Genomic DNA, 72089 nt, shown 5'->3' with positions numbered 1-72089 from the left:
GTACTACCCTCTCTCTTCCTCTTGGTTGACATATACACATATAAAAAAAAGTTTTGCATCACCTCAGTTCCCAGAACTCCTGAAGATAGACGTTGACTGTGGATATTGTATCACAGACATAGTCCCGTTGACTGTTCAGATATGTCACTAAACCCGCCCAGAGATGTAAACAACCAAGCAAGAGCAGCGCCTTCTAGACGGAGGACGCCCGACAGCCGAACAGTTCCAGCCATTCCACCAGGAAGGAGGTGCACGGCTCGTGTTGTCTATAGTTCAACCGTGCCTAGACGGTCAATACCACGGTTCGATCCCGTCTGCATTGTTACTTTGTGCCAGGAACGGCTCTCGTCAGGGGAAGTGTCCAGGCGTCTCCGAGTGAACCAAATATGTAGATGTTGTTCGGACGTGGAGGACATACAGAGAGACAGGAACTGTCGATGACATGCTTCGCTCAGGCCGACCAAGGGCTACTACTGCAGTGGATGACCGCTACCTACGGACTATGGCTCGGACGAACCCTGACAGCAACGCCACCATGTTGAATAAAGCTTTTCGTGTAGCCACAGGACGTCGTGTTACGACTCAAACTGTGCGCCATAGGCTGCATGATCTGCAACTTCATTCCCGACGTCCATCTTCGCAACCACCATGCAGCCCAGTACAGATGGGCCGTACAACATGCCGAATGGATCGCTCAGGACTGGGATCACGTTCTCTTCACCGATGAGTGTTGCATATCCCTTCAACCAGACAATCGTTGGAAACGTGTTTGGAGGCAACCCGGTCAGGTGCAGCAAGGTGTACTTTCCCTGCTGTTTTGGGGTGGCATTATGTGGGGCCGACGTACGCAGCTGCTGGTCAGGGAAGGCGCCGTAACGGCTGTACGATACGTGAATGCCATCCTCAGACCGACAGTGCAACCATATCAGCAGCATACTGGCGAGGCATTCGTCTTCATGGACGATAATTCGCGCCCCCGTCGTGCCCATCTTGTGAATGACTTCAGGATAACGACATCGCTCGACAAGAGTGGCCAGCATGTTCTCCAGACATATACCCTATCGAACATGCCTGGGAAAGATTGAAACGGGCTGTTTATGGACGATGTCACCTACCAGCCACTCTGAGGGATCTACGCCGAATCGCCATTGATGAGTGGAACAATCTGGACCAACAGTGCCTTGATGAACTTGTGGATAGTATGCCACAACGAATACAGGCATGCATCAATGCAAGAAGATGTGCTACTGGGTATTAGAGGTACCGGTGTGTACAGAAATCTGGACCACAGCCTCTGAAGGTCTCGCTGTGTGGTGGTACAACATGCAATGAGTGATTTTTGTGAGCAATAAAAGAGGAGAAATGATGTTTCTGTTGATCTCTATACCAATTTTCTGTACAGGTTCCGGAACTCTCGGAACCGAGGTGATGCAAAACTTTTTTTGATGTGTGTTGTTTACAGATATTTTGTGAAGTTTGGTTAACGGAGACAAAAGTTCACCTTTCTTATTAGAACAACTCAAAACCATACCCTGAATCCAGCAGGTCCAGGTCATGAAGGATTTACAGAAGGTTCTTATGAGTCCATCACACATTTTCAACAGAATCTTAAAAAGATAAAAAACACTAATAAGCAAATGGGAAGTAGCTAAGCAGATGGGAACTACTTCCGAGAATGAAGGCACCACCAGACCAGAGACAAAGTGGACTGAAGAAAGAAAAAGAATCCATGTAGAAGAAAAAAACACCTACTTGGAAACTCTCAAGAGTGAAACATGAAAGCTTTGCCTCCAGTCGCATTTAATAATAACATCACCTACTTAATTTTGATACGTTTCTGGACCTATGTGGCACCAAATGAATGCGGAGAGGTCAAGCAATTCCCGTAAATTACAATTTAGTAATTTATGGACGCGAATAAATTACAAGTTAGTGGTTTATGGGCGCGAACCCACGGTCATCCCCATAGATAACAATGACAGTAGCTTGCAAACAGCCGACGAGCTTCGCTAATCTCATGATGTCACCCAGGCGCCCGACGGTAACTCTCTGCCCTTTTTCCAACTTGTTTTTGTCAGTGGATCTCCCCATTTGTGGTACGTATCGTCGTTAGAAGAATTCCACATCTATTGTTTCTCTGCTTCTCTGCTATACTGTAGGGTGTTTGTTTTAACCTAGGAAACTAAATACATTGAAAGCGACTGATCGTACAAAAAAAGATGTTCCTCGTGAACAGTTAATATCAGTAAAGGAGACATCTGTCTGTGCTACAATTGGCCACCTCTTAACCACTCCTCAAGTACAGTATACTCAAACACCTGCTTTCCATTCGTGGCAGATGGCGCTGTAATCGACAAATATGAAGTGTGACTGTCTTTGAATTTAAGAACCGATGCATTTGATTCTAGATTTCATTTAGGATGTAAATGTAAACCTATGCGTTCTAATGTCTGGTTTTTACATTCGAAATTTACTTCAGTGTTGCAAATTTGTTTGTACAGTACAATATAGCTAGCTGTTGCAATATCTGGTTAGAAACTACGTTTAGCGTGATCCGAGAACACGGACTTGGATGTAATAGTTTCCTATTCCATCCGGAAGCTTGATTTCGATGAGTCCCCTTACATATCACCATTGGCGTGCTTGGTTTCGCTGAGTCCCCTTGCCTCTCACCACTGGGGTACTTCATTTCGGTGAATATCTATTGCAGTTGCGTCACTTCATGGACGTTTTACTCATTGTAATGGTTGTGGTTTGTATTCTGCTAACTGCCATGTTACCATACAAGTAACTTATTTGCGAGATATGTGAGTGTCTTATCGTATTAGAGTAAAACTTGTTCAAAACGGAATCGCCTGGGGCTAAAATAAGTTTCCGTATTGGACAAGTTTCCGGATTACACAAAACTCACTGGGCTACAAAAAGTTTGTCAGGTATCATGCACGAACATTTCACCTTTTTCGACACATATCAAGGAGAGAAACTTGTTTTAATTTCCTGTTCAAAATTGTTTTTTCTAGGCAATTTGTTGCACCATACAATAGTTCCAACAATTTGGGAGAATTTGTGTGTGCCACAAATTGCGTAACATCGTTTATGCATGCAGTGGCTTCTTCAGGCGTATTACTTTTTCTAGGGACATCATATTTCTCCTCTTCTTCTTCCTTTGTTTCTTCTTCATCCTCCTCTATGTTGCGGATTTCTATTAAATCTATTGCTGAAATGAAAGTGGAATAAGTTGACAGGAAGTCATCACTTGGAATGTAATCATCTGCACTACATGAAATGTTTCGCATTTTCATTAATTCAGCAGTTGTTGCTCATTCTCTTGAACTTGATCTTGACCCCACAATTCCGCTTTGTTGAAGCACTTGGTGATAGTTTCGGGTTTTATTTCCTTTACTGCCAAGCCCATCCAATTTACTGCATCCAGGACAGAAACTGACAGTGCAAGAGGAAAAGGCTTCGTCAACACTAAGAATAGTGCATCAGTAATCGCCTATAGCACCACCTGAATGTGTAAGTAACCCTCTGGTCCGTGGTTTGTGTGAGGCTTGTTGAACCAGGAGGGAACCAAGCCAATTTCACGTTTGACCACAAAATATTACTGCAGAAGTTGGACCATTATGGAGTAAGGGGAGTAGCTTACAACTGGTTCGCCTCTTACTTTAAGAACAGAAAGCAGAAGGTAATTCTCCGCAATATTGAGAGTGGTAGTGATGTTCAGTCCCAATGGGGCACTGTTAAGTGGGGCGTTCCCCAAGGGTCGGTGCTGGGGCCACTGCTGTTTCTTATTTATATAAATGATATGCCTTCTAGTATTACAGGTGATTCAAAAATATTTCTGTTTGCTGATGACACCAGCTTGGTAGTGAAGGATCTTGTGTGAAATATTGAAACAGTATCAAATAATGTAGTTCATGAAATCGTGGCCTGTGGAAAATAATTTGATGTTAAATCACAGTAAGACTCAGTTTTTACAGTTTCTAACTCACAATTCAACAAGAACCGATATTTTGATCAAACAGAATGGGCATATTATAAGCGAGAGGGAACAGTTCAAGTTCCTAGGCGTTCGGATAGATAGTAAGCTGTTGTGGAAAGCCCATGTCCAGGATCTTGTTCAGAAACTAAATGCTGCTTTATTTACCATTAGAACAGTATCTGAAATAAGTGACACTTCAACACGAAAAGTAGTCTACTTCGCATATTTTCATATGCTTATGTCGTATGGTATTATTTTTTGGGGTAATTCTTCTGATTCAAAGAGGGTATTTTTGGCTCAAAAACGGGCTGTTCGAGCTATATGTGGTGTAAGTTCGAGAACGTCTTGTCGACCCCTATTCAATAGTCTGGGAATTCTGACATTGCCCTCACAGTATATATTTTCTTTAATGTCGTTTGTTGTTTGCAATATTAGCCTATTCCCAAGAGTTAGCAGCTTTCACTCAGTTAATACTAGGCAGAAATCAAATCTGCATGTGGAATGCACTTACTTGACTCTTGTGCAGAAAGGAGTGCAGTATTCTGCTACATCCATTTTCAATAAGCTACCACAAGAACTCAAAAATCTTAGCAGTAGCCCAAACTCTTTTAAGTCTAAACTGAAGAGTTTCCTCATGGTTCACTCCTTCTATTCTGTCGAGGAGCTCCTGGAAGATCTAAAAAATTAAGCAAATTCCAGTGTTACATTGTTTATTTTCTTTATTTAAACTTACTTGTCACGTTAATATGTTTTTTTATATTTCATTTTATCTGTTTCTAATATCGTGTTATAATTTCATGTATTGACTTGTTCCATGACCATGGAGACTTCTCCTTAATTTGGTCCCACGGAACAATAAATAAATAAATAAAAAATAAAAAAAATAGATGATGTTACTTTCGGGTGGCAGGTTGTATTGTCAAGGAAAAGGAGAACTTGGCGATTTCCTTTTTTCATTTTGGCTTTGAAACAGCCCAGCCATTCTTCCATAAGACCACTCACCATCCACGCCTTTTTATTGCTTCGCCATGTGACTGGAAGCTTACTGACGTTTATGTTTTTGAAACAACGCAGTTTTGCCGCCTTTCCAATCACCAGTGGCTTCTCCATGTCAGCTAACAGGTTTCCACACAGCAGTATAGTGAGCCTTTCCGTGGACATTTTTCCGCCGGTGCACTTTTCACCCGGAATTGCTGGCGATTTTGAAGGCAGCGCGTGGTAAAACAGTCCCGTTTTATTGGCACAGAACGCGTCTTTCGGGTCATAATTCGCAATTAAGTTGGACAGTATTGTCTACCATCCTGTTACTACACTTACGTGGACATCATTAGCTTCCCCACACATTTCATTTCACACGATGTTGTGCCTAGCTTTGAAACTGTCCAGCCATCCTGTGGATGCCCTCAACTCCGTAATTCCAAGCTCTTTAGCGAGCTTCAGAACCTCACTCTGCAACATGGATCCAGATGAAGGTAAATTCTTTGCTCGCGCACTTACGAACCATTCTCACACTATTTCGTTAATTTCTTCATTTCCGGTCTTCTTTGCCTTTCCTTTCATGTCCCATTCCCTTTCATTCATTCGTTCCGAATCTTATCCTTGTTTCTTAAAGTCTCATAACTTCGTGTTTTACTGCATTTGAAACGCAACATAATTTCGCGCATAGAGAGTTTGTCTTTCTGACTCGCCTCAGTTATATTAATCTTTTCGTTGCATGTTAACGACGCATACCGTTATTTCGATATCATATTACTTTACCTCTTAAACTACTACTAGTCAACAGAAATTGGCAGAAAATAATGACCTGTGCGGGTAAAATCATTGTTTAACGTAACCATACCCACCACTTTCACTGCGCACATTGCAGCAGATTGTTGGTAGATGCGCAACAATGTTCCTGCATGAGCCGGCGTGCGTCAGTAATCACGAAAACGAGAAAGCCGACAAACAGAGCGCTGACGAACGAGTAGTTTCCTTTGATGTACTGTACCGACGCTGAGCGTAACTTATTCGTTTTTGCACAGGGCGGCGCGGGTTTAGGTACACTCCAGCAGCGCCCCACTACGCTGGACCTCTTTTCTTGTTTTTGCGCCGCTAAGGGGACCCGGAGGGGGTCAAATCCAAAAAAATACGATTTTTTTTTTTTGCTACCGAAACTTAATTGGAACATTCCTCTTTCATGTAAACTTTGAATTATTGTTCTACTCGCCCTAGAAGTGGAATTATTACCATTTTCCCCCACGCCTGCAGAGGAAATGGGCGGCCGCTGAATGCATCTAACACCCTCTCGTGACTTCCTGGCAAACTGCTTGGGATTTTCTCGGCCTGTTACGCATACAGTGTCTTATGTTACGCATACAGCGAGTGTGCAAGGGTTGGCTACATTGTTTTCTGTGACAAATGAAGCGCTAAGAGCGCGGAACATCGTCTCTCTGCTGTTTACCGTTTCGAATTAGTTCAGTGTTACGCCTGTTGTTGGTATTATTATACTTCTTGTGTAAAGCGTTGTTCTGGTTACGATGCCACGTGTTAGTAACCGTGTACATAAGAAGAGGAAGAACGTAGGGAAAAGAAAATTAACACTAATACCAAGTTGCGATACTACAATTACTGAAACAGTGCGTTCTTCTGCTAAGCAACACATGGCCGGCCATAGCCCTGTGACATCTTCTAGCAAGAAGCTGACTGGTGGAAGTGACAGATTTCGTGAATATGTTAGTGACAGTGATGATATTAACGAAGTACTGAATATTGGATTATTATCTTCTGTGCTGAAAGAAAGTGTTCTGTGCGAAATGTGTTCTAGTGTAGGAGTGGGACTAGAGATAACAAAGCACTTTGGTTTAGCTTGTGAGATGAAGATAATCTGTGCATGTTGCAAGTATCAAGTGACTTTCTACAATTCACATGTCAGTCTCTTTGATGAAAATGGACGATCTAGAGTGTTTGATGTGAATGTTCGACCTGTGTATGGTTTTCGATCCATTGGAAAAGGGTCTGCTGCTGGTAAACTGTTTTGTGGTATTATGAACTTGCCATCGCCTCCAAGCGAATTTGGGTACTACTGTGAACTGGTAGGATCCTCTGTTGAAGATGTGGCTTTGAAAACCATGAAGGAAGCAGTGGAGGAATCTGTAGAAATGAACGGTGGTTCTAGGAACTTGGTAATGGCATTAGATGGTTCCTGGCAAAAGAGGGGTCATAAATCCCTGAATGGGGTTGTAACTGCTACTTGTGGTGATAGTGCAAAAGTGATAGATGTTGCAATATTATCAAAACATTGTAGGTGCAAAAATAAAATCAAAGGAGAGCACAGTGGAAGCTGTGAGGCAAATTTTAGTGGATCAAATGGAGCAATGGAAGTGGATGGAGTGAAACAAATTTTTGAACGTTCAGTTCCCAGATACAACGTTAGGTACAAGTACTACCTTGGGGATGGTGACTCCAAAGGTTTCAAGACTATAGAGGAACTGAAACCATATGGAAATGAATTTGTAGTTGAAAAGTTGGAATGCATTGGGCATGTGCAAAAGTGTATGGGTGCACGGCTTCGAAGGCTCAAACAAACTTTGGGTTCAAGTAAGCTCAGTGATGGAAAGACAATAGGATGGAGAGGGAGGCTTACTGATGAGGTGATTGAACGTCTACAGAGATACTATGGGTATGCTATAAGGCAAAATACTAGTAATGTTAGTGACATGCGAAAAGCAGTGTGGGCATTGTTCCTTCATACTGCCTCTTCCAATGAATACCCTCAACACAGCCTGTGCCCAAAAGATTCCTGGTGCAAATATAATGCAAAAAAGGACTATGATCACAAACATGGTTTGCCAGCAGCTGTGATAAATGCAATAAAACCAATTTTTCATGACTTAGCACAGCCAGAATTGTTACACAAATGTCTACATGGAAAGACGCAGAATCCTAATGAAAGCGTAAACAATTTTATTTGGAAAGTGATTCCTAAAAGAGTGTTTGTAAGCATAAAGACACTGCACTTTGGCATTAATGATGCAGTAGCAACCTACAACCAAGGGAACAGTGTGAAGTGTGAAGTTCTGAAGGCATTAGGATTTACAGCTGGGGCAAACACTGTACGAGCACTAAGAAATATTGACAGAGAAAGGATAAGAGGAGCAGAAAGAAGAGAAAGGCATATGAAGTATGATGGAACAACAGGCCAGAAAAGAAGACAGAAGAGGAAGCTTTTGGAGGATGAAGAAGAAGACCCTGATAATCCATCCTATAGTGCACGAATGTATTGAGAAACTTTGATAGCCATTTCCCATAAATTAGAATTTTTCGAATATAAGGAACATTTTCTCAAAATCCACTCAACCTAGAGAGATGAAATTTTTATACAGCACTCCTAGTGGTCAAACGTACATTGTAACACAGCCATTTGGCAATATGTTCAGTAGTTTCATTTCAGTTTAATTATAAAGCAATTATTTGTAAAAAAATTTGGGTCATTAATAAATAAAATAATTGGAAGGAAACTAGAAAAGATACTCCAAAATCCCTCTGTCATAACTGCAATACTAAACCACTCTATATGTAAAAAAATTCAAATTTTTCTATTTGGTAGTTTATTCATAAATGTTCCTCAAACTTAGTCATTTTAACATGGGCAGTATAGGCACCTCCGGCTCCCCTTAAGGGGAGCCGGAGGTGCCTATGCTGAGGTTACTTCTAATATTTTTTAAAATCCATATCTTTGCCATTTTTTATTCAATCTCATTGAAATTTTGCACACTTATGTATAGATATATAATATGATTTTCAAAAAAATATTCAGAATTTTTAATAACAATCTAACACAGTGAGATAATTTTGAATTTTTTATTGCCTTATTATTTTAAGGTACACTTTTTCATAATTTCAAGGCAAATTTGGCAAATGTTTTTAATGGTAAAATAATCTATGCTAATAGGTGTTCAATTAAGTGCAGTAACTGTTTGGTAAATTAATGCTATTATATTCTGTGATATTTTGGATTCGAATATTTTTTACAAGCAAACTTTTCAATATATTATCAACCACAAAACTGTGTCTAATATCTCGATTAAAATTTTGTTCCGCTTGGATATTGCTTCAAAGTAAAAGAATAGGTGTGCCAAATTTCATTGCAATCCTTCCAGTAGTTTCTGATATATGTGTCCCTGAAAGCAGAAAACCTTAAGTTGCAGAAAAATCATTTTAAAGCACGTAAAAAAAATTTTTAAAAAAACCTATCATAGCTTGTTTCTCTGCTCCTTTGCCTATCAATTTTTTGCATGTTCTGGGTCCGCAGCTCGTGGTCGTGCGGTAGCGTTCTCGCTTCCCACACCCAGGTTCCCGGGTTCGATTCCCGGCGGGGTCAGGGATTTTCTCTGCCTCGTGATTACTGGGTGTTGTGTGATGTCCTTAGGTTAGTTAGGTTTAAGTAGTTCTAAGTTCTAGGGGACTGTTGACCATGGATGTTAAGTCCTATAGTGCTCAGAGCCATTTGAACCATTTGGTGTATGTTCTGGACTGAAGTCTCCACCTTTGCGATTCTTTGCTTATCGATGATCTGCAGTATCTGCTTAGATTAGATTAGGTTAGATTAATACTAGTTCCATGGATTATGAATACGATATTTCGTAATGATGTGGAACGAGTCAAATTTTCCAATACATGACATAATTAATTAATTTAACAACATAATTAAGTTAATATAACAACTTTTGTATTTTATTTTTTCTTTGTTTTTTTTTTCTTTTTTTAAATTTATATCTAAAAATTCCTCTATGGAGTAGAAGGAGTTGTCATTCAGAAATTCTTTTAATTTCTTCTTAAATACTTGTTGGTTATCTGTCAGTGAAGACTCCAGGTGTAAAGCCCAACATGCTGAGGATGTTAAGTCTTGCCACATTCCCATCATTAAACACTGCTGCAGCTTCCAAAGCAGAAATCTTCACCACCAAATTGGAAACAAACACAGTCTTTGGACACCTTTTCCAAATAAGAGCATTGAAACTTTCATTTGGGTTCTGTGTTTTCCCATGCAGGCATTTTTCTAGCAGTTCTGGTGAAGCCAGTGCTCTAAACGTTGGTTTAATGGTCATCGAAACCTCATAAGGAGGGGTTATTTTTATAGGTATAAGCTTCCCCACTTTCCTTACTTTTCAGCCGGCCACGGTGGTCTCGCGGTTCTAGGCGCTCAGTCCGGAACCGCGTGATTGCGACGGTCGCAGGTTCGAATCCTGCCTCGGGCGTGGATGTGTGTGATGTCCTTAGGTTAGTTAGGTTTAAGTAGTTCTAAGTTCTAAGGGACTAATGACCACAAATGTGAAGTCCCATAGTGCTCAGAGCCATTTGAACCATTTTGAACCTTACTTTTCAAAAATTTGCACCATTTATTAGAACAGAGGCCATGTTGAGGTGTAGTGTCTGTCGACAAGTAATGAAACCAAATGGCCCATACTGCTTTCCTCATACTGTCCAAGCTTGTGAGGTTACTTCTAATTGCAGCACCATAATAGACTTGTAGGCTGTCAATTCTCTTCTTTGTTAGTCAGTTTTTACCTCCCAGTGGCTTCCCATCCTCTAGTAGCATGCCTTTATTGTCGTCGTCCACTCATCCTCTTCTGAATACGGCCTAAGCACTCCAGTTTCTCAATAGTGCAATCTTTTCCATAGGGCTGACTTTCAACTACATTCTTGAAAGCATTAGAGTCTCCATCTGCTAAATACTGTACGTATCTTACTCCATACTTTTGCAAAGATCTATGGAAAATGAATTTCATACGTGCAGCTTCCATCCCACCACTGGAGCCTGCATAATTTCTGCTACAAACAGCTTTATGGGCTTCTTGCCATTCTGTTTCTTTACCTGCATCAATATATTTATTGTGCAAGGAAGATGCAGAACAATATTTAGACATCACCTCTAAGTCTAATACTTTTCCAGTGTCGACACTAATGATTGTTGAAACTCCATACAGTGAAGTATGCCCCATCTTCATCCAGGAACTGTCACAGGAAACTGCTATATCGTTGCTATTAGTTGCTTCACAATTTCCTTGAATTGCCGCCAGGACTGCCATTTTCATGCTCTCTTCACTTACTTCTGCAACTGCATTGAGGAGAGCAGTATTCATTGCAGAAAATATTAGGACCGGACCAGGCATGTTCATAATACCACATAAAAGGTTTCTACCATCTCTTCCAATCCCTATACACCTTAGTCCATAAGCAAATCTCATTTTGGCTTCATAGATTCCATTACTGACCTTTGATGTCCTGAATGGTCTGTCAGCATCACAGTTGTGACACAAAATGTGCAATGTGCAATGTGCAAACCAAACCTTCTCTCTTTCCATCATCAACCAAATCCACATTTCCTCCACAAACAGAGCACTTTCAGGATTTTCTAAGTGCTTCTGCCATCATTTCCAGATCCACAGTTCTGAAACCTGTATTTCTGTCATGATTTGTTTCTTCTGACTCAATCCCAGTCCCAAGTTCTATTTTAGATGCACTTGGAGAGAAGCTAATATTTGCATCTGCAGGCCTGACCCTAATCTCAATGTCAGTTTTTCGCTTTATATTGGAAATATGGGACTTACTATATTTTTTTAAATACTTTACCAGGCCTAGGCATTGTAAAATGGGATCAACAGATTCAACCTTGCACAAGGAATGGCACAACAAATCAAGTGTCACTCGAATTCCACTAAACAGCACAAAACTTGTTTACAACACTCCACAGCCTTGTATATCACACTGATTGAACCAGAAAATGGCTCCACAGCCTTCTTTACAACACTGTTGTTATTTATACAAAAAATTACAGCCTTTTAAAGCTATATTTTCTAGGATCAAAGGCCAAAATCTGCAGTAAAATTGTTCTTCCATTTGGTACATTGAAAAGCGGGCTTGTCACATTACACTGCTTAGGGTTTTAATTTTTTATGCCATTTTTAGCTCGAATTTCAAGGAAAAAATTTGGGATAATAATCTCAATTATATTTACTATCAAATAAGCAAATAAAAATAATTTGTAAATTTTTCATTATTTCTGCCACGGTCTCCCCTTAACAGAGGTGTTAAAAGTAACGTCCTTGTAGAGTTGTAAATACCTAATGAATTGTAATACAGTAGTATAGGCTCTTTTCTGCTTTATACAATGAATTATTAAGTACGTTCTAAGATTTGCTTTCTGTTTCCGCGTTAGGCACGTTCCACTTTACAAAAACAAATACAAAAAAATATCTGCGTATAAAAGTGCATTGAATGCGCCGGGACTGAAATACTTGTAAGGCTTGGGCAGATTTCCGAATTATACATGTGCCGATTTGAGCAAGTTTTACCCTATTTGTACTGAACAATGACATTTTGCAACACTCAAGTAACGTTTGGATAATTTCAACCGTTAGAACAGAAAGGTTTACCTTTACATCGCAAATGAAATGTTGAATCCAATGCATCGGTTCTTCGTCTCAAAAAGAGGCATACTCTGTATTTGTCTATTACAGCGCCATCTGCTACGAATGGGAAACAATGGTTCGAGTGAACCCTATGTATTTTTTTGCGTACAATTCGAATACGCTGTAAAAACGGTGGGGAGGGGGGGGGAGGGGGAGTTCCCATTTGAAACTACAATGTTGACCCCACCCAAGAACTTTTTTCGCGAGATATGTTGTGTTCCGGATATTTAATTGTCTCGAGCTAAAACAAACGCCCTTGTCGCATACGTGCCCGCAACCCCACTAGGTTTCATTCAGTCTAGCAGTGGACAGAGATCGTAGTGTTTCGGCTCATCAGTGTACAGACAGTGATTTTCCTCTTGGCATGTCACGTGACTTAATGACTGTAGTTACGGCACCTCCACTGCACGCCGACTAGTACTGACGTCAAAGAAAGCATAGACGATAGTATGTGTAATGAATGGCCTGTCCGCAGGATCTACCAAAAGATTGCCTTATCATGAGGCACTACTATAACTCTTGTTTCACTTGCTTACTGGACAATGTACTGTGGCACATGTGGGTTTACCACACATGCAAAGCACTGTTTTATCGCTCTGTAACTAGGGACAACGCGGCAAAACCTTTCCACTTCCTCTGTGCGCCTTCGTTTTCGTTTAGTTTTACAAGGCACATCTTTTTGGAGCTATTAATTGTCGATCGGAATGTGAGTGAAAAATATCAATTCTTCGGTTGGGAGGAGTAACCACAGCATAGTCTACAGGCCGCAAAGGAACATCACGGGGTGTGGCGAAAGGTTACTGGTGTTACCAGCATCTGTTTCATCCTTCTCTGTTACAGGGGTTGGGCAAAATTATGGCAACCCAAAACACCTTGCGTAATACGGTATAGGAAAAGACATTGACATTCAAAACAGTTTTCAGTCGTCTAGAAATTAATATACAGCGTGATTATATAAGCACGTGCAAAAATTTAACAGGACTTAGAGAATGCTCCACTGAACAATTTGAGGTAATGAACAGGGGTCGGAGAAGCCAGCTTAAGGAGATATTGAAGTAAACTTGTCTACCGCTTTGTCTAAAATTACTGTTTTCCAGGTCATTTGCAACTAACATGTTTACAAGGTTACAAGTACTGTGCTGTTTATTTACATGTGCATTCTTTATTTTCTGCAAGGAAACAAGGAGGACGAGCCCGATTACCAGGAAATCGTGATGCAGGTTTTGTTTACTTTACATGTCCATAAGGTGGCTCTGTTGTATCGTACTTACATTGGCCCATGACAAGACGTTCTATGAATTAACGACAGACTCATTCGCTGCGCAGTGCTGTTCAGAGACCTACAGTACAGTAGGACGGAGCAGTACCGGTACAGTTTGGCAGAACTCACTGACAAGCACCTTGTGTATAGGGAAGTACGTTGCAATGCTCTCACTGCTCAAAGGCGGTAGAGGGGACGATTTGCTAACAGGCAACATCCGTCACAAAGAGTGTGTATTTCTCTCGATCGACGAATCCGGGAGAATGCTTCATTGGGAAGAAAGAACGAGGCACCTGGCAACATGAGGACCACTCGCACACCCGATTTTGAAGAGGAGGTGCTGGAACATGTTGCAGCGGATCCCACTACTGTGTGTAAACTTTTAGATGGCAGACCTCTCCCTAGTCCTGAATCGGTAGAAGTCGGTAAACGTCGGGAGGCTTCGGTAGGCACGCAGATTCGACTGCTGCCAACATTACGTAGCTGACTGTGTTGTAAAAGGTAGCCATTGTCGTCTGCTTCGTTATTGTTTTGCGCTGTACTGTTCTACGTGTTTTTATTGTGCAGTTGTGCTAAACATTATCAAAATGAGTGGAGAGGCAGTTGCTGGCCCACCTCGGGAGTCGCCAACAACCCCTACCGGTAGGCCTACGGTTATAAGGAAACCAGTATTACGTAGCGATGCTCGCAAAATTATATTTCATGTTACTGAATGCTGCGAAAGGGAAAGGGAGCAGAAAAAATTGCTTCACCCCATTTACAAATCTTCAGTGAGAGCTGCTACATACAGAGGACAAAGCATGCGTAGCATTCGAAGATTCAAACAGTTTTCCAAGAATGATCCCGGTGTATCACCACAAACGCCTGGCAAGAAAAGGTGAGTTTCCATTTCAGGTATTTTGTTTGCGATCACTTTGAAGGAGCCCCCTATTTCGTCCGAATTACCTTATATTTCAATTTTCCTTGCTACCGTATTGCTTTGTACGGAAACACCACTGGTTACTGTATTATTTCGAAACACATTCATATTACAGTACATTTCCAAATTCAAAAAAATACATGCAGTACAGAAGGCATTTTCTTGTAAATCTTTCTCTCTCTTTTAACTTAGGAAAAGAAGTGGAGATATTGAAGTAATGATCGATGATTTCGACCAGCGTGTCATTCGCGACACGATAGCGGAATTTTATTCAGTGCGGAAGATTGTGCCGAGCCTGCGAACACTGCTTCCAGTTTTGTACGAAAAAATAGGCTGGAAGTGGAGTGTTGTCTCGCTGAGAAAAGTACTTTTTTCTATGCGATTCATATGGCGTAAGGTGGAAAACAAGAGGAATGTGTTCTTAGACCGTCCAGACATTGTGCACTGGCGATCTCGTTTCATGGTTTGTGAGCGCATAGTAGACATTATATATATATTTTTTAATGTACATGACGATTCCAGTTTCGTTTACGAACAACATTTAAAGCGAGTTTTACTGCCAAGCCTTTCGTCTGCTTTCGTGTAAGCATGACGCGCAATTTGTGGTGCCAGCACTGCAACTGGTAGGCGTGCCTTGTCCCCCCAACGGCTCCTCTTCCCTCCCCACGCCAGCCAACGCTTGCTTCCTACTCTCCCCGCCTCTGCCGTCTTACAGTTAACACACTCTACAGATACTCGTCGTATTCCAAGTGAAATTGCCGCTGCAATTACAAGCGTGTGGCAATTATTCCCCGAATAACAGTTACACCCATATCACCCACAAAGAGTCCATTTTGCACCAAGGGTCGCAGTGCCTCAGAAGTTGCTCCAACAATGGATTGAGCGACCAGATTTCCTCCAAATCTTGCTGTTTGCTGAGATCTCATTTTATCGCGATGGTATTTCGAACAGCAGTAATAGACATGTGTAATATGAGGAAAACCCTCACGCTGTAGTGGAGTCACACCACCAAATACGTTTCGCTGTGAATATCTGGGCCGGCATTGTAGGCGACAATCTCATTGGGCCATATGTTCTATCTGGCCGTCTGAGGGGACACCTCTACTTTAGGTTCGTGCAAAGAGTTCTACCTGAGTTGTTGGAGAACGTGCTCTTAGCTTTTCGTGAGAGGATGTGGATGCAGCATCTCGTTGCACCGCCTCACTTCAATGTAGATGTCCGAGACCATCTCAGTATTGTTTTTCCTGGTCGCTGGATTGGAAGGGGAGGTCTTATTCCATGTCCTACGAGATTACCTGACCTGAATACCTTGATTATTTCCTATGGGGGTACCTAAAGTCACGTACGTATGGGGCCCAAGTGGATACGGGGATGAAATTAGTTGCCAGAATTGTAGCTAACTGTGATTTGATTCGAAACACACTAGGGGTATTTGTCAGGGTGCGTTAGAATCTTCTTCGCCGATGTTATGCTTGCATCAGTTTCAGCACATTTTGTAAGCTACAGTACAAATGATGCGTTCATTGTGTCAACGACGGCATTTTCAGTTAACTGTAGCTAATGTATTTGCAGTTAATTGCAAATACCATCGATGACACAATGAACGTACCGCTTGTACACAGTAATGTGATTTTATTCCTATTGCTCCTTAAGACGACTTCTCTGACCCCAGGTTCAAAATGGTTCAAATGGCTCTAAACACTATGGGACTTAACATCTGTGGTCATCAATCCCCTAGACTTAGAACTACTTGAACCTAACTACCCGAAGGACATCACACACAACCAAACCCAAGGCAGTATTCGAACCTGCGACCATATCAGTAGCGCGGTTCCGGACTGAAGCGCCTAGAACCGCTCGGCCACAGCGACCGGCTACCCCAGGTTCTCTACCTCACATTATTCAGTGGAGCACCCTCTATATACTGTTAAATTTTTGCACCCTGTTAAGGCAACACCCTGCATACGAGTCCTCTGTGGTTTTCATGCTAATCTTAGACCACCCTTTCTGCAAAATAGTGGCTTGTTCAGGTAACGATTGTGGACATGGATAGCGATCACGCACCCTTCTCTCCAAAGAAGACTGCAAAAGCTCAATAATATTGAGATTTGGTGAGTGTGGTGACCAGGGGAGAGGCAGCAATTCGTTTTCCTACTCACAAATCCAGTTCCGGACAACGCGAGCTGTGTGAACAGGGGCGCTGTCCTCTTGGAACAGGGGCCCTGCCATCTTGGAACAGTGGCCCTGAGCTCTTGAAACTGGGGCCCTGTCCTTTTGGAACAGGGGCCCTGTCCTCTTGGAACAGAGGCCCTATCCTCTTGCAATAGGGGCTCTGTCCTCTTGGAACAGCGGCCCTGTCTTCTTTGAACAGGGGCCTGATCATCTTGGGACAGGGCCCCTGCCCTCTTGGAACAGGGGCTCTATCCTCTTGGAACAGGGGTCCTGTCCTCTTGGAAAATGGGCCCTGTCTTCTTGGAACAGGGGCTCTGTCCTCTTGGAACAGGGGCCTGATCCTCTTGGAACAGTGACCCTGTCCTCTTGCAACAGGGGCCCTGTACTCTTGGAAGAGGAGCCTTTCCTCTTGGAACAAGGGCTCTGGCCTCTTGGAATAGGGGCCCTGTCCTCTTGGAACAGGGGCTGTGTCCTCTTGGAACAGGAGCCCTATCCTCTTGGAACAGGGGCTCTGTCCTCTTGGAACAGTGGCCCTGTCCTCTTGGAACATGGGCTCTGTCCTCTCAGAACACAGGCCCTAACCTCTTGGAACAGGGGCCCTGTCCTCTTGGAACACAGTGTCACCATTGGTGAACAAACATTGAACCTTGGGGTGGACCTGATCAGCCATGATGATCATATAATCCTTGGCAGTAATGCGACCTCGCAGAGTAACCATGGTGCTCATGGAATACCACGATTTGGCTGCAGAATCATCATCGAACCCCAAATATGCTTCATTCTTGGGGTGTAAACTGAATCAAAAGTTGAAAACAGTTTGAAACACGACTCATCTCTGCAAAAAACTTTCTTCCATCGCTCTGTAGTCCAGATTTTGTGGCTTTAGTACAACGTTTTCCTGCTACGGGCATTTGCGTCACTGATGAGTGATTTTGGAATTCTAGCTCGTCCTGTAGTTCCAAGCTTATGGAACTGCCTTCGTGCTGTTTTGGTGCTAACAGGGTGTTCGCGAGTGCGACATTCATTTATGCAGTGAATTTTGCAGCTGTCATCCTCTTATTTTTCGGCACAATCCTCTACAATGACTGTCCGTGACAGTCACTCAACACACTTCCATCCACGTTGTGAGTTAGCGGATGATGTTTTCCTCTATCCCTGTATGCGGTATAAATCTTCGATACGACGCCTCTTGAAATATGGAACCTTTCGGCGACCTTCGTTATGGAAGCACCCACGATACGAAGGCCAACCCCCCCCCCCCAGGGGCTCAGCATTCATTTGCTGAGTATGGACTTGGCGACCCCGGGGTCCTGAGCTGGGGACTGGTCGGCGCCGCCAGTCTCCTGCCACCGTAACCCCCGGACATGCTTCAGCGACCACCGTATGGCGCGGCGGTGGAATGTTGTGTGCTGTGGGGAATGGTAATCTTGGCTTGACCGCCTGGATTGCGAGGAAGGCCAACCTCTATAAAAACCCCTCAATCTTCCGGTGTGCTCCGCGCCTATGAGATGCATGGCTGTTGAGGTGGAACAGTCGCAAGCGGGCAACCTCTGGGGCACCTGCCACACCCCAGTTGTATAAGGCTTACTCAGGCACGCGGGGCTCTGTCTGAGCAGACCTTTAATTCCCTAGCTGCTCGTGGGACCGCAATGGACCCTTCAACCTCTACATTTCCCCCTACCAGTGGCTTGGGTGGGCCACTGGTAGGAAAACACACCCCATCGAAGAAGCGACTTCGTGCTGCGAGTCCTCCAGCGCCTAGTGTTGATCGAGATTTATCAGACTGTCATAACAGAGCACATGCTGATACTCAGAATGTGTTTTTGATTATTAAACGGAAGGAGGGTAGCTTTGAGAGGGTTTCTCCCTTTTACATCCACAGGGGTCTTGAAGGAATTGCAGGTGCACTTAAATCTGTGAAGCGACTGCGCAATGGGACTCTGTTAGTTGAGACATCTAGTTCCCGTCAGGTCACTTCTCTTCGGAAAGCAACCTGTCTCGGTGAGTACGCTATCGAGACCGAGCTCCACTCCACTCTGAACTACAGTAAGGGTGTTGTGACATGTAGGGACTTGGTGGATATCCCCACAGACGAGTTAAAATCTGAATGGGCTGATGAAGGTATTGTTGACGTGCAGCATATTATGAAACGAGTCGATGGGAACCTAGTCAAATCCGACTCGTTTATTCTCACGTTCAGTTGCCCACGACTCCCAGAGCATGTTAAAGCGGGGTTCTTACGTTTGCCAGTAAGACCATATTTCCCCAACCAAATGCGCTGTTTTAAATGTCAGCGCTTTGGGCATACTACGTTGGGGTGCAATGGGATAGCCACTTGTGGTAAATGCGGTCAGCCTGCCCATGAAGGAGCCGATTGTTCATCGCCTGTGAAGTGCGTGAATTGCTCTGGGAGTCACCCTGTCTGGAGCCGGGTCTGCCCCATCTATCTCGACGAACGGAAGATCCAGGAGATCAAAACATCTAAGCGCATCCCCTATGGTGAGGCCAAGAAGCTCTTTAAGACCATGCAACCTCCTGTGTTTACGACATCTTTCGCTTCCGCTCTGAAAAAACCGGTACAAATGGCCACTGTTGCTACGCAAACGGAGGTTGCTAGTGTTCGCACTAATACCTGCGGCTCTCCCCCCAAAGTCGGACAAGGCCGTGGTTGCTGATATTGGGGTACTTCCTGCCTCTTCCCATATGTCGCCTTCTGCCCAAGCGGGTACAGCTCCACCTGCTGCCAAGGCTCTGCCTTCTAAGCCCCCCAAGACAAAGACGCCAAAGGTGAAGGTTTTGCCACCTGAGGAGACTGGTCAGGGTCGGTCCGATGACGAGGTCATCGTACTGTCTGACATCTCCCGTGGGTCGTCATCGGAGATGATGGACATTGATGTCGACCGGGGGCGATCTTCTCGCCCCAGGAATAAATCTCCGGCCAGTACGGGCTCTCCTCCAAAACACAGAGGCAGGGTGAAAGTTCAGCCACCCTGATCACTGGCTCCCATATTACAGTGGAACCTGAATGGGTTCAGGACGCATGTAGCCGAATTACAACTCCTTGTACGAGAGTGCCCTTTGTGCTTATGTCTCCAAGAGACACATTTTCGGGCCACTGATGCTCCTTCTTTACGGGGCTATACCGTATATCGGAAAGATGATCTCACGGGGGAAAGGGCAAAGGGTGGTGTTGCGGTTTTTGTCCGTGACATGCACCCCTCATCTGAGCTCCCTCTCGTTACAGACTTGCAAGCAGTTGCAGTTGACCTTCTTGTGGGTCGGAGGCTCACAGTCTGTTCACTTTACTTACCACCTCACGATGCGATAGACTCTGAAGCTCTCACAGACCTTATTAGTCAACTCCCCCGCCCATTTCTTCTTCTGGGGGACTTCAATGCTCATAATGTCTTATGGGGCTCTTCGACTACTTGCCCCATGGGTCGCATCCTGGAAAACCTCATGATGTCTGAAGAACTGTGCATCCTCTGGTGCTCCCACTCATTTCTGTACTGCTTCTGGGTCGTCATCAGCTATTGACCTTTCCTTTTGCTCTCCAACACTCGCGGATTCTGCTCTGTGGGAGGTTGCTGCAGACCTCCATTCTAGTGACCACTTCCCCCTTTGGATTCGCCTCCTGGCTGAGGCTATGGCATTACCAGTGCCGCCCCGGTGGCACCTCTGCAGAGCTGACTGGACACTTTTCAGCCAACTGGCTGTTTTGGAACACCGTGCCAGCGTCCACGAATGGGTAGACCATGTTACAGCCGTGATCTCCCATGCTGCTGAATTGTCAATCCCACGGTCATCCGGTCATCCCAAGAGGCGTCCTGTCCCTTGGTGGACCACTGAGTGCCGCTCAGCCATCCGAGCCCGCCGTGCAGCTCTACGCCGCTTCAAGTGCCGTCCCTCAGCTGACAATCTCGTGGCCTTTCGGGTGGCAAGGGCCCAAGCGCGGCGAGTGATTAAAGAGAGCAAACGACGGTCATGGCAATCGTTCTTGAACTCCATCTCCCGTTCCACTAATTCTACGATAGTATGGGAAGCCATCAGGAGGATTTCTGGGAAACTCGGCCAGCTACCTGTCACGGCATTGCTGCATCAGGGAAGTCTCCTCACGGCGCCGAGAGACATTGCCCAGACACTGGCCATGCATTTTGCGGAATCTACCGCTACTATTCACTGTGATCCAGAATTCTGCCGCTACCGCACTGCCATCGAGAGGGGTCACTTGGACTTCCAGTCTCCAAATTCTGAACCCTACAACTGCCCCTTCACAATGTGGGAACTGGATTCGGCGCTGTCTGAGGCTCATGATACTGCGCCTGGCCATGATCAAATCCGGTACAGCATGCTGCAGCACTTGTTACTGCCTTCCAAGGAGGTTCTCCTGAATTTTTTTAATATGATATGGTTATCTGGCACGTACCCTGACTCGTGGAGGGAGGCGATTTTGATCCCCCTCCTCAAACCGGGGAAGGACCGAACGCATCCCAGTAGTTATCGAAGTATTGCTTTGACGAGCTGTGTCGGGAAGACGTTAGAACGCATGGCCAACCGTCGCCTGGTTTGGCTGCTCGAAACCAGGCAGCTCCTTAGCCCCTTGCAGTGTGGCTTTCGGAGATGTCATTCAACTATAGACAACATGACCCTGCTTGAGGCGGCCATCCAGCAGGCCTTCCTACGTAACCAGCATTGTCTCGGTGTCTTCTTTGACATTCATAAGGCGTATGACACTACTTGGCGCCGCCATATCCTCAATCAACTCCATGAGTTTTCGTGGCCGTCTCCCCATCTTCATTCGGTCCTTTCTTTCCCACCGCCTCTTTCGATATAGGGTTGGTAATGTGCTATCTGATTTGTATGTGCAGGAGAATGGTGTTCCTCAGGGAAGCGTTTTAAGTGTCACCCTCTTTGCCGTCGCCATTAACAGTATCACGTCCACTATCCGGAGTCCTTCCCAATGCTCCTTGTTTGTGGACGATTTTGCTGTTTTCTGTTCTTCCTCCAGTCTTGTCACTGCTAGTCGGCAGTTGCAGCTTACGATACAGCGATTAGAGGCATGGACTGCGAAGACGGGTTTTACCTTTTCTGCAGACAAATGTGTGTGTGTTCATTTTAATCGTTCTCGACGTGCTTTTACCTCCCCTGAATTGCGTCTGAGGGACACCATTCTTCCTTTTAGCGACACTGTGCGGTTCCTGGGCCTCACTTTTGATTCCAAGTTGTCGTGGTTGCCTCACCTTAAAGACCTCAAGGTGCGGGCCCTGAAGGCACTGAATATTTTGAAATGCCTGAGCCACCGGTCCTGGGGAGCAGATCGGGCGCGTCTGCTGCAGTTTTATAGGGCTTTCGTCCGATCGCGTCTTGACTATAGTTGCACCGTGTATGGGTCAGCAAGGCCTTCGTATCTGAAGATTCTTGACGCAGTACACCATGAGGGTATCAGGCTGGCCACTGGTGCCTTCCGTACCAGTCCCGTCCCCAGCCTGTGTGCTGAGGCAGGGGAACCGCCGCTCGCCATCCGGCGGAAACTCCTCATGGTGCGACGGGTGTGTCAATTCCTTGCCTGTCCTACCTCCCCTGCGTATCCTACCGTTGCCCGACCGCCTATGGAACGTCTCTTTTCCGGTCGTCCCAGGGCAACGAGACCATTTGGGATTCGTGCCAAGCATTTGCTTGAGTCCCTTGGTGTCGAGCGTGTGGCCCCCCAACGACAAGGTTTTACTCGCCTGCCTCCCTGGTTGCTCCAGAGGCCCAGCGTCCTTTTAGACTTGTCGGAGTATCGGAGGAGCTGCACTCCTGCGTTTGTTTTTACCTCCTTATTTTATGATATTTTAAACCAGCATCCCGACCATGTACCAGTATTTACGGATGACTCCAAACAGGGGGACTCTGTTGGTTGTACTGTTGTTTTCCCTGATCGAGTCGTCAAGTTACGGCTTCCTGTGGCGTTTACCATCTTTGATGCCGAATTGTTTGCGATCTTGCGGGCATTGGAGCAGATGAGATGTGTTCCCAGTCTTAAGTTCCTCATCTGTTCTGACTCCCTGAGTGCCCATCAGACCATGCAACACTTGTACCCAGCGGATACGGTCGTCCAGAACATCCATGATGCCCTACTCCACCTGCAACGGCAGGGGAAGGAGGTTTCCTTCTGCTGGGTGCCGGGGCACGTGGGTATTAGGGGAAACGAACTGGCGGATGTGGCTGCCAAAGATGCGTGTTCCCTCCCTCACGTTGTTGAATGTGCCGTCCCCCTCCATGCTGTTACCTCCCTCCTGCGTTTTCGCGTTCTGCGTCAGTGGCAAGAGGAGTGGCTGGCAGTCGGTGAAAATAAGCTGCGTCTGGTCAAGGCCACCACGCGGCCATGGCGTACGTCCTACCAGTCATGCAGGCGGGATGAGGTTCTCCTCACTCGCCTCCGCATCGGGCACAGTCCCTTAACGCATGGTTTTTTACTCCGGCGGGAGGAGCCCCCAATCTGCAGTGCTTGTGGAGTCCAGATTACTGTCCGCCACATTTTACTTGACTGTCTTTTCTTCTCTGTCCAGAGGGCGGTGGTTTCTTTGCCACCGGATTTACCCTCTATTTTACAAGATGACGCAACGACTGTAGTTAAGGTCTTACGGTTTTGCGTCCTGTCCAGTTTGTTGCCTCGGATTTTAGGGAGAGGGTTTTAATGTGCTGCTGGGTGACTGGCTCACCCAGGTTTTAGGTAAGAGGTCAGCCAGTCACGATTACCTCCTTGTTTCCCTTCGGTTTCTGTTCTCTTTTCCTTGTTTCCCTTCCTTTGAAAGGGTACAGTACCGCCCAACATTGAAAATAGGTACGAAAATCTTGTCAGAACAACACATTTTTTGTGTAAAAGTAACTCAATTTCAATTAATACAGCGAAGCCGGATACCAGTGTGGGAAAGAATGACAATTTATTTATTTAATTGATCACATGTGCACTCCCTCGAAATAAATCCCTACATCCAGTTTGGTGAGATCTGTGAAATGAATAAATGTATGGTCGTCTGCTAACCACAGATAGTGAATGGGAATATATGATCATCTTTGAGTCGATCCTTTCGCCACCTTTGGTGGGACCAAAGAGATGGAAGTTACCAGAGCTTTGAGCGTCTGAAAGGTGGCTGACCAATAAGGTAGCAAGGTGCTTCTCCCACTTCGACAGAGGTGCGAGAGAACCGGAATACGGCCATGTTTCGGCACTCTGGCGCTGAACCTTCTGCTGTAAAGACCTGTTTTTTTGTTGTGCTCCGTAATGAAAGTGTGGAGGCATGGTATGGATGTGGAATATTTAAGAGTAGTTAGAACTAATCATTTCTCTTTCCCAGGAACTTTTGTGGGGAAAATTACAAAGTGAGGCAGGTAATTTTAAGGGGATTGTAGTAAACCAACGGTCACAATGAGCCCACGTGTAGTTATAAGTTGAGATACTAGCGTGTGTACAATAAGCTGAAATATTTAAGAATTAATAGCGTGTGTACAATAAGCTGAAATATTTAAGAAATAGCGTGTGTATCATAAGTTGAAGTATTTAAGAAATATCATTCCGTGTGACGCTAAATTTAAACTCTGAGAGAGAATCAAGGTGAGTCGGCCGTTTTTCCAGCAACGCCACTGGGCTTGCATTGCACAGGAAGACGTGCGTTTATCTCCAGAGTTCACAGTAGGAAAGTAGAATTACAAAGTGGGGCAGTGTCGTGTGAAACTGGGATAGATATTGATTGAAGTGGGAAAGCGGAAAGCGATGATGTTGTAACAGTTCTTTGTGTTGTATTTCATATTGTTGTGTTGTATATGTCATGTAATTTGGGTATGTGTGTTTTGCATGGGGGTAGCAAGGTAGTTTCGAAAGATTTGTGCCGGCCGCTGGTGGCCGAGCGGTTCTGGCGCTACAGTCTGGAACCGCGCGACCGCTACGGTCGCAGGTTCGAATCCTGCCTCGGGCATGGATGTGTGTGTTGTCCTTAGGTTAGTTAGGTTTAAGTAGTTCTAAGTTCTAGGGGACTTATGACCTCAGCAGTTGAGTCCCATAGTGCTCAGAGCCATTTGAACCATTTTTTTGAAAGATTTGTGGGTATGCCTGTTCCTTCTGTATCGCTCGATCTGGAGGAAAGTTTCGTGAGGATGATTGTGAGAGGCGAAGTGTGAGGTATAATAAAAGATCCACCATCCGATCCAGGGAGTGCACTGTTGCGGTAAATAGATTACGAGACCATAGTATAGAGATTCACTAACGTAAAGCCATGCCCACTGGGCGGAATTTCTCATGTGATTTTGTTGTAGGTTGTAGAATTTGTGTGTTTAGGAATAAATCAGATAGTGAATAGAAAGAGATTGGTGGCCTTTTTCATTAAATTGTATGTTGCCATAATGTCCCGAATTTATATAAAAGCCGTTAAATCAAAGGCAAAAAGTAAATGTGGTATTGCCAGTGCGTAGTGTGCAGTCAGAGTTCTATAAATCACTGATAGTCAGATGCGTGTTTCCGTTGCGTATTATTCATGCAGGAGGATAATTTGTAACTAAATAGTAAGATACGAGAATTCATGTTGCTCGATAAATTAAGGAAGAATCCACTCGCCTGGCAATCCACTCATCTTGCAGGCCTGACTGCTTGATGCCACAGTATGAGAAAGGCAAGTGGGTGCCTCTCATAATTTCGACCCTGCCAGGATAGATTTTGTTAGGATATTTTGTTGTTAGGGTTTGCTGTTAAATTTTTTTTATTTTTTGATGGAATATATTGTGATAGCGCTAAGAAGTAAAGTTTTTTTCTGTTTGCAATTTCTTTCTGGATTGGTGAGGATCTTTTGTTTTATTTTATGTAATTAATTGCTATATCGCACAAGGCTGGAAGATCGTTTCATAATTTTTTTTTGTGCGTAATGTCCGTAGTAACTAGGTCGCAGTCGAAAAACGTAGCCACAATGGAGAATAGCGATTCTGGCGTGAACGTAGCAGTGCAGCAGGAAGTAGGTGTTGACCATGGGTTAGTGAGAGGGGACGGCAGACACTCCGAAGAGGCTGTATTGTTCAGTGGACCGCGGCAAGGGGATCCTTTGTGCGGCGGGCTTTGTTCACAATCGGGGGCTTTTCCAGACGACGCGGGCGAGCCGAGACTAGGCCAGGTGTACGGTGAAAGTGCAGCTACCCTTAGCGAAGCTACGGTTTCGCAGGCGAACGAGGTGAGCGCGTCGACGGTAGCAAATGACAGTGGGCTACTGCAGTTTTTACAGAGGATGGATGAAAGATTACAAGCGATGAATGGGAAGAATGAGGAGAGAGATAGGAATAATGAGGAGAGAGATAGGGAGAATAAGGAAAGATTGGAAGCGATGAGTAGGGAGACTAAGAAAGGATTGGAAGCAATCAATAGAGATAATAAGGAGAGAGATAGGGAGAATAAGGAACGATTTGAAGCAACTAAGGAAAAATTGGAAGCAAATAAGGAAAAATTGGAGGCGATGGATAGGGGAAATAAAGAGGCAATGAAGAAGCTACACACAGTTATCGAGGAGCGTCTGCCCGCAGTTAATAATCGGTTAGATGAGGGGGAGAAGAATCTGGGTGCGTTGAATCAAGGATGTGACGTCGTGAAAGAAAAAGCTAATAATTTGGAGGTACAAGTATTTGCAATAGAGAGTGATACTACTGAGCGAAGGGACGTGTTGCCAGATGAGCGAATCAAAGAGGTAGTGGTCAGAATGAATACGATTAGTGCAGATACAGAAAAGATCAGTACAAGAGGCGAGACAGGTTCTGACAGTACGCAGCGAGAGGTTTATGCCGATCAGGATGAGATACAATCACCATTACAGTTTAAAGAGGCACAATTAGAAATAAGTAGGAAACATAGTGAAGAACTGACACAGTTGCAATTAGCGTGCAGAAGCGAAGGTGAAACACCACCAGGTAGATTGCAGGAGGAGAGTGAGATAAACTCAAAAGGCGAAAATAGGCAGAAAGAGGAAGACGAATTCAGAGAGTCAGAAGAACGGTTGTGTCAGATAAAACAGGTGGCAGACCCAACTGGGTATAGTCCAAGGCTGTCTCAATTTCACGATTCATTACCTTCATCGAGGGGACTGCTCCGCAAAACGAAGTTTGTGTATAACTATTTGAGGGACGAGGCTAGAGCGAAAATGCAGGAAGACCTTAAAGACTGTAGTAGCTACTTAAATGAATTCTGGTCGAAAAGTAAGCAGGACCAGGTTACGCTAAGCATATTGATGATGCAAAATCGTAACGAAGGTGGCATAAGGGATTCAGTGTCGTGCTATCAGGAAATGTTCAGACGAAACAGGTATTTGAATGTGACATACGAACCTGGGGAGCTCTTTAGGATCTGTATAACGAAGTTGCCAGTGAAATTGAGCAGAGGTATAGCGATGGCAGGCAGAGGCTTAGACGATTCCGCGTCATTTCAGCACTTGTTACAAGGATTGGGTAATGAGAGCAATATCGTGAACGGAGACACGACTCATAGGTCAGTTAGTGTCGAGGATAGGAACGGCAGAAACTATCATAATGACAGGAGAGCGTGGAATCCAGGCATTTCATTCTTGTCATAATGGATTCAAGAATAGGAGAAACTAATCCAACATATCAGCCCTTAATATCTTGCTCTTAAAACACATGCAGCTGGCACTGAAAATTGTCTATGTAGCAGACAAACTCAACTAATATGTAGGAATGCAAATACCATACTTCTGATCAGAGAATAAAACGCCAGTAATGGAAGCTATTAGGCTGGTATCTCAGTAAAATTTGCAAATTTTATTTCGAACAGTAAAGTAAAAGAATCGTTATGTAATAATGCCAATGAGTCCAGTTTAATTAGTGCGATTTGACGATGGCAGGTGCTAAACACGTAATGTAAGAAGTAAACATGGTGAACGAAGTTTTTAAATTAGATGCCATCTGATCTATAGTATGTCATTGTCGTGGTGACAGCTATAATGAAGTGCTGTGTATGGTTGTTCGGAATCTGGTGTTAGTGAAAGAGGCCACTAGCACCAAAGTTACTAACACTTGGGCTGCCCAATTCTCCCAGCTTGTATATTCTCTGCACACATTTAATTTTCGTGTAAGCACAGATTCCAAACTAGCAAATTTTTTACTGTGTATTGTGGACCATTCAGAGTGAGGCGGATTGTCCATGAAAATGCTGTACTGATTGAGACGATCAAAGGAAAACAATCTCGTGGGCTTCATCACATTTCTAACATCAAATTATGGAAAAATTAAGGATAGATCTAAAGTAGGCGATTTATGGTAGATTGTCAGTGTATTTATTTGTGGTGTGTAACGTTGTGCAGGGTCAGATCGAACATAAGAATTTTCAGGCGGGATGTCAGGAAGTGTGACGGAATAGACTGGTCAAATGAGTCATGAACAGGAATCGACAGAGTGGTGTATGTACGTGTTTTTGTCGTATGAATAAGGATCAAGCAGAAACGACGTGATGATTAATGAGTGAATAAAGATAGTAGATAGAGAAGCGACGTGATAAATAGTAGTGGATAAAGGTGGTATATGAGGAGAAGCGACGTGAAGCAAGGGGATTAATAAAGAGAGATTCGACGTGATGAAACAGTGGTAAATAAAGGTGAGTAGAATTGAATAATGTGGAGATGTCTTAGATGTATGTTACAGAGAGGCCTGTGTATGCTGCGATAGAGATTGATGCCAATGGCGAAGGAAGACCAGGAAATGATCGAGTAATGGACGGACGGAGAGCCGAAATACGAATGAAGAGATGAGGACAACTGCACAATGTGAAAGGACGTAAAGGGAGTATGAGACCCAGATGGTGAACGTTGTGAAATACTGACGTAAGATGTAATATAAGTGTAGATCTAATTCTTACCATAAAATATGCTATTTGGCAAAAATAATATTTTTTGTTGTTGTTGAAGCCTGGTACCAGTATAACTAATCAAAACGGTTCCAATAATGTGTACAGTTATTTTGCAGGTTGATTAATTTGTGTGTTTTTTGTTCTTAGATGAAATGTCGCAATTCTAAGTTGGTGTTTAGCAGAATGATTAAGGGGTAAAGCGAATGCGGAGGTAAGCCGATGGAGAGAGGTGCCAGAGTGAAAGGACGAATTCGGAGACTGAAATGCTATCTCCGAAACAGCTTCATGTGTTATGTGGTTGAGTATAAGGGAGCAAAGGTATGGCATGTTGTAGTGAGTGTGGTGGTGTTAAGGTTAGCTGACTTCTAGACCTATTCTGTTAGTGTATCAATGGATTGAATGAGAGGGAAAATGTGATGTCTGGTGAGTGAGAGTCGTAGAGTAGTGTGATCAATGCACACACTCCTGTAAAGGGGATGCTACCGATCTGTAACTAAAACATTATTATGTATTGTTTGATTGGGATGAACCTCGATGGCAGGTCAGGATCTGACATCATGTGGATGGTTCATACATGTCCTAGAAATGTTATATATAATAAAATGTAAAATATATAGAAAGATACTAATTTCAGTCAGTCACAAGCACAAAGGTGCATTGTATGTGGTAGATTTAGAGTCATCAGTTTCTAAAATGTTTGTTGTGTTAGGATGTCAAAGTAGTTTACTATTTAATAACATGTGGTAGGTAATTGTGAGCTGTGTGGATTATTCTTATTTCTTTGTTAGAACATTTTCAAGGGGTATTAATTTCAGTCTGTCACAAGCACAAAAGTTCATTGTATATTGTAGTTTTAGAATAAACAGTTTCGAACACTTTCACTGTGATAGGATGATAGAGTAGCCTACTATTTGATATTGTAATTATGAGCAGTATAGATTGTTTATTATTCCTTTTGTTTTATTTTACACTTTCATGTTTTGTATGAGGGACGACAGGTACAATGAATAGCGCGAGTGTGGGCTGTCTATAGAAAAGAGATAAATGTTGATGTTGTATGTGTAGAAAACTAGGGTGTATAATTTTAATGTAAGAATTTCCTTTTGTCTGTAATGTTGCGAGATGCACGGAAGATCTGGCTAATTGGGTGTCGTAACGCCCATACCGCTAAAGGGCCGAGCTGACGTCGCCACGGCGACAGGCGACACAGCCGCGGCACTCCCCACTCCACGGTCGGACGAGGTACACTCCACGCGCCCGCTACAGCAGGTCAACGGCCTGGGGCGACACGCACGTATCACTGGCCATTCATGAGTTCCGCCACCCTTACGACTGGGGAAGGTATCCCGCGGAGGCAACAGCGGGTGGTTTCTTCTGCTCAACGGCGCGCGCAGCGGCGCTACTGCAGAATGGACGAGGCGCGGCAGAGCCTGGCGAGCATTTTTTTTACCAGCAGCTAATAACTAGTACTGGACTGTGGAGCCGTGAAACAAGATGACTGCGACTTTCCATAATGTGGAAAGTGAAGGACTGGTGTTTCCACGTTGTGAGTGGGGGAAAAGATTTTGTCTGTAGCAGACAGGAGGATTGTTTTGTTTTGTCTTGACCACTGAATGGTGGGATCCATAAACTTTTGACAGTGACTTGTTAAGTGTGCTTTGTGAATTGCATGTGGGACACTTGGTATACTTAGAGGACAGTTGTCGTATGGTGAACAATTATTGTATGAAGGCAAGAAACTAGAGTGGGACATTGACATTTGCGTCTGTAGTAGGAGACATTTCTTGAATTGGCTCGGGAATAAGTGCTGTTTGTTGAAACTTACGACTTTTAATTACACCATGAACTGAAAGGACAGAACCGTGGGTAACAGTAGTTGTAGGGCCATTTTTTGGACGAACAGATTCGTGTGGATGGTACTCTGAGAGTGACTATGACATTTGTGTTTAATGAGAGATACAGTTTACTGTTCAGTGCGTGTTCAAAATGCCGAATTGAGTGACTCAAAGACTTTCGTCCGGGTAACCATGGGAGAGCTTTGACACCGAGACAGTGGTTCTAGGAAAACTATCAGCAACCTTTTGACCCCAAAGAAAATCACAGAATGAAATGTTTCCGTGTGACTCGCAAGATAGGGAATAATGTATTTGTAATTGTGTAAATGTTTTTTTATATGTTTCATTCCTGAAGGGACAGCAAGCGTAATTGTATTTTATTAATATTTGTGTTTAGAATAGTTAGTGTTTTTTTTTGTTTGTTCTGGGTTATCAAGATCACGTAGCATTTTTATTAGAATATTTGGTACAATGATGCTCTAATTATAAGCCAGTGGCGTAATACTAACGTAGCGGTTCATGTAGCATTGATCAGTAAGATTGTCACAGGGGACAAGAGTTTGCATTGCACAATAAATATCGGAATTAACTGATGTATTTTGATGTTGTGCATAGTAATAATCTTGTTGGTGTTTTGACTGAAGCCACTTATTTTTTTTATCACAGGGGTGATATTTCACATTAAAGTGTAACGAAGGCTAGTCGAAATGCAAGTTCTTGTCGTCTATATGTGTGACAACAGAGAAATGAACAGTAGAGTAAGATAAGAGAGGTATTTGTACTGATGGATATAGGATAAGGTTAAACTCACTGTCGAGTAGCTGTGGCAATTGTTTAGGTGATGATAGTTAATGAGGTATGACATGATGTCTTAGACGAACTATATTACGTAACCAGTATGTAACTTGTGGTATATTTCATTGTTTTTCCTCTCAGTTTTTATTTCTCTGTAGGTTTGAGGTATATTTTAGAGTAATGGTATGGAGCCTGACATTCTACGTGTAACTAGTGTACGAATTTTTTTTCTTTTGTTGATTTTGTTTTGTATTTAGACTTTGCTGTGTAAGGGTTTTTACAGCGCAATTTATGAATGTCAGATTACTTGCTCTGTGTTTGGACGGTGAGCTATTTAAAATTTCATGAGTACAATTAGTATTTTTTTTATTTGTTTTAGAATTATTGAAATTTGGATTACTCATAAAAATAACGAAGATCCCAGTAACTAAAGCAAATTTTTATATCAATATTATTTTTTCATTTCTATGATGTGATGTTTTATTTGTCATGTGGATTGTTATATATTTGTATGTGTACGTTACTCCGGATTGTGGAGAGTACAATAATGCAACAACTGTCAATAATTTGGTCGTCTATTTGAGGTCACCAGGGGCTAAGGTCTCCTCCTGGTTATTTTGATGAATTGCTACGTTTGTTTTAATACAGTTTTCTTAAAAAAATGTTCGGAACTACCCTCGCATTGCAAGGATAGTACCGTGCCATTTTTTTCTGCATGGGTAGCCGGTGGTGAAAGGGTACAGTACCGCCCAACATTGAAAATAGGTACGAAATTCTTGTCAGAACAACACATTTTTTGTGTAAAAGTAACTCAATTTCAATTAATACAGCGAAGCCGGATACCAGTGTGGGAAAGAATGACAATTTATTTATTTAATTGATCACATGTGCACTCCCTCGAAATAAATCCCTACATCCAGTTTGGTGAGATCTGTGAAATGAATAAATGTATGGTCGTCTGCTAACCACAGATAGTGAATGGGAATATATGATCATCTTTGAGTCGATCCTTTCGCCACCTTTGGTGGGACCAAAGAGATGGAAGTTACCAGAGCTTTGAGCGTCTGAAAGGTGGCTGACCAATAAGGTAGCAAGGTGCTTCTCCCACTTCGACAGAGGTGCGAGAGAACCGGAATACGGCCATGTTTCGGCACTCTGGCGCTGAACCTTCTGCTGTAAAGACCTGTTTTTTTGTTGTGCTCCGTAATGAAAGTGTGGAGGCATGGTATGGATGTGGAATATTTAAGAGTAGTTAGAACTAATCATTTCTCTTTCCCAGGAACTTTTGTGGGGAAAATTACAAAGTGAGGCAGGTAATTTTAAGGGGATTGTAGTAAACCAACGGTCACAATGAGCCCACGTGTAGTTATAAGTTGAGATACTAGCGTGTGTACAATAAGCTGAAATATTTAAGAATTAATAGCGTGTGTACAATAAGCTGAAATATTTAAGAAATAGCGTGTGTATCATAAGTTGAAGTATTTAAGAAATATCATTCCGTGTGACGCTAAATTTAAACTCTGAGAGAGAATCAAGGTGAGTCGGCCGTTTTTCCAGCAACGCCACTGGGCTTGCATTGCACAGGAAGACGTGCGTTTATCTCCAGAGTTCACAGTAGGAAAGTAGAATTACAAAGTGGGGCACTGTCGTGTGAAACTGGGATAGATATTGATTGAAGTGGGAAAGCGGAAAGCGATGATGTTGTAACAGTTCTTTGTGTTGTATTTCATATTGTTGTGTTGTATATGTCATGTAATTTGGGTATGTGTGTTTTGCATGGGGGTAGCAAGGTAGTTTCGAAAGATTTGTGGGTATGCCTGTTCCTTCTGTATCGCTCGATCTGGAGGAAAGTTTCGTGAGGATGATTGTGAGAGGCGAAGTGTGAGGTATAATAAAAGATCCACCATCCGATCCAGGGAGTGCACTGTTGCGGTAAATAGATTACGAGACCATAGTATAGAGATTCACTAACGTAAAGCCATGCCCACTGGGCGGAATTTCTCATGTGATTTTGTTGTAGGTTGTAGAATTTGTGTGTTTAGGAATAAATCAGATAGTGAATAGAAAGAGATTGGTGGCCTTTTTCATTAAATTGTATGTTGTCATAATGTCCCGAATTTATATAAAAGCCGTTAAATCAAAGGCAAAAAGTAAATGTGGTATTGCCAGTGCGTAGTGTGCAGTCAGAGTTCTATAAATCACTGATAGTCAGATGCGTGTTTCTGTTGCGTATTATTCATGCAGGAGGATAATTTGTAACTAAATAGTAAGATACGAGAATTCATGTTGCTCGATAAATTAAGGAAGAATCCACTCGCCTGGCAATCCACTCATCTTGCAGGCCTGACTGCTTGATGCCACAGTATGAGAAAGGCAAGTGGGTGCCTCTCACCTTTTAGTGTGTTCCTTCTCCTCTTGTTTTGCCTCTGTATGTGAGGATTTGCAACTGCGTCAGGTCTGTGTCTTTTAGCCGTTCTCCTTGTTCGCTGTCCGTCTTAGTCCCTTCACTGCATGTGTTCCTGTTTTTATGCGTTTGGGCGCTGATGACCCCGCTGTTTAGCGCCCGTAAACCTCAAAAACACACACACACACACGCACGAAGGCCAACGATGTGCCCACTTTCAAATTCACTTAGCTCCGACATCATGCACTGACAACTACACAGGACAATGTCCTGACCACGACTGACAGTTGCAACGTATAGAAGACATTGTACAGGTGTCGTCCGCGGTCAAATACAACAGCGCAACCTGCAGGCTTGGGTGGGATCTACATTTATGTTCAAGTATGCATTTCTCCCGACGTTTCCAAATTTTTGTACAGCCCCTGTAGTTTTACAGATACTATCAGCGTGGACCGTCATGAGCAGCAAAGCAAGTGAAATTGGGGCTGCACATACCAGCGTGTGGCAATTGTTCCGCGAACAACAGTTACACCCATATGACCCACAACGAGTCCACTTTGCACCAAGGGTCGCAGTGCGTCAGTGGTTGCTCCAACAATGGATTGATCGACCAGATTTCCTCCAAATCTTGCTGTTTGCTGACGAGCTCTGGATGAGCTTTCGGAGCCGAAGGCCCACTTGTAAACCCTTCACGACTGTACGACAGAGAGCTTTACGCCTCGCCTGGCCCGTCAACACCGACATTGGACTGCTGATGACTGTTAACATGTTACCTGGTCGGACGAGTCTCGTTTCAAATTGTATTGTACGTTCTATTTCTGTTCCACTTCTGAATGGTCACTTTAATCACTGGAGCGTATAGACTGTTGTATGTGACAGTGTTCGACTTATGAAAGTACTTCAGTGTACGCTGTTAACGAATTCCCTCCCTGCTTCTCGGGCGTAAACACGAAGGTGCTTCTACCCTGCTCAAGTATACAGTTCAATTTAACAGGTAATACTGATGTAGTACAACATATATATCGAGCTCTTCAATGGAAAGTGGCATGAGTTATCAAACCGATGCAGAAGAACGCGGTCATGCTTTTTATTTTTGTGATTGCGTTATTCTGAGAACTTCTTTACCGGACCCTAGAGCGCTACACGTGGCTGCATGACGAAAAAGTTATGGGATTTTCATTTCTTTCACTAAATTTTTAAATATGTTATAATAACGGACACTCAAATGAAAAAGAGACATATTGGAAAAAGTAAGCTGCTTTTTTTATCAAAAATAATCTCCATAACCACTAATATATTTATCTCACTGTGAGACAAGACGGCCAGTGCCTTCGTGGAAAAGTGTCAACTACCATCGCAGCCAGGTGTGCACATCTTCGTCCAAAGCAAATCGACGACCACGAATGTCTTGCTGTTGTATTCTAGAAATATGGAAATCACATGGGGGAGATATCGAAACGTTATGGAGGATGTGTAAGGGCTACCTCGCAAAACTCCTGCTGCGTAGTCGAAACAACTGACACACCAACTCCGGGAAGGTCATTACGACTTTTTTTATTTGACTGCAAGAGCCCTCTGCTCATTGACGTTCTGGAACACGTCACCACGATTAACATGCAGCGGTACGTGCACACTTTGCGGTAACTGAAGCACGTCAAGTCCAAGTAGAATAAATCATTTTGTTGCAGGGAAATTCCTGCCCATATGTTGCCAAGGTTGTTTCGACTACCTGCAGAAGTTTCTCTGTGATGCGGCTTACACATCTCCTGTATAGTTCCGATCTTTCCCCGTGTGATTTCCATATTTTAGGAGCCCTGAAGAAAGATGTTCGTTGCTCCGGGGAGGGGAGAGGTGGGGGGGGGGGGGAGATAAGTGCACACGTGGGCACACTCATGGTTCCATAGCAGCAGTCACCGTCTTGTCCCACAGTGGAATAAATGTATTGTCGGTTATGGCGATTATTTTTGAAATAATAAACAATTACCTACTTTTTCCTGGCGTCTCATTTTAATTTTAATGCCCCTTACATATGAGTATAAACTGAAGCGCCAAAGAACCTGATATGTGCATCCGTATTCAAATACAGAGATACGTAAATAGCCAGAATACGGCGCTGCGGTCGACAACGCATATCTAAGATAATAAGTGTCTGGCGCCGTCGTTAGATCGGTTACTGCTGATCCGATGGCACGTTATCATGATTTAAGTGAGTTTGAACGTGGTGTTACAGTCGACGGACGAGCGATGGCACACGGCATCTCCGAGATAGCGATGAAGCGGGGGTTTTCCCGTACGACAATTTCAAGAGTGTACCGTGAACATCAAGAATCCGGTAGAATATCAAAGCTCCGATATCGCTGCGACCGAAAAGAAGCTGCAAGAACGGGACCAACGACGACTGAACACCATCGTTCGACGTGACAGAAGTGCAAACCTACCGCAAATTGCTGCAGATTTCAGGCCGAGATTTCGGAGCCGAAGGCCCACTTGTGAACCCTTCATGACTTTACGACACAGAGCTTTGCACCTCGCCTGGTCCCGTTAATACCGACATTGGACTGTTGATGACTGGAAACATGTTGCCTGGTCGGACGAGTCTCGTTTCAAATTGTATCGAGCGGATGGATGTGTACGGGTATGGAGACAACCCCATGAATCCATGGTACCTGCATGTCAGCAGGGGACTGTTCAAGCTGGTGGAGGCTCTGTAATGGTGTGGGGCGTGTGCAGTTGGAGTGATATGGGACCCCTGATACGTCTAGATACGACTCTGACAGGTGACACGTAAGTAAGCATCCCGTCTGATCAGCTGCATCCATTCATGTCTATTGTGCGTTCAGACGGACTTGGGCAATTCCAGCAGGACAATGCGACACCCCACACGTCTAGAACTGCTACGAAGTGGCTCCATGAACACTCTTCTGAGTTTAAACACTTCTACTTACAACACTCCTGTCTGCTACTGCTATACCATAATCTTAAAGCTGGAGGCAGGTCGTGAAATAAAAACTATCTTGTTAAAGTAATTATGGTATAAAGCGACAGAGCAGTGTTACCCTCTGAGAGGAATTTTGCTATGTTGACCGTGTTGTACCTAACGGAGGTGGCTTATCGGAAGTGAAAGTCAGAATTACGTAAATATTTAAACAGTAACAAACAGTATTTTACCTACCTACACTGTTCAAAGAGTAAGGAAAACGGTCGCCAGCCTAATTAGGCAAGAGAATTATTGACATTCTTGTTTAAGAAAATAAGTATGAGTAACTTTCAGGGACAAACACAACCTATATTTTGCCACACGTGAGTGCAATGAACTCTGGAACCTGCATATGTTCACGTTAAATAACTCTGGCACCTGCATATGTTCACATTAAATAAAAATGCTGTCAGTTATAAAATAACATGGCTATTGGCATAATGGCAACAGAAAACGACATATACTTTTGCCTTCAAGGCTTGTTCAAACTTAATGGTCTCAATAATATTACTATCAATATTGACTGTAGAATCATAAAATAGGCCTAGGTTCAATATTACTTTTCAACATTTTCCTATCTTATATAAAAATTGTAAATGTAGTTCACTGCAAAATTATGAACTGGTCATAAGTTAAGTCTCTCTCTCAGCTAAATACTTTTCTATTTAGAATGAAAGTTAAATGTATTTCACTAACAAAAAAATTATCACTGACTTTTGAATAAAAGAAGTTACTGTTTTCGTAGATAGTGGTCGTTCTATTAATAGTTATTTAGCATGAGCACAATAGACAAACTATAGACCCTGGTACAACATTAATATGCACTTTCAATGCACAAAAGAAACCAGTGCTTAGCCAGCATGAGTATATAACTTTCCACAACTGCAGTTTTCCACTTTTACTACAGTGAGACACAAAATTAACATATTTGTAAGATACTGATTCATCTTCTGCAATTTACAACAGGCAGCAATATGATCATTTACTAAGCAAAACTTTATAAGCCTCAGTCTTAAGAACTTTTAATTTTGAAGTTGGCAACAACATATTAATAAGCAGTTTTAATAGGAAAATTATTTTCAGCAAGCATCATTTACTTTAACTCACACTCTTGCCACATTAATTTTAACTTTCTTTTTGTTATGTTCAAGAGGTATTAATTAGCAAAACACTGGGCTTTAATGTTCTTTCAGTAAGGACACTCGGTAATCACTTTAGTTCAAACGGAGAGGAACGTGAGAGGTATTATGATAAGGAAAAAAAATCAAGGTAGGTACATAAATTCAGTTGTAAATCATCTTATATTTGAGCACACTAACACATCCAATAAGCTGATCCTTCACTGTACATTATTATAGTGTTCCGTTACAGTGATTGCGCAATGTGGTGGCGATTGCATGTTAGTAGGTGGATTTGCAGGTAGAATTGCTGGACTCTGTCATTTCTGGTGGCGATGATAATTCCAGAATATTTCCAGCTCTTCATCCATCCATCCGAGGCGCTGGAAAGCGTCAGGAAAAGTCTCTCTCGAAACCAGCATGATATACAACTTTTACATGGGCAGTTCACAGTTTGGTAGCTCGTCCCCGACTGACTATTGTTCCACCTTTTCTACCTAGGCCAACCACAATTTGCGCGCGCTACTAAGTTCCGTTCCCGAGGGGAAGCACAACACCTTTTACACACAAAATGACTAAGAATCCTAAGTGAAGGTCAGCAGTTTACATAACAGCAAACAATCATTTTAAACAAAACATATCATTTGCACATATAGGTAGTTCTAAACAAAATTATTTAAACAAATACCAAATATATACAGTAAGTTTTGTCTCCCTCCAATTGGGACAAAAAATTTAAATAACAGAGACACTACATTGCATAGAATCAAATCATGACATCAAAGTTTTTACAAAGAAAGGAGTATACAATGTTGTGTTATCTATTCAATCAAACACATTTACAGAAGCTCAACGATGTAACATTAAATAAAACAAAGGACAAAATAAATCAGTAGAGTATTAGAGCTTGGTGTTACACATTGGCCACAAAACTCCCCAGACACAAATGTTTTTGAACGTGTCTGAGATTCCTTGCAACGTGCTGTTCAGAAGAGATCTCCACACCCTTGTACTTTTACGGATTTATGGACAGCCTTGCAGGATTCATGGTGTCAATTCCCTCCAGCACTACTTGAGACATTAGTCGGGTCCATACCACATCGTTTTGCGGCACTTCTGCGTGCTCGCGGCGGCCCTACACAATATTAGGCAGTGGTATCAGTGTCTTTGGCTCTTCAGTGTACGTCGTGAATGTAGGTCGCGTCGAGATCTCGGAAGAATCATTGCCACAGCAGACCCACAGCGCACAACAAAAGCCACTGCGTTGGGCTCTGATGTAACGGCGACCACCAGGCTACCTGTTGCTTAATACACTGGCGACGCTTTAGCCGACTTCGTGGAACTGTCGCTGTTACTTCACTAAGTTACACAGACCTGCGACCGCGATAGCAGTTACGTCCCACTTCTCCTGAAACTCGAAGCATGACACGCTAGAGATAAAGATATACTATCCTCTTAAGAATTACAACGAGATTAAAATTTAATCTAAATATTTTCGAAACAGCGCCAAGACAAAATTTCTAAGAATAAAGCCTGTACAATTCTCTTATTTCTTGTATGTAGACTCATATTAACAGTATTTTAAGCATGACAGGTTGCGTTGTGCACATTCTGTTAATAACATAGAGGGCCTACGCATGGCCAAAAGTTGTAACGATTAAAAGTAGTCTGTGTGATTGTGCATAAATTAAATTTGAAAAAAAAGTCTAGCAAATGTTATTCGCGTTTTTTCATAGACAGAGTGGCATCTTTTCCCCAAAATGTGGGCTTTATTTTTCATTAGCTCTAGCTTTCTTGTATAAATGCAGATGTGTGGATTTACTATTGCATGTAGCGAGATGAATGATTCTTCGAACTACAGTATCATGGTATTCGAAAATAATTTTTTGGACGTTTTGTTGATTCCACAATGTCCCACACAGCTATATTCCCTCTATTAAATCTAGTTTGGACTTGAATCTGATCGCAGTTTTATCCAGTCTCACTAGCGGCTGCCAAAGAGTTTGGATCTCACATTAATATTAGATATTTATAACTCTTCACTGCCCCCCACCCACCTCCACTTACAGGGTTGACGCGGATGTTTTATCTGCACCGTCGCCTCAGTAAGAATAAACAGTTATTCTTGTGTGTACACATGTTTTCGCATACATCGTCTTTGTGCAATACCGTCAACAGTAGGTTAAATGTTCCATAGACTATTACAACAATTCTTTCATAGAAATGATGTGGAACGAGCCCATTTACAGGACATGATTAGTCTTAACATTAATGAACACATTATTTTTCAGTTCTACTCATGCAACTACACTTAATTAAGCTGTTGGGAAAATCAAGAAATTTTGTTGCTGCGTATTGAACGCCTTTCTGAGCCGGCCTATGTGGCCCAGCGGTTCTAGGCGCTTCAGTCTGGGACCGCACAACCGCTACAGTCGCAGGTTCGAATCCTGCCTCGGGCATGGATGTGTGTGATGTCCTTAGGTTAGTTAGGTTTAAGTAGTTCTAAGTTCTAGGGGACTGATGACCTCAGAATTTAAGTCCCATGGTGCTCAGAGCCATTTGAACAAACTAATCACTGCCAAAAACAAACTGGCAGATGTTAAGTCCCATAGTGCTCAGAGCCATTTGAACCATTTTTCAACTCCTTTCTGAGCCGCTGGCAGCTTCAATAATGAGTAATAAAGGTCATTTTTTCCCTCTAGTCTTGTAGGCACTGACATCACTGTTCTTAAACTGTGAAGGAGTATTTATGAAAAATTTCATTAGCGAATATACGTATTGCGACGCCGCAGCTGAAATGCCTAACTCCTTGAAGTGGTACCTGCATGACAACTGAGGGTGAACACCACATATTACTCTTACTGGTCACTTTTGTGCAACCAATACTTTGTTTATAGCCGGTAAGGTCTCCAGAAAATTATTCCACAAGATGTAACCGTTTGGAAATGACCTGTCAAGGTAGCCGAGAGCGCTAATGCGCTGCTTCCTGGTCTCGGGTAGGCGCGCCGGCCGCGGATTAACGGCGAGCCTGGATGTGGTTTTTAGGCGGTTTTCCACATCCAGCTAGGTGAATACCGGGCTGGTCCCCACGCTCCACCTCAGTTACACTACTCACAATCTGAACACGTATTTCCTGGATTACACTAGATGCAGACAGCTGTGGCACACTACTTACATCCTGGGGGGTTCAGGGTGGCGGCAGGAAGGGCATGCAGCTCCCCTCTGCAACTAACACTGCCAGATCCGTAATAGAACGGCCGACACTGCATTGGCACGGGACAAGGCCCAAAGAAAGAAAGAAAGAAAGAAATGTTATCGGTTGGAAAAATGCTAAATATGTCATGAAGTTAATTCGTTTGTTTCCAGACTAGGATTATACTAAGAGCGAAAGTAACTAAACTCAATTGTTTGGTAAATAACATGCTCCTTCCAGTGCAAGTTTTCATCACTATGGAAACCCCAAAATTTGGTGTATTCCAACCCATTCATTGACTCCTGTTTATGTGTTACATCAGCTGCTCGTAAGACTATATTTATCGTACAGAACAGAATACACTGTGCTTTTTCTTTAACTGATGGAGACTCCTTTTACAGAGAACCACTAAATATTCCTTTGAAAAACATCGTTTACAATCTTTTCTTCAATTACTTCTACGACTTCATTGTTGATATAAACGTTTCCTTTTTATGTTGGGTTAGTCTTCTCGTGACCGGTTATTGTGCCTACTTTCAAACTTCCTATGTTATGTTCCTCCGTTCTCTGCTATTCAGCATTGCAAGAGTCAAACAGAACAACGAACTCAATAAAGTGAAGAAGCTTCAGGTACGTCCCATTAACATGAACTCCTTTTTATTTTTACCACCTTACAGATCTGAGAACTTCCTTTAAGATTGTTTGGTTTAGTTTCTTTTATTTGTTTATAGTCTACTTGCCTAGTCCTCTTTTAATTCTGAATATCCCCTAATCCTGACGAAGACTGTGGGATTACTGTATATCTTCTCTATATGTCGAATGTCCGCCCCTGATAGCTGAGTGGTCAGCGCGACGGCATGTCATGCCTAAGGGTCCGGGTTCGATTCCCGGCTGGGTCACCATCATTTCATCCCCATCGACACGCAAGTCGCCGAAGTGGCGTCAACTCGAAAGACTTGCATCAAACGACCGGTCTACCTGACGGGAGGCCCTAGCCACATGGCATTTCCATATCTCGAATAAATGCATTTCTCTGTAGGACTGCGAGTAGTACATTTGAAAATTTGTTATTAAAGGATTTCTCTTAATCTACGTAATCGAGACAAACAGATCATTCATAATCATCAAAATGTTCAATAATTTTTTTCACGATTTGCAAAGGACTCATTCTTCTGTATAGTTCTAAGGTCAGTTGGTTCCTCAGTTCGATTAAAATCTATTTTTTTCTGCAGATGAAAATCACTTTGGGGTCGTACATTAAAAAGAGGATGAAGAAAGGACTGTATATTTTCATATGTCTCCCTCTCTTTTCTTCTCAAGATCATCAACCGCAACATTGACCCACTTTGGAAAGTTGTTCTCTTCCTCACGCATTCTTTAAATAATTTCTAAAGCGTTTTATGTAAATATTCAACTTACTTTTATCATTTCTATTGAAACATCGTTATCTCGAGTTTCCTTCTCTATGTTTGCACTATATACCTGATATGGCATTTTTCTGCAGTGTTATTGTCTTCGCTATCCACTATTTGTATTTCTGATTCGTCTCTTGAGGTATATAAACGTGTAATACACTCTTTTAATACTTTTGTAAGTAGGCTGTTTAGGTTTTTTTATTGGTAACGCCACCTGTGTATGAAAATCACTGGCTGTGCTGTGTGCAGTCTGTGGCTGCTTTGCATTGTTGTAATACTCGCCATTGTAGTGTTAGGCAGCTGGCTGTGAACAGCGCGTAGCGTTGGGCAGTTGGAGGTGAGCCGCCAGCAGTGGTGGATGTGGGGAGAGAAATGGCGGAGTTTTGTAATTTGTCATGAACTGCTATATATATGATGATATCAAGGTAAATACATTCTTTGTTCTCTATTAATATCTTTCATTTGCTAACTATCCCTATCAGTAGTTAGTGCCTTCCATAGTTTGAATCTTTTATTTAGCTGGCAGTAGTGGCGCTCGCTGTATTGCAGTAGCTTGAGCAGCGAAGATTTTTGTGAGGTAAGTGATTTGTGAAAGGTATAGTTTAATGTTAGTCAGGGCCATTCTTTTGTAGGGAATTTTGAAAGTCAGATTGCGTTGCGCTATAAATATTGTGTGTCAGGTTAAGCACAGTCGAGTAAAAATTGTTTAAAAGGGGACGTTTCACTTTTACAATTTTGTTTACGTTGTCATTTACTATACCATCTATCTCATTAATTAATTTAATGCTATGTTTGTCCTTTGTTTACTATATTCTGTTGTTTTCGAAGATATCTCCGCATACTTTTGTTCATTTCAGCACATTCTACGATGTACCTGTCATCATTTGCTCGAAATTCTTGCTTCTTTTATGCTTGTTCCGTTGGAGATTTCGTTTCCTTTTATGTTTTTCAGGCCTCCGACATCGTTTTCTCTTTACATAACAGCTTCTTTTAATTAACTGCCTCCATCGTATATGTATAATTTTCATTTTTTGATAGGAATAATATATTGATTAATCAGTTTGGTATACCTGATGTTTGTAAATAATTTCTCGTAGTGTACTATTCTGAACTTCTACAAGCAGTGTTTGTTTCTTTCTAGCTTTGTGTTTTATGCTGTATCGTACCATTCCATGACTAACTAAAATTCAAAATTAATTCAGAACCCTCACATCTTGTACGATTTTTATTGTTTTGTAGACTACTAGTGTACCCGGCCACGCACGGCTGTGTCTCACAGTCAATCTGATCACATGGGAAAAAAGAGAAAAGAGAAAGGTCATCCCAATCTCCTTCTCCCCCTATCTCTGTCTATCTCCTCCTCCTTCCCCCTCTCTGACCTTGGTCGGTGTTTATTCGTATTGCAAATTTAGATTCTGTAATTTGAGTGTTTAATGGTTTATCGCTTAAAAGTAAGTCAGTCAAGAACTTTTCTAGATTTTTGGTAATGTCTCCATATCGTAATTACATTTTTATATCCATATTATGCATTAAATTGGGTATACAAAACCCGCACGTATGTGAATGTAACGTTATGTCAAAATTTCTATTTCTATTCATTCGATCAACTACTTTTCAAGTTTTGCGAGCACTAACAACAGGCTCCACACTGAATGTTTATAAACACCCTAAAAAAAGTTGATTGATGTACGTATACAGACCTACAAATGACTATAATTTTAGAAAAATAGGATGATTTATTCAAGAGAAAGAGCTCCAAAAATTGAGGAAGTCAACAGTCCGCCCTCTGGCCCTTATGTAAGCAATTATTCGGCTTTACATTGACTGACAGAGTTTTTGGATGTCCTCCTGAGGGACATCGTACCAAATTCTTTACGGTTGGCACGTTAGATCGTCAAAATCCCGAGATCGTTGGAGGGTCCTGCCATTATCATCCGCACGTTCTCAATTGGGGAGAGATGTGGCGATCTGGTTGCCCACGGTGAGGTTTGGCAAGCAAGAATACAAGCAGTAGAAACACTCACCCTGTACCGGCGGGCACTATCTTGCTGCAATGTAAACAAAGGATGATTTCCCATAACCGATAACAAAAGGGTCGTAAAATATTATTGACATATTGCTGTACTGTAAAGGTACCGTGGATAACAACCAAAGCTGTCCTGCAATGAAAAGAAATGACACCCCATACCATAACTACTAGTTGTCGCGCCAAATGACGGGCGACACCCAGGTTTGTATACCACTGCTGTTCGAGGCTCTCCCGATACGTCTTAGCTGGTCATAGGCAATCAGTTTTTCGAAGCGGAACTCATCACTGAAAACAATACTGCTCTAGTCGACGAGATTCCAGACCGGAAACGTGTCTGGAGACGCTCCAGGCGTCTGTGAGATACCAAACTGAATTTCGTCCACCATACGGGCCGACAACTAGCAGTAATGGTTTGGAGTGGCATTTCTTTTCATAGTAGGATCTCTCTGGTTATCATCCGGGCCACAGCGGTACGTCAATGATACTCTAGGCCCCTTTTTGTTGCCCTTCATGACGAGCCATCCTAGGCTTACATTTCAGCAACATAACGCCCGCCCGCACACGGCGGGAGTTTCTACTGCCTTTCTTGGTGACTGGCAAACCCTACCATGGCCAGCAAGTTCACCAGATCTCTCCCGAGTAGAGAGCTTTTGGAGCATTATAGGCAGGGACCTTTAACGATCTTGAGATTTTGATGATGTAACGTGCCAGTTGGATAGGATTTGGCACAATATCCGTCAAGAGGACATCCAACAACTCTGTCATCCTACACATAAATGCCAGAGGTGGACCAACGCTTTACTGACTAGCTCTATTTGTAAAGCTTGTAATCTCCCCCTTCCTAATCGGCCTACTGTATTGCGATATAAATGACCGTGATGGCATATGCCTAATGAAATTTTACAGTGAGTAAGCTTATCGATTCTAAAGGGAAACAACACCAGTTGGTTGGAGGTAAGTGTACAATAGACTCTTCTGAAAGAAGAATCTATTCTAAATTTAGGCTAAATACTGATGATAATTTTGAAATGGGTGGAATATAGTGCAATTGCTCATGAACTGCACAGGGATGAAAAAGGGTACCATGTGATATTTACTACAAAGTTCACTGATAATACAAGGAAAACACTGAGTAGCTAAAAAAAGTGTAATTAAACAGTCGCCAGCCCGCTAGGGCAACGAATCTCCAGAATCTTGAGAAAGGTAATGACAAAGAAATTTAAGCAAATAATCATTCGCCTGGCAACAGAAGGTTGTCACGCTTTTCCACAGCACACTTCACGAGAAAATAAATGAATCCGGAAGAACTGAGGTTGCAGTTACTTATTCTGAAATACTAAATTTTAAATGTAAAATTAAATGAAGGTACTACTTAAATAAGTGACTGGCTTAAATTAAACACTGTTTTGTAAAAAAAAAATTACTTTCAGTAACCTCAGTGTAACGTGTGAGAAGTATGTCAGAACTCTCCAGTACATTGAAAACAATATAGTCAACTCAACGCTATTCTTTGCATTGTATAAGCAGGCAGATATCGATAGTAACAATCTGAAGGCGAAACATGGGAGCGCGATTCTAAGCGTTGTTGTGAGACGAGGTCTGTCTGTGAGAGTGGAAGGTAGTGGCGGTCGAGAGCTCGGAGACAGAAGACGTGTCACGCTGCCCTCACGTCGGTGATGCCAGGTCTTACCACACTCAAGGCCTGATTTTATTTATACAGCCAGGAGAGATTTAGATGGCTTAGCTACGCTTGAAGATGGAATTCAAGCTAAAAAGCATACCGAAAAAGCAATTTCAGTGTTAACCTCGTGATTGTTATCCGAGTTAACAATAATCCCATGTTTTGCTTATCAGTGAGAGAAGCCTCAATATCCTCCAAATAATAACAATTTTCCACATCTAAATAATATGCTGTGGTTACTAAATGTTAATGTAATTTGAAATTGAAATAATTCGTTAATCTGGTACTCAGCCATTATTGATACATATCTCATTTGTCATTGTCATTATTCATATTTGTTCATGATGATTCTGAAGTTTTAAATAGACTTAATTAATGAAATCGCTTCTGAAAAGTTATTTAATAGTTAACAGGACCCAAGCAAACTCCTTTTTATTAAATTTACGGAACAATAAGCTTTAGCCGCTGCTGCTGCATGCTGCTGCGCATTGCTGTAAACCACATGGGAAAAGGCAGTTATCTAAAGAGGTGAGTGCACAAGTTTGGGCCAAAACAGAGACAATGATATACGTCAACATGCCATGTACACTAGTCCAGTAAAGTCCGTTGTACAAGTAAGATTCTGTATCACTTGTAAATTCTTGTTCATAAACGCAGTCAGATAGCTTATTCAAATGTCAGTTTTAAGTTTTTTATGTAACGATCTTTTGAGGGCTTAAATGACAGTGAAACTAACACTCATACAACACGTTCACAGTGTTATGCACGTTAGATTCCGTTTATTGATAACTCAGGACCGGCCGTTGTGGCCGAGCGGTTCTAGGCGCTTCAGCCTGGAACCGCGCGACCGTTACCGTCGCAGGTTCGAATCCTGCCTCGGGTATGGATGTGTGTGATGTCCTTAGGTTAGTTAGGTTTAAGTAGTTCTAAGTTCTAGGGGACTGATGACCACAGATGTTAAGTCCCATAGTGCTCAGAGCCATTTGAACAAACTAATCAGTACCAAAAACAACAAAGTGGCAGTCAATATTTAATCAGTTTTAATGTTCTTACGACACTTGGTGATTGCATGGAAAGGAAAGGGACCCTGCTTGGTAATAATATCTGAGGATAACTCAGGAGCCCTACAAGTTTTAACTATTGCAAGTTCTTATTCAAGTTATTCACACTTTGTGAAAGAAATGTTGCTGGGCAAAGCCTCTACATTACTGTATTTGTCAGTTAAGTCTTACGATGTTGTAGCTGTGCGGGCGACGAAGAATGTAGTCGGCCCCAATGCTGAGCTGCCGTTGTTGATGCTGCTGCCGTTCGATGAGAAGAACTCCGTCGGCCGCGGTGGTCATGCGGTTCTAGGCGCTCAGTCCGGAACCGCGCGACTGCTACGGTCGCAGGTTCGAATCCTGCCTCGAGGAAGGATGTGTGTGATGTCCTTAGGTTAGTTAGGTTTAAGTAGTTCTAAGTTCTAGGGTACTGATGACCACAGATGTTAAGTCCCATAGTGCTCAGAGCCATTTGAACCATTTTGAAGAAGAACTCCCGAGTCATCTCCAGAGCCACGGGTTTACAAACTGTTTGTCTCGAATAAATCATTCAGTTTTTCTGAAACTGCAATCATTTGTTTGTTTGTTCATGTATCTACATCTACATCCATACTCCGCAAGCCACCTGACGGTGTGTGGCGGAGGGTACTTTCAGTACCTCGATCGGTCCTCCCTTCTATTCCAGTCTCGTATTGTTCGTGGAAAGAAAGATTGTCGGTATGCCTCTGTGTGGGCTCTAATCTCTCTGATTTTATCCTCATGGTCTCTTCCCGAGATATACGTAGGAGGGAGCAATATATTGCTTGACTCCTCGGTGAAGGTATGTTCTCGAAACTTCAACAAAAGCCCGTACCGAGCTACTCTCCTGCAAAGTCTTCCACTGGTGTTTATCTATCATCTCCGTAACGCTTTCGCGATTACTAAATGATCCTGTAACGAAGCGCGCTGCTCTCCGTTGGATCTTCTCTATCTCATCAACCCTATCTGGTACGGATCCCACAATGGTGAGCAGAATTCAAGCAGTGGGCGAACAAGTGTACTGTAACCTACTTCCTTTGTTTTCGGATTGCATTTCCTTAGGATTCTTCCAATGAATCTCAGTCTGGCATCTGCTTTACCGACGATGAACTTTGTATGATCATTCCATTTTAACTCACTCCTAATGCCTACTCCCAGATAATTTATGGAATTAACTGCTTCCAGTTGCTGACCTGCTATATTGTAACTAAATGATAAGGGATCTTTCTTTCTATGTATTCGCAGCACATTACACTCGTCTACATTGAGATTCAATTGCCATTCCCTGCACCATGCGTCAATTCGTTGCAGTTCCTCCTGCATTTCAGTACAATTTTCCATTGCTGCAACCTCTCGATATACCACAGTATCATCCGCAAAAAGCCTCAGTGAACTTCCGATGTTATCCACAAGGTCATTTATATATATTGTGAATAGCGACTGTCCTACGACACTCCCCTGCGGCACACCTGAAATCACTCTTACTTCGGAAGACTTCTCTCCATTGAGAATGACATGCTGCGTTCTGTTATCTAGGAACTCTTCAATCCAATCACACAATTGGTCTGATAGTCCACATGCTCTTACTTTGTTCATTAAACGACTGTGGGCAACTGTATCAAACGCCTTGCGGAAGTCAAGAAACACGGTATCTGCCTGGGAATCCGTGTCTATGGCCCTCTGAGTCTCGTGGACGAATAGCGCGAGCTGGGTTTCACACGATCGTCTTTTTCGAAACCCATGCTGATTCCTACAGAGTAGATTCCTAGTCTCCAGAAAAGTCATTACACTCGAACATAATACGTGTTCCAAAATTCTACAATTACCGTCCATTCAGATAAACATTTCGCATGGCGTCCTTTTTTTATTTTTTTATTTTTTTTTACCGACGTATACATCACATCTGTCTATTTCCACCGAGTTTGATAATTCCCTCTCATTAGATCGTGGTTCTTTTCTTAGAGTTTGTAAATATACTGTACTTCATTTTTAGTTCCATGTGATCCCAGCCTAGCTCATTTCTGTTTCTTTTCTTCTATAAGAACTTGTTAACGAAATAACTGTTGTTTTCCTGAGCGTATGCTACTAATGTATTACGGACCTGTAATTTCTACTATCACTCCCAGAATGTACTAGTGAAGAATCAACGTTTAGCTATCCTGTGCGGCGTTTGCGATATAATAAGCTTCCAACTTCCATGTTCCGCAATGTATTGTTCCTAGATAAGGAAAGGAAAGTCAGTGATTAACCTCCTGCCAAAGACAAAATCATTAGACACATAGCACTATCTCGGATTGGGGATGGATGAGGAAGGAAATCAGCAGTGTCCCTTTTGCATCATCCCAGCATTTGCCTTAAGCAAGTTAGAGACACTTGTAAGAGGTGAGGTATGCGCTATATGCGCTGCCTGCAATAGGCAAGACTTAGGAGAGTCTCTGACCAGAGAGCTGTATGTCGTTAGTTGTTGCTTGTCGCTAGTCTGCGCTAGTCTGCGCGTGTCGACAGTAGTCTTGTGTTGACTGTGTGAGTCGGCGGGAGTCGGCGCGTGTCGGCTGTCGGCTCTGCTCGGGACTCTGGTCCGGACTCTGGAGGATGAGTATTGTTGTAGAAGGTACAGAAGCAGCCTTGCGCATATCTAGTAATGTATATTCACTGTCATTTAATTTCTTTCAAAAAAATGCCCCAATAATAATTTTTATAATATAAAGTAATTTTTTTTTAAAAAAAAGCATTCATTTCAATTTAAAGATTTTTTTCCAATGAATAATAATTCCTTTCACGAGTCACAAAGCATAGGCCAGCATTGCACGGAGCTGTGCCGAAAATGTTTTATGTAAGAGCAGATATATTTGCAGTTTTTATTGAGGCAAAAATTTTTGCCTTTTTTTATTCAGAATACAGGGTCGAGGCGCAGCGCTGCTGTCGTCATAAAATTTACCAGGTTAGTGAATTTTTTTATTATTTTGGTGTTTAGGAATTTTTCTGTTTCGAACTTAACATTAAATGAGAAAAGAATTTTGTGGGAACATTAAATGTGAATGCATTTCTGCACAGAGATTATAAATGGGAGCCAATTTTGTTCAGAGGTTACAATATTAAAAATTCATTTAATTATTATTTTTGTGGGGAGTTTACACGTGTTTCATATTTTTTTTAAATAAATAATTTTTTGGGGAGGTTACACTTGGCGACACACGGCCAGGATCGTATTTCTTTGTGAATCTTCTGATAAGTAGTCATATATCTGCTCTTATTTACTTAAATGTAGTTTGCATCTGGCGCAACGCATTTACTAATTTTCACAGATCATCATCAATTTGTTGCTCTTTGTTGTAATTGTGTTTGTTGCATTTTGCATTGTCCTTGTTTCATTTGTGCTTAATTCTGATTTGTGAAAAATGCCGCGAAAAAATGTTAACAGTACATCGCGATGTGTAATGAATAAAATAGCCGACTCGAATAATTTGACCGATAATATTTGCGACACTCAGTGTAATGTTGACAATCCTCCATTTACAGACAATCAGTGCGTACCGACCAATAGTATTGATTTTTATCCTAGTGATGAGCAAACAAATTCAATTGTGTCGTCTGTTAATTTAACGACAATTGATGACGCGGCACGTTGTGTTACAATGAACGCTGCCCAGCTTGACACACCCGGTTTGCCAAATTTACGTAATGAACAGACAAATTTTTCTAACGAAAATGAACAGTGTACTCAAAATACGACAGATTTATTTAATTCCGAGGTGGTATCTAACAGTGCACATCCGATTGGCAAACCTTTTCAAGAATCACAGAATGACCAAATGGTTACACAAAACGTGATAATTGCAGGTACGCCATCAAACAGCACAGAGAATAGAGTAGGTAATATTGGCTTGGATCAAATTATGGCAGTATTGCTACAACAGAATGAAAAACAAGACAGCAATTTCAAACAGCTTAATGAAAAACAAGACAACCTTAATGAAAATTTCAAACAACTTAATGAAAAACATGACAACCTTAATGAAAAATTTGACAATTCCAGACAGATTAGTGAACAGATTACAGCCGTTGCCGCGCAGTGTCATGATACTAAGGAACAATTACGTGAGGAAATTAAGGCTTGTGCTAGAAACAGTAGTGAAGAAATTAGATCTGTGGCACAAGAATTAAATAATAGACATGCAGATACAACTAAATTACTTAGAGACTAAATTAGTGCAGTCGGTAAACAATGCTCTGAAAACGCAACAAAGTTACGCGACGAGTTGAAATTGATGTCAGCAGAACTTTCACGCACACTGGATGCAAAAGTAGACGCGAAATTTGAACAACAGAACAGCCAAATTGACGAACGTTTTAATCACCACCTACAAAACAGTGAAACGCGTTACCGTAAGTTCATACAGGAACAAAATAAAGTAAAACGACAAGTCATGGAAACAATTACTGCACAGAGACAGGAAGATAAGCGTAAATTGTTTACGAAAGCGAAAACATATGTAGATAACAATATTGCTACAGTATCAGACGAAATTAATACCATCAAACAGTTGAATACCGAATTGCGTGATGACATTTCCGATCTTAAATCAAAAAGAGATACACACATAGTAGACTTTCAGACAGTGACCGACAGACTCGAACAATTAGAACTAATACAGGATTGCGATGTCATCAAAGCTGACGTTAAAAAATTGAACGAAACCACACGTAAAATACAAAAACAAATTAATGCTTGTGACACTAAAAACGATAATCAGGTAAAAATACTGACTGAAAAATATGATGAATTGGCCAGTCGTATTGATGTTATCGAAAGTAATAATGACAACAAATCAGACGGTACTTCACCGATTTCTTTTAATCAAACACCTGAATTCCAAAATTTACAGCAGACGATCAGTGAGATAGATTCGTCCAATAATACATTACGTAAAAAATTGTCAACTTTACAGCAAGAAGTGACAGATATGAAAAATGTTTCAGTCACTAACGCGTCACAGCATTCGCTACATTCCGAACATTTGTCAGACTCGCACAGCCGGTATCATTTAGGTAATTTAAAGAAAATACGTGAGTTAGATTCCGAACAATCACAGACAAATAGATTCTCATACAATGCTGAAGCTGTTCAGACATACAGAGACGATAATGTTGATTATAAGCAATTTTTATCCGTAAAAAAATCTAAGGTATTTAAAAATGACAGAGCACAGGTACACGCTCTGAACTGGATACGACAATGTATTTTTGTACTTTCACCAGCTTTGCCTGTAATGCAGAAACTAGAATTGGACTGGATACAAGAATTTTCTTTCGAAATTTCACCGGCATTGCCTTTAACGCAGAAAATAAAATTTATTTGCAGCGTGTGATTGACCTCAGGGGATTCATTACGCTTTAATGAATATTTGCCGTAGCGTGCACAGGGCCCCGAGCCGTAGTAGTGCTGTTTCATCTTTAGTTTTCTGCACTGCTTCTCTTCTACTATCCTTTATATCTATTAAAACAGCTCTTCAACTATCGATCTATCTAGTATTAGAAACGTGTAAAGAAAACCTGATATGACAAGTTTTACCGAAAGTGACAATTTTTCATTAGACGCTCCAGAAATGACAACCACGAGAACTTTAATACCAGACAAAATTTTAATTATCAGTATCGTCAAAATTATCAGCTACAGGAACCACATTTTGGTAACAATAGACGTTTTTCTCCGCAACAGCAACAAAACCAACCGGTTAGCATACCTAACCAGCAATGTAATGTACAAGGTCAACCAAGCTTTAAAGTTTCGCCGCGTACGCGTATAGCGTCGGCCCCAACAAATAGTAATGCACAGCAACAAGGAAACCAGTACGTACAGAAAACACACTATTTCAGCTCCTATCGCAATGCACCGTATAGAAATGACTATCATGACAAACGTAAAAATAATGAGCGCAATTTTCAGCCTACGTTTAATAACAGTCGGTCTTATCAGCAGCAGAATCATCCACAACAAATATTATCATGACCGAACCAGACAGTAGATGTCTTCCCGAACGTAATACGTCAGGAAGAAATAACAGAACAGTACAAATAGTTGAAATGCCACAGCATCCTCCCGAAAATAATAGCACATCAGATAGAATTTGACTAAATACAGTACAGGTTGCATCTTCCAGTAACGCAAGCAATACTTTTGACACGCAGAATCTTATCACGAAAATGTTATTACTTTTGACGACATCCCAGAAACTCTTTTGCAGGAAAGACCAGTTATTCAAAAAAACCATTTCACACCCTGTCATCGAAGTAAAAATTGGATCATCCAAATTTTCAGCAGTAATCGATTCTGGATGACCTATGTCAGTTATAAATGAAGAAACTTTCAACGAATGTAACAAAGAGAATACCTACCCTACGTTACCATTAGGCAAAACGAAAATAAAAGGAGCAGTATCTGGTAAAGGAGTAGATGTTAAATTACAGACACATTTATCATTTTGTATTGCAGGTCATACATTTCACTCAAATTTTTGGATTGTTCCCTTATTGACAACAGACGTTATTTTAGGTACGAATTTTCTGGTACAACACGACGCAATTATTGACTTTAAAAACTCCTATTTAATGTTAAAGGATGAAAATGTACAACTGGCTTTAGAATTTCAGCACTCTTTATCTGCAGAAGAACAAACAATTAATCGTACAGAGGTCATTTCCGCATCACGTAACATCGACTGTCATTCCACATTGTTAACAGATACGTACGAACACAACTATAATACTCCAGACGAAGCCGACTATGACGTTATACAGTTGATTTCTGATAAAGTTAAACAGAGCAGTGCAAATACAGACGACGAACGCACACAACTACGCAAAATTCTTTTACAGCAAGCTACAGTTTTTGACAACGTTCCTGGTACCATGTCCGGTTTTATGTATGAATTTCAAGTTAAACAGCACGACACATTTAAAGCCAAACATTATCCCATTCCGTATATTCACAGAGAACAAGTTAAGAAAGAATTGCAAGCTATGCTTGACCAAGGAATTATTGAACCGGCAGTTAGTCCGTACATAAACCCGCTCCATATTGTTAAGAAAAAGGATGGTTCACTTCACCTCGTACTTGATTCGCGTCACATCAATGCCATTATTATTAATGAAACAGATCGCCCACAGACACTAGAAGAACTTCTACCGAAATTTCATGGTACTGCCATTTATTCCACATTAGATTTGAAATCGGGATTTTCGCAAATTCAACTCCATCCGGACTGCAGAAAGTACACGGCTTATCTCTGTTTTGGTGACTGTTATCAATTTTGTAAATTACCGTTCGGTTTAACTATTTCTTTAGCAGCATTTATTCGCGGTTTGAATACAATACTTCCAACAGATCTTAAAGACAGAATCACAACGTATGTAGACGACATTCTTATTACAGAAGCTAACTGGTCTGATATGGAAAAAAATTAAACACCTTTGGCAAGATAGGAATAATGTTACCATTAGAAACCATTACACTGTACGCAATAATATTCTGTTTCGCCGCTCTCACCCTGACAGCAACAATTGGTTATTATGCATTCCTGACGAACTTGTTAACAAATTAATCTGGTATACTCATTTAAGTTACGCACATTACGGAGCCAGAAAATGTTTTCTTATACTGAGACAGAACTGTTATTTTACCAACATGGAGAAACGTATTCGACGAGCTAGCGTCATGTAAAATCTGCCAGAAAGCTAAGTCCGATACGACTTCACATATTCTTCCATTACATCCCATTGTACCTGTTAAATTGAGACACATGGCCGCTGTAGACATTTTTGGTCCGATTCCCAGAACTAATAGAAGTGTTTGCTACATCTTTGTCGCTGTTGAACTCACTTCAATATTCATTACCTTCACTCCGTTACGCAAAGCTACTGCTAAAACTGTTTCGAAAGCATTTGTAAAATATTTTCTATTTCATGTAGGGCATGTATTGAAAGTAATTTCCGACAATGGATCACACTTTCGATCAGCTATATGGACACGTATGTTACGAGCTAGAAATATTTCTCCGATCTCTATATCCAAGTACCATGCTTCTTCGAACCCTTGTGAACGATTAATGAAAGAAATTGGTAAACTGTGTAGAATATACTGCCATAAAAAACATATTGATTGGGACACACACTTACTCTCATTCCAGGATGTAATTAATTCCATACCAAATGAATCTACTATGCTATCTCCGTCTGTTATATTGAAAAATGTTGAACCACCTAACAAAATTAAAGAATTAGTATCCTTTCCTACACCTCGTGGACTACGCCGCCATGAAATAATTGACATTGTACTCAACAATATCAAGCGTGCCGCAGAGCGCCGGAGAAGACAGCAAAAACAGGTTTGTACACGGCGTGACTTTCACATTGGACAGAAGATATTAGTACGCACACATTATTTATCTAATAAAGGAAAAGGGAGATGTAGTAAATTTGAGCTTCTATATGCAGGACCATATCGAATTCGCAGCATTCCTCACCCCAATGTAGTACACGTCGAAACTTTGAGAACCAGGAAGACAAAAGGGAATCACCACGTCTCCACAGTCAAACCTTTTATTGAATGAACATACTTTATGATTTATCACACTGTAATGCCATTTGCAGATTTTTTTATGAGCACTTATGCAATTATATACACATGAACACTTACTGATGATTATCGTATTTTTTCTTGGCAAGTGCCCGGCAAGGTAAGGTTAGCAGGTCGCTTTTCTTGTCGTTACACATTAGACCGTGCACATTTTTCCAAATAAACTTACACATTTTATGACCACTTATGCAATTATATTTATGTGATTACTTACTGATGATTACCGTATTTTTTCTTGGCAAGTGCCCGGCAAGGTAAGGTTAGCAGGTCGTTTTTCTTGTCGTTACACATTAGACCGTGCACATTTTTCCAAATAAACTTACACATTTTATGACCACTTACGTAATTATATTTATGTGACTACTTACTTATGATTATCGTATTTTTTCTTGGCAAGTGCCCGGCAAGGTAAGGTTAGCAGGTCGCTCTTCTTGTCGTTACACTTCAGACCGTGCACATTTTGCATTTTTTATGCATGTATGATTGTTTTACTGTTTTGTTTGTATGCACTATGAAATATTTAAGATATAACAAACACCAGTTGACTTGGACATTTTGCCTTATGATATCTCAACATCGTGACTATTTTTACATTTTTTTTTTTTTTTTGCTGCTTCATTGTGATATTCTGTGTACATTTTTGCATCTGAACACTGTCTATGTTTTTTTTTTTGACATATTACGTTTTCTGTCATGCTACGCTGTATGCTCAATTATATCACTAGAAACGAGCTTTTATTTAATGGGTATATGATTTAAATGCAAGACATTAATCATTGTTCATTATTTTCAGAAAGAAATAACGTGTAAAAGAAATACATTAAACAGAAATGGTAATTTCACCTTCGGAATGACCGAAAGAAGATGCAATACCTCATCACGAAGAGTAAATGGATCAGAATTAACAAGCATTAACAAGAATATACTATACACATCGCATGATAGCAGTCTTAACTAATTTTTTCTTTCACAATACGAGGCGATTGATGCAGACTGTCAGACAGAACTACACATCTTAGTTTTAGTGATGAAATGTGCTAGAAGTAAGAAACTCTATACTATGAATAGTTGTATGAAGTAAATGGTAATTTGAATAATGAAGTCTCTATTTTTTTGTAGATGATAATGAATGATGATGAATAGTGATGCAGAATATTCTAATATGGATAATGAAGTTTTTCTTTACAGGTGATGATAATAATGGAGCTATGATGATATGGATAATGAAGTTTTTCTTTGCAGGTGATGATAGTAATGATAATGAAGTTTTTCTTTGCAGATGAGAATAATGATGAAGTTTACATATTTACTATTAGTTAAGAGATGCTATGTAGTTATTTAAGTATTTGTTGCAGTTCCTTTTGACAGTATGTCTTAAGTCGCATAGTATAATGACTGAATGTTTTGGGAAAGACAGCTACAGTACACAGATATTTGAGAACACGTTTCATTACTTGTTAATTCAAAGTTCACTACTTTTCAGCATAACATGCATTTCTTCTTTCAGCTCAATAATCCACTTTTTGTTCCCAGGAGAAGCTTTTCATGATACTTACTAAACCTGTTACTTATTAAACCTGTTGTAGTACTTGCATTTCTTACCCAGTTGTGTCTATCATTTATAAATGTGATCACATATACTGCCTTTGTTTCATAACCTTGCTACAGCTGACTCATGACGAATGACGTTATTAATCCTCATTTCCAGCAATAAGTCAAAAGCAAAGTAATTAATTATCGGTCCCAACACAATGCATTGCTAGCAAAAAAAAAAAAAAAAAAAAAAAAAAACAGTTTAAGATATATTTCTAGTTCTAAATATAATACGAATTTATCTGTTGTATTGAACCCATTATGTCTATGTATTAGTCGACTACAGACCTTGAGTAATAGTTACAGTGTATTACATTTTAAATATGTCCTATGTCACTTGAATGATGAGTTCTGAGTAATACTGAATGATGACTTATGCATTAATGCTATTCCAATAATTAACTCTTGTTTTGAATGATGACTTCTGAATAATACTGAATAATGTTTTGTAAAACAATATGAATACTTTGTAACTGTCCAATGAGTGCCAATAATTACTGCAATCAGATGAGTTATGAATAGTGTTTTGTAATATTCAATACTTGCTACATGTTTAGTAACTGGCCAATGATTGCCAATAATTATTTTTAAATATGTCATATGTCACTTGAATGATGAAAAATGTTTTGTAATACCAACGAATGCCACTGTTTCTTATACTTTAAATTTATATTATGTCACTTTCATGCTATATATATCAATTAGCTCCTGTTTTGAATGATGACTTCTGATGATTTGTAACTGGCCAATGAGTGCCAATGTTCTCTGTAAACTGATAACTTATGAACATTATTCTGTAATACTTCATACATGGTACAGAAATGTTCAGTAACTGGGCGATGAGTGCCACCAATTACTCAAATCAGTTGTTAGACTAGTGTAATTCTCAATGAAGACTAGTATGTGACTTAATGTCCTTCACTTTCTGACCTAATTACCAGAAATTACTGCAATATCCGTTTGTCCTGTCTATCCTCATGACCATGGGGCACTATATTTGGTTTTTGCACTAATTCTACGTTGGTGTACCTTACAAGAACGTGGTGTTGCCACGACATGCTGTCCACCACCTTGAGCGATGGAGATGTTATTATAGTCCCACTGTTTAGTGTACCAAATGTACTACCAAAATGATAACATGGAATATTATTACGACATTTCAGTGTCTTGGCTACACTGATTAATACTTCAACGAAAAGAACTTCAGATTGTCCCACTTGGTGTTGTGCTTCTGTCGAAAGATATGGACTTTCGGTGCAGCTGCGTGCAACCTAAAGTGCTACAACCATGACGCAACCCTACCCATTCCTTTCCTAGTTCTTGTAAAATGATAAAGACATATACAGTGCGTGTGCACTTCATTTCATTTGTTAACAAGATCAGTTGTCCTAAAAATGCTAAAGACTTTTACAGTGCATGTGCACTTTATTTCACTCCATGATATGTTACGTAAAAATGCTAAAGACTTCTACAGTGCGTGTGCACTTTATTTCACTCCATGATATGTTATGTAATAATGCTAAAGACTTTTACAGTGCGTGTGCACTTTATTTCACTCCATGATATGTTATGTAAAAATGCTAAAGACTTCTACAGTGCGTGTGCAATTTATGCCATATGTTAATATGATTTGTACTCATTACCTATACATTTAGTGATTTCCTGATATGTTCTGTACTACAGTGCGTGTGCACTTTTGTCATTTTGTTAACATGATTTGTATTCATTGCATATACATTTTCTGATTGGCTGATATGTTCTGAATTACAGTGCGTGTGCACTATATTTTATTTCATGTTCTGCACTTATATATATGTATATATTCTGTGATTGTAAACTTAGTTAATTAAGAAAAATTTGTTGCTCATGGCAAGTCCAATTGACTCACCATCGCTGCCAAATTTTTGCCCCCCCAGTGGAGGGTTATGTAAGAGGTGAGGTATGCGCTATATGCGCTGCCTGCAATAGGCAAGACTTAGGAGAGTCTCTGACCAGAGAGCTGTATGTCGTTAGTTGTTGCTTGTCGCTAGTCTGCGCTAGTCTGCGCGTGTCGACAGTAGTCTTGTGTTGACTGTGTGAGTCGGCGGGAGTCGGCGCGTGTCGGCTGTCTGCTCTGCTCGGGACTCTGGTCCGGACTCTGGAGGATGGGTATTGTTGTAGAAGGTACAGAAGCAGCCTTGCGCATATCTAGTAATGTATATTCACTGTCATTTAATTTCTTTCAAAAAAATGCCCCAATAATAATTTTTTATAATATAAAGTAATTTTTTTTTAAAAAAAGCATTCATTTCAATTTAAAGATTTTTTTCCAATGAATAATAATTCCTTTCACGAGTCACAAAGCATAGGCCAGCATTGCACGGAGCTGTGCCGAAAATGTTTTATGTAAGAGCAGATATATTTGCAGTTTTTATTGAGGTAAGAATTTTAGCCTTTTTTTATTCGGAATACAGGGCCGAGGCGCAGCGCTGCTGTCGTCATAAAATTTACCAGGTTAGTGAATTTTTTTATTATTTTGGTGTCTAGGAATTTTTCTGTTTCGAACTTAACATTAAATGAGAAAAGAATTTTGTGGGAACATTAAATGTGAATGCATTTCGGCACACAGATTATAAATGGGAGCCAATTTTTTTCAGAGGTTACAATATTAAAAATTCATTTAATTATTATTTTTGTGGGGAGTTTACACATGGTTCATATTTTTTAAAAATAAATAATTTTGTGGGGACGTTACACACTGTGGAAAACGTACATGTGGCTGCCTAGCCATGAATTTTAACCATTGTCCTCCCGTATGCACATTTTGTGTATTAACACGCGGTCACCTCATTCCTAATAAACAAGTATAAGAAGCAGTTGAGTTTGTTTAGCCAGTATTCATGCAACTGGAAGGTTCCGCTGCAGGTCTAGTTCTTCGTGTCTGAAGGTTAGTCTCTTTGGCTCTCAACCACTTACATCCAATATTCTTTCACCCGGGATGGCATACCAACAACCCAGAAACTCGCATATACTATGGGCCCTACCCATTTTACAGTACCCCACAGTCGGCCCGAAAGCTTAAATGGAATAGATGAACGTGTAACATTCGCTAATGCTTGGGATATTTTTGGGATACTTAAATCGTGACCCTACAATGCACAAATTTCTAGCTGTCACAGAACCTTCCTTTTCATTCGAGTCGCCACAATTTCTCGTCTATTTAACTTCATCTTTTATAATATAATGTAGCTTCAGAACCATTACGATTTCACAGTGGCAAAATTTAAATTACTGAAACGAGAGATGTTTTCATCTCATTTTCCGTAGACTTTTCATTCCTCTTTAAAATTCTGCTGCTAGTTCGTTAAATTTACTGGCACAACTGGGCTACATCGTTATCTGTGGACTGGCAAATCCCGCTCCCCTATCACCCTTGGTTTCCTACATGTAGTGATTCCTCCACTGAGGTAGTAACAGAAGCAGTAACTAACTATCTGTGTTAATAGAATAGCAAAGCACTCCTTGGTACAGTTTCATCAAACTTGAACCCTCATGTCAGCACACAAGCGTTTCATTACCCCATAAATGATGTCACATGCGCGAGTTGCCAAGATACAGGGAAACGAGATTCTATTCCAGCAGTTACCAGATTCACGGTTTCGTCAGCCATTAAAATGAAACAGTTAATCAAACCCCAGTATTTCACCACCCATTAAAACAAAACTGCCAATTCTATGTACCTAACACTTGTCAATGAGCGCATTTCGATTATTGTACCACACTTGAAGCAAAGCACAACGGAACGCGAAAATTAAATATCTCCACATCTAAAATTTCTGTATTATTTGTTGGAAATTTTTAAAAATTACACACGCACACACACATGCACATGTACATGCACACACACATGCACCTGCACACTTGCAGTGTTATTTCCATGTCAAAAATAAGTGAAAGGTGAAATTTACACTAGTTCCTCATGTATGTCAAAAAATAAATCTGTAATACAACGTTTTTAATTTTAAGTGCCAAACCGCTATTTCCATGTCTAAATTGTATGTCGAAAATACGTTTGCAACCCCCTCCCCCTTCCACACACACATACACACACACAACATTCATATAACGTATCGCAATATTACTGCTGTGTAACTAAAACCTAATTGTTTACTCTCGAATTAACTGTCACACCGCTACTGCCTCGTAAATTGTTCTATAACTGCACAAAACACACCGCTATGTAGGTGAAAATAACATGCTGCACAAACAGTTGCCATTTCTTCCTAGGCTTATCTTACCAAAAGAAACAGACCATCTTACAAAAATGAATGGGCCAAGCACTATCTACATTTTAAATGGGGATGGGGAGGGAAGAAGGTAACGTATCAAAAAAGTATGACAGTGTTATTAGCGTGACGTATTTTTGACATGCATTTTAGACATCGAAATGTTGTAAGTTACAGCTGTTACGTTATCCGGCAGATATTTTATATGTGGAAATACGACTGCGGCACTTGATATTAAACGCACTTACGAACTTTCGCAGAAATTTTTCATGTGGAAATACCGCACGTTGTAATGTTGATGCATTAAGTTGGTCTGAAAGCGGTGCTGATATTCAAGACAATAAAAGCCGGCTAAAAGCTGTGAGCTATCTGGGGAAGTTATCCTTGCATTACTGAGCAACTGTTTCACCAGGTATCCAGTCTAGCTTACCAAATTCCCAACCAGACTAACATTAATTATAGTCTTTTAATAGTCATATTATGGCAACAGGTGATATATATATATATATATATATATATATATATATATATATATATATATATATATATATATATATATATATATATATATATAACAGAATTTAAATAAATAAAATAAATCAGTTTATATTTGGACATTTATTTTAACATTGATCATTGTTCTGTTAAAATTTCAGCATATTAAACTTGATTCATAACTAAACTGGTGTCTTATTTAGGATTGTGAAAATATGAGTTTGTAATCTTACAGAACACATCAAATATGGAGCCAAGATTGGGAGACTGCATACAACACTGCATTCATAAATTAACACACAAAGAACGTTGAAACATTTGCAAGAGGAAATTAACCACAACCAACCAATTCAATTTTCACCCAAATAAGTTACGTTCGTAGTGCAATCCTGTCCGTCATGAAATTTACCACACACTGGTATACTAAATTCATACTAACTCTCTGTGAAATCTTCCTGAAAAGAATAAATTTTTTTTATATGGCTCTGAGCACTATGGGACTCAGCTGCTGAGGTCATTAGTCCCCTAGAACTTAGAACAAGTTAAACCTAACTAACCTAAGGACATCACAAACATCCATGCCCGAGGCAGGATTCGAACCTGCGACCGTAGCGGTCTCGCGGTTCCAGACTGCAGCGCCAGAACCGCGCGGCCACTTCGGCCGGCTCCTGAAAAGAATAGCTGAGGGCTACTTTGATGATTACGTCACATGCTTCACGTGGTCAACTTGGTTTACACAAAAAGTGTAACTCCACAATAATTTTGATAATTAAAATAAATTAAATCGAAACGCAATTTACAAAAGAAAAACCTCGAACTGGTTACTATCGTCTTACTATTAACTTGATGGGTGAAACAATTGTATGAGCACATGGTACTGGTCTCACAAAGTACACCCCATGTGGGTTGAACATACAGAAAAGTTACTATATTGACAAATATTGTCAAGAGGAGACGTTATAATCTCACGCACATTCGCATTTAAGATTGATGATCTTAGTTAGAGTTACGTATCATCAACACATCGTTGCACTTTACTCACAAAGTAGTGACAAAGCAACTACCGGAAGATATTCTGAACTTCACACTCGAATTACACTGCGTTGCAATTTAAGATAACTTTAGATATTTTAGATCTAAACCTGAAATAAAGGTGATTAAATTTTCAGTTAGGCTGAACTTAAGAAATCCATTGTCCTACAGACTTAGCAGAGACGCGCTTAGCTGGAGATCTTACCAGTTCAGACACTCGCCGCGGACCGACTGCCGTGGGCCCCTACCGAGGGTGCTTCACAGATACAAACAGAAGTGACCAGACAGCTTCCTATACCTACATGACAAGGGACGGACAGGACCATACCAAGAATAGAAACCTCTTTGCTTTTAGAATACGTAGCTACCTGTTACGATGTTGGTCCTACTGTTCTCTAGCAGACAGGCTTGTCTGCTACCATCAAGCATGCAACTAGAAATACATTTGCTCATCCATCCTTTCACACAGAAGGGAAGGGGGATGACAGTATCTTATCATATACAGTATACAAAAGAAAGCGGATGTAGGTTCTGTATGAGACTGTGTGACATGAATTACATGTAAACTGTGTTTTAAAGTGTATTAGTGTGACAGATAGTTCTTGTTTATGTGTAAAAGTAAAACTTCCACTGCTCAGTCTCCTCCCAGATAGAATCAGAAACACCACAGTAAATTTAGAAGAGGAATTTATGCCGTAAATGACAACAGATTTAAGAAATTAACATGAAAGGAATCCAACAGAGACCTTTCAACGTTACACATTTCAGATATTTCTGACATATATTTTAGATGTGGAATTATTGTATTTACATATTTTAACAGACATTTTGGATGTGAAAAGAGCATCATGACAACTGAGATAAACATTGCGTTGATAGCTCATTTTTGACATACGTTTTAAATGTGGAAATATTGGAAGTTACATTTTTCATGTATTTCTGACATGGAAACATTGTGTTTGTCTAAAAAGAATTTTCTGCAACCAATTTGGTATCAGGTCATTTGAAGGGGGGGGGGGGGGTAGAGCCTCAAACGTGTAATGAATTATAGATGAGTCCAGAAACATCCTGTGACTATTATATTGCGACCAACTAACTATTTAAAGCGATTTTCATCATCATAATTTATCTGTTATACTGGCCTGTTTCTTCAAAGAAGTCTGAATTGTTGCCGTTACATTAGTTGACATTCAAACATCTATTCCACACAAATGCAGAGTTTTACAGGTAAATTACCTTGATGGTGTAGAACACACACACCTCCATATTTTAAAATCATTCTATTTCGTTTTAGCCGTGCCAGCTGGTATATTATTGTAAGATGAAATTAGGGTCTCTTCCACCGATGAACCACAATTATTTGTTGTATGTATTCCAATCCCTGCCGACCGCTACAACATTTGCGCACCAGAGCTTCCTCTAGTAACAGGACGTTACCCCCTGAAATCTTAAAATACACTCCTGGAAATGGAAAAAAGAACACATTGACACCGGTGTGTCAGACCCACCATACTTGCTCCGCACACTGCGAGAAGGCTGTACAAGCAATGATCACACGCACGGCACAGCGGACACACCAGGAACCGCGGTGTTGGTCGTCGAATGGCGCTAGCTGCGCAGCATTTGTGCACCGCCGCAGTCATTGTCAGCCAGTTTGCCGTGGCATACGGAGCTCCATCGCAGTCTTTAACACTGGTAGCATGCCGCAACAGCGTGGACGTGAACCGTATGTGCAGTTGACGGACTTTGAGCGAGGGCGTATAGTGGGCATGCGGGAGGCCGGGTGGACGTACCGCCGAATTGCTCAACACGTGGGGCGTGAGGCCTCCACAGTACATCGATGTTGTCGCCAGTGGTCGGCGGAAGGTGCACGTGCCCGTCGACCTGGGACCGGACCGCAGCGACGCACGGATGCACGCCAATGCAGTGCCGTAGGGGACCGCACCGCCACTTCCCAGCAAATTAGGGACACTGTTGCTCCTGGGGTATCGGCGAGGACCATTCGCAACCGTCTCCATGAAGCTGGGCTACGGTCCCGCACACCGTTAGGCCGTCTTCCGCTCACGCCCCAACATCGTGCAGCCCGCCTCCAGTGGTGTCGCGACAGGCGTGAATGGAGGGACGAATGGAGACGTGTCGTCTTCAGCGATGAGAGTCGCTTCTGCCTTGGTGCCAATGATGGTCGTATGCGTGTTTGGCGCCGTGCAGGTGAGCGCCACAGTCAGGACTGCATACGACCGAGGCACACAGGGCCAACACCCGGCATCATGGTGTGGGGAGCGATCTCCTACACTGGTCGTACACCACTGGTGATCGTCGAGGGGACACTGAATAGTGCACGGTACGTCCAAAACGTCATCGAACCCATCGTTCTACCATTCCTAGACCGGCAAGGGAAATTGCTGTTCCAACAGGACAATGCACGTCCGCATGTATCCCGTGCCACCCAACGTGCTCTAGAAGGTGTAAGTCAACTACCCTGGCCAGCAAGATCTCCGGATCTGTCCCCCATTGAGCATGTTTGGGACTGGATGAAGCGTCGTCTCACGCGGTCTGTACGTCCAGCACGAACGCTGGTCCAACTGAGGTGCCAGGTGGAAATGGCATGGCAAGCCATTCCACAGGACTACATCCAGCATCTCTACGATCGTCTCCATGGGAGAATAGCAGCCTGCATTGCTGCGAAAGGTGGATATACACTGTACTAGTGCCGACATTGTGCATGCTCTGTTGCCTGTGTCCTTGTGCCTGTGGTTCTGTCAGTGTGATCATGTGATGTATCTGACCCCAGGAATGTGTCAATAAAGTTTCCCCTTCCTGGGACAATGAATTCACGGTGTTCTTATTTCAATTTCCAGGAGTGTATAATCTGACACGCGGCCCCAACTATTATTCATTTTTCAACTTTCTCGTCCGTCCATCCAGATGTAAATTTTCCGTGATTTCCCTAAATCGTTCCTGAAAAATGCCGAGATGGTCCCTTTGAGAGGGCACTGCCGATTTCCCTCCCCATCCTTGAGACAATCCGAGCTTGTGCACCGTCTCGTCGTCGGAACGTTAAATCCAATCTTCCTTCCTTCCTTAGTTTTCAGCTTATATCTTTCCTTGCCAATACTGCCGAAAACCTGCTCTTTTCTGATATTATTAGTCCACTTAACTGCCAGCAACCTTCTGTGACACGACTGATTTGCCAAACGCTTGAGTTCTCTTTAACGGTTTCGACACCATCCTCTGAATTATACACCCAAATCACTGATAACCACTTTTGCTTGGGTTTTATAACATGTAATGTGTTCCAAAATCAGAAATACGTCGAAAAAAAAACGATCTATTGTCACATAACCAGCACGGATTCGTAATATATAGATGTGAAACCCAACTGATTCTTTATCCACACAGGTAAAGAGTACTATAGGCAGACGATCGTACATTTCTAGACTGCATACGGCTTTTGAAACCGATGATTACAAGCAGCTTCCAATTAATTACATGCCTGCGGAGTATCGTCTCAGACGTGTAGCTAGAACAGTCATTTCCTGTCAGAAAGTCAGGTAGTCACCTAGTGAAACCTAAGTGATAACAGGGGTTTCCTCAAATAAATATTAAAGTACCTCAGCAGCTCTTAATCTGTATAAACTATTTAGAAGACAATCTCTTAGAGTGTTTGCAGATTATGCTGATGCTTACCGTCTAGTAAAGTCATCAGCAGATCAAACCTAACTGCAAAACTGTTTTGACGAGACAGCTGTATAGTGCGAAAGGTGGCAGTTGACTCCGAAAAACAAAAAGTGTAAGGTCCTTCACTTCAATAATAAAACGAACCCATTACAACTCAGTTACACAATAAATCACACAAATTGAAAGGTTGTTGATTTGTCTAAATACCTAGAGATTACTATTACGAGCGACTTCAGTTTGATAAATCATACAGAAAATGTTATGAGGTGGCAAAACGAAGCCTCTATTTTATTGGTAGAAAGAAGCTGCAACAAGTCTATTGTAGAGACTACCCGCTTTACGCTTGTCTGTCCACTTCTAGGGTATTGTTGAGCTGTATGGGATCCTTACCAGATAGGACTGCCGGAGGACATCGAAAAAGTTCCAAAAAGGGCAGATCATTCTACCTTATAGAGATATACGAGAGAGAATCTCACGGATATAACAAGCGATTTAAAACAAAAGCATTTTTGGATGTGGCGAAATTTTTTCACGAAATTTGAATCAACAACTTTCTCTTCCGAATGTCGAAGTGTTATTTTGGCTTCCACTACAAAGGATAAATGACCATCGTCATAAAATAACAGAAATCAAAGCTCACACTGATAGATTTGAGTGTTAATTTTCCCCGCATGCTATTTGGCACTGAAACGGACGAGAAATATCTGACAGCTTTTCTATGAACACTCAGTCAGCTAAATACTTAATGTGTGAATTGTAGAGGAAACATGGAGATATATGAGTAGATGTCTTGTAACCTATACAGTAGTGAGTAACACGTCGAAATATTTGTTGGAACATATGTATGTGTTAACTATGTTGTCTTTTTCAAATTTGTTGGGATTATCAAGGTCGGAGACAAGCGATCTGTCGTAAATTTTATATTTAGAATTGAAAATTCTCGAAGTCGAGATAGCAAATAAATTTCTATTTTGATTACTAGTTTTAGTTATACATGAGCTATATTCAAATCATAAAAACATTCCTGACTAGTGTATTTGCCATATAATGGCTCAACACATCATCACATTCTTTTTTAAAGTGAAAACATACATACACAACGTATGGGTAAAATAACTTTACAGCTTTCGTAACCAGTCAAGTAGAACGAAGGTCATCAAACTAAGGAGTCATCCTGTTAAAACTTGGCGTCATCATGAGTGCATTATTACAACGTGATATGTGACCTCTGATAAGACATAATACCATTACTGATTGAAATGTGTCACTTACCAACTTTTAACGGAATAACACTTCAGCTTTACGAGGTTCGTTCTACTTGATTGCTTATAAACGATGTGAAGTTATTTTACCCCTCATTTTAAAATAAGATTTTTACGATTGTAAGAGGTATGCGCTATATGCGCTGCCTGCAACAGGCAAGACTTAAGAGAGTCTCTGACCAGAGAGCAGTATGTAGTTAGTTGTTGCCTGTCGCTAGTCGGCAGTAGTCTTCAGTAGCCTGCGTGAGTCGGCAGTAGTCGACAGTAGTCGGCGCGTGTCTGCGCTTGTCTGCAGTCTGCCCTGGTCGGGACTCTGGAGGATGAGTATTATTGTAGAAGGTGAAGAAGCAGCCTTGCACATATCTAGTAATGTATGTTAACTGTCATCCAATTTCTTTTTAAAAAAATTTCCCAATAATAATTTTTATAATATAAAGTAATTTTTTTAAAAAAAAGGCATTCATTTCAATTTAAAGATTTTTTTTTTTCAATGCATGATAATTCCTTTCACGAGTCACAAAGCATAGGCCAGCATTGCACGGAGCTGTGTCGAAAAAAAATTTAGGTAAGAGCAGATATATTCGCAGTTTTGATTGAGGTAAGCATTTTTTGCTTTTTTATTCAGAATGCAGGGCCGTGGCGCAGCGCTGCTGTCGTTATAAAATTTACCAGGTTACTGAATTTTCCTTTTTTATTATTTGGGGAGGTTACACGATGTGTTGAGCCATTGTGGCTATTGCACTAATCAAGAATGCTTTTATGGTCTGAAGATGGCACCTATGGAACTGAAGCTAGTAATCAAAATAAAAATTTATTTGCGATATTGACATCGAGGATTTTCAATCATTTACATAAAAAGTACGTTCTCTTTACCCTGATACACACAAATACGCACGCACTTCCTCAGCTTGAAATGCATTTACATAACTGCTCCTACTGTCCCACTCCTCCACCTCAAACACACACATACACACACACGCACGCACACGCACATACTCGGGTTATCGTCCAACCCGAGCCACAACGCCACTCAGCGCTTGTGACACCAGAAAGTCGACACGCTCTTACACTGCTGTCTTTGGCGGCCGCTAATGACGTCACACGTGGAGCCGTCAGCATTTTGGCGCGGCAGTCGTCCTTGGGCCGCCACATGCCATTCACAGGTAGTGACGGAGGGCTGTTGCATAAAGCACGCCGTGGAGGGGACTCCAGGAAGCCGCACAACTCTTGTCGCATGACTACTCCGTCACACAAGAAATTCATTTACATAAATGTAGCGTAATATATGTGCATAATCGACGCCTGCACAGGGATAATTTATTCCCCTGTACTGTAAATATCTTTATACAAAACATACAGGTTTCGCTTCTAAACGAACGCTACTAATGCGCCACAGCTTGTGACAAAGCACATGGACTCTTTCCCGCAGTCATGCTTTCCTATTCCCAAACGTAAAACAATTTCGCAAAGATTCATCTTATTTTCAATACTTTAATCAAGTAAGACGTGGTACTTATCTAAAAACCTCATGTTCTTGTTTAGACCAAAATTTTCTTAAATTTATTAATCAGGTTCGTAATCCAAGTATTCTGTTTCTATTGGTGTGATTCGTTCTCGTTGGGGCACTGTTAATCAAAAATTGCAGTTAACTGAAGTTAGCACTTGTGAGTTAATCAGCATAATTTCCTAAACTGAACAGCACCGTTTGATAGTTTGTAAGAGGTGTATTGCTCCTGCAATATGCAAGGTATAAGAAAATCTCTGACCAGAGAGTAGTGTTGACTGCAGTAGTAACTGTGTTGCTGTAGCAGTAAGTTGCGGCTAGTCTGGAGTCTGCTCTGGTCTGGTATGGTGTATCGTGTTGGCTGGCCCGGTCGCGGTGCAGCGATGTCGGAGCCTGAGTATTAATGTAAGTCGCATGTAAATGTTTTAAAAATCTCGTAATAATAATCTTCCTCATAAAAAGTAACTTTTAACAACCATTCATTTCAATTTAAAGAATTTACTAATTTCTCCCATCCATGATCATCCCGATTATTGCAATACAAAAATCAGTTGCTTCCTTTCATAAATGACAGATAGGTCGGCCAGCATTGCACAGAGCTGTGCCGGAAAAATTTATTGTAAGAGCAGATATATCCCGCGTCTTCACGGAGGTAAGAATTTTTTCTTTTTTTTTTTATTCAGAATGATCTTTCAGGGCCATGACGCAGCACTGCAGTCGTCCAAAATTTACCAGGTTAAATTCACAGTGAATTATTGAAATGTCATAAGTGAGTGACAATTTAATTGAGAGGTTAGTTACATTGTTTTATTACCAGGTTACTGAATTCATTTTTTATTGGGACGTTACACTGAATGTGAACGACATAATTATAATTTTTACTGTTGAGAGGTTTAGGAATTTTTCTGTTTTGAGGTTAGGCTAAATGTGAATGAATTTTGAGCTTAGATTAAATCAGAAAGAATTTTTGTGGGGAGGTTAAATGAGAATATTATTTCATAATATTTATAAAATTTTCTGTTGGGAGGTTACACTTGGCGACAACCGGCCAGGATCGTATTTCTATGTGAATTTCTGAGAAGTAGTCATATATCTGCTCTTATTTACTTAAATGTAGTTTGCATCTGGCGCAACGCATTTACTAATTTGTCACTCTTTCTTTCACAGATCATCGGAAATTTATTGCTCTTTGTTGTAATTGTATTTGTTCCATTTTTGCTTTGTCTTTGTTTCATTTTGTGCTTAATTTTGATTTGTAAAAATGCCGCGAAAAACTGTTAACAGTACATCGCGATGTGCAATGAGTGAAATAGCCGACTCTAATAATTTGACGATAATTCGGAATTTATGTCTTTTCTCTTCACAAAATTCACTTAAAAATTCCGAAATTTCTACACACCGATCGGAATAATTATGCCGTCACTTTGCAACACTTTTGATGTATGAAATACTGCTAGATCTGGCAACTTATCACATCCATCGGAACTACTACTACACACGTCCGAACTGTTTCATGGCTAGGCTCTGACTCTTCTCTAGAATACTCTAAGTCTTCTCTACCAGCAGAGAAAGGCACGCGAAGAATATTGCTTTACCATTGGTCAGTTTACTCAACAGCCAATAGCTAAACAACACTCTCCCGCGTCAATCCGCGCTTTTCATCAATAACCAAACGCAAAATAGTAAACCTAACAACTGCACTTTTTACCGACGTAATTACCTAATATGCTGAAGTTTTGCTTATGCATAAAGTTATTTACTATTGTCATTTATACCTGAACTAACTTTCCCTTTACCATAAACTTACTTTACAAATCTATTCTACAAAAATTCCCTTTGTCCATATCCATACTTCTTCGCAATGTTCCCACACTAATTCCTACTACATAACTCGTTAAACAGTTATCTTCATATTAACCTTAAACCACACTCACGCATCATTCATACTGCTAAAACACATTTATAACATTTTACATACACAAAAAGAGATAATAACACTTTATGAAAATACTAGAACAGTTTATGTAAAACATTCTATTACTTTAGTGCACTCTAATGGGCACAATAGAAACTAAAATCACAGTCCCCCTATCCAATATTGTCCTCTATCGGCTGATACATAAACTACATGCGCGTCCAGTCTCGCGTCACCATCTGTCAATATCCAGCTCTGAGACACATCTCCCACTTAATTGCCTCCAAGGCAGGATCGGCATACAGCGCTACGCCTCACTCTGCTTTGGTTACTCTCTAGAATGAATTCCGCTGAAAATGTATTGAGTTATTTTCGCTTGGCTTGTTAACTACTTGTAGCTTTCAGAGAAGCGTCATGAAAGGCGAATTTTTAGTAAAACCTATTGCAGAGTTTACAAACTGCAGCTCACTGCCATGTTGTGCAGATACAATTGCGAGAGAATTCTGAAACAGTGGTTTATTAACTTTATTAAGTAAGGAACTG

Source organism: Schistocerca nitens, chromosome 2, assembly GCF_023898315.1.
Source record: "Schistocerca nitens isolate TAMUIC-IGC-003100 chromosome 2, iqSchNite1.1, whole genome shotgun sequence".
Classification (NCBI taxonomy): domain Eukaryota; kingdom Metazoa; phylum Arthropoda; class Insecta; order Orthoptera; family Acrididae; genus Schistocerca; species Schistocerca nitens.
Note: the sequence above shows the minus strand (reverse complement) of the source record.